This window comes from Gymnogyps californianus, chromosome 2, assembly GCF_018139145.2.
Source record: "Gymnogyps californianus isolate 813 chromosome 2, ASM1813914v2, whole genome shotgun sequence".
In the NCBI taxonomy this organism is placed as follows: Eukaryota; Metazoa; Chordata; class Aves; order Accipitriformes; family Cathartidae; genus Gymnogyps; species Gymnogyps californianus.
In genome coordinates, this window is record NC_059472.1 from 125,424,346 (window position 1) to 125,496,434 (window position 72,089).

The 72,089-nt window shown below is 41.7% G+C and overlaps 1 protein-coding gene across 3 annotated transcripts; it reads left to right on the top strand.

Moving 5' to 3' along the window:
- Nucleotides 1-2,228: 2,228 nt before the first annotated feature.
- On the top strand, nt 2,229-38,423 carry THRB (thyroid hormone receptor beta). 3 transcript variants are annotated; one of them, XM_050890982.1, is made up of 7 exons: nt 2,229-2,676; nt 20,832-20,932; nt 24,882-25,029; nt 26,829-27,034; nt 30,233-30,379; nt 35,427-35,685; nt 37,168-38,423. In XM_050890982.1, the coding sequence occupies exons 1-7, from the start codon at nt 2,229-2,231 to the stop codon at nt 37,407-37,409; spliced, it is 1,551 nt and encodes a 516-aa protein (XP_050746939.1). In that variant the 3' UTR covers nt 37,410-38,423. The 3 variants fall into 3 exon arrangements, with proteins under 3 accessions (XP_050746939.1, XP_050746941.1, XP_050746940.1); XM_050890984.1 differs by having other exon boundaries at nt 2,631-2,676; nt 35,427-35,514; XM_050890983.1 differs by lacking the exon at nt 2,229-2,676 and adding an exon at nt 9,539-9,866.
- Nucleotides 38,424-72,089: the final 33,666 nt, after the last annotated feature.

Here is a 72,089-nt window from a genome sequence, read left to right on the forward strand (position 1 = left end):
AGGGTTTTAGAGTTCCTTGCTAAAGTTAAAAATCTTGTGAGCCTTCTATGACATCCTCTCTGCATCCTTGGGGAACAAAAGTTTTACCATTGTGGCAAGTGTATGTTTTTTAATTAAAATCAAAGATAAAGCAAATCCTCTTAGGCTAAAAGACAGCAAAGATGACCTTTAATATCAAAGATAAATTTGGGAAAAAGATACAGAAGTTTTTGCCTAACAAGATTGAACAGCTTGGATTATGAATCACTGATCTCATTTCCAGGACTAGTAGCAAGAACTGAGTAACTGAGGATATAATTGACTTTTTTAAACAAGGTCGAGAATTGTGTGGGGTCATTGGAGTGCTCAAGAAATCAACAAAGCATAGAAGTATCCATTTATAAGTGAATTATAGAAATGCCTGTATTTTTTATATATATATATATATTGCACATGCCTGACTCTTGCATTTATATAAAGATGCAATATTATTCATGCAGGGAGGTAACTAGAACGTGAAGGAAGACAAGGAAGAGGAGAGTAGCCTTGTACTGAAGGGTATGTTGTCTGAGGTTACACAAAGCCTGGTGGATGGGTGGGTTATAGTGCACAGTTCCTCTCCGTGCCAAGAAGAGTAAAGTGGCCAAGTTCTGTTCAGATCTTACAGGGAAGTTCTGTGCAGCTCCCAGAGGGTCTTACCAGAACAATCCAGTCTCTCCCTCTGAGCTTAAATTTATTATGAAGTCTAGAAGATATAAAAGTATTCAAATTATGTAAAAAAGTTTTATATTCTGTTCTTTTACTTTTTTAAAATTGCCTAGTATTTTCTGGGTTACTTTCACTGTTCTATTTTAAATCTGGTTATCCTCCTAACAAGTGATATTCTCTTGCCATATTACCTGCATTTAGAGTTAGTTTTTAATTTTACTAAGAAAATCAAGTCTGAACTAGGAGCAGATCTGTAAAGCCAGAAGTAAGTAGGTAAGTGCAAATTGTGTAATTAACTTACCTGCCCTATGCATTGAAGTCTGTGATGCCAGGTAGTTTCTCATACAAATCCATGTTATTGATGTCCAGCTGAGATATAGCGAGTAGAAGGAATGGACCTTTAATTTCGAATATCAGGTGAGCTTACACTCCCAGCAGAAAAAAAGGTATTAATTTACATTTAAAATTAAATAAGATATTGAGGAAAGCTATATATACTATCAGGGATATACTAACATAGGATAACAGTATTTAATACTAACCATAATTAAGTCTTCTGAATATGTCCTGTGTTCCACTTAAGAGAAGTCTTAAGACAAAACTTTCAGAAACAGCAATAGTATGATAGATCTGGTAACTGAAATCCAAAGTTATTTTTAATCATTTTTATCAGGAAATTACTGACTTAGTATGCTCTTACTAATACGTATATGGATTACTTTACTGAGTGAAATGTATGTAAAATTAACTCTTAGGTCCATTAAAATAGCAGAATCTTACTATGATTAAAACCACAGTGGATATCAGTCATCAAATGTCTGGAATTTGCTCTTTTCTATATGCAAGTTAGAAAGCTATTTTGTATTTGAATTTTGATACATATAATATAAAATAAAATAATTTCTTTAAATGTGGAATATCATCTCTGATGTGTCGTTTTTATAGCATTTAGTTTTGCTACCCAAAAATAGAAAATGGGCTGTATTTAGTTTTACAGATTTATCAACTAGTGGTATCTCAGTTTCTTCTCTATCAAAGAATAAATAAATTTGCTTAATCATTATGACTAATTAGATCAAATCATGCCGCTTTAGTATTGTTCATTATGTACACTGGACTCAAATGTCCATACTCCTGTGATAAAATTAGTGTCTCTGATACTCCACTGTGACCACAACTAGAGAAAGGCAGTAGGTAGCAAAAGCGGAACTGCTAAGCATGCCCACATAAGAATGTCACACTTAGGTAACAGAGTGTCCCTCAGGTCAGCCTACGATAAGAGCAAAGTCAAACAAGGCTGAATCCTTGATGTTTTGTGTTTTAAGTATCTGAAAATTGTTCACGACCAGCCTCGACCTACAAGACCTCAAATGATCATATGAGCAAGGCAATAAATTGGTGGTAACTTGCCCTGAGGCCCATGTTGTAGTCGTGATGTTGTGAAAGTTACATCTAGCAATAGCCTGTCCGTGTAGATCTGCCTACTTGTTCAGGCTTCACAGACGGGAAAATTTTATATTTACTTGTACCGAAGGGGAACTATGGTGGCTGAATGGGCATGGCTGAAAGGCTCTGCATCATATCAGTGCGGTCAAGTGGAGATGCACGGGAATACCACGGCATCGGGAGAGCTGGGGAACCACTTGCTTTCCAAAACTCCACACCTGAGCAAGATTTTGGCAATGCCAACAGTTTGTAGCCCTGCAGTATTTGCCAAACATCCAGGACGTGGCCTCCTGTCATGGGACAGACTGATTCACCTTCCTGACAGAAATCAGAAATGGAATGTAGTGGGCATAGTGGAAAACCGTTTGGGTAGGAAAAGACGCTCTAAAAATTATGATATCCAGAGGAATGGACAGCAGCTTTCGCAATGTCGACATGCTTCACCTTGGACTAGCACAATTTTACAGCCAGGCCGTACAAAAGCAAACTTTCAAGTCATGTCAAGTGCCCAGGAGTACCAAAAAGAAGAAAAAAAGTGTAAAGGTAACTGGCATTATTATGCAGAGCACAGCAAATGCTGTATTTAAAAAAAAAAAAACAACAACCAAAAACAAACCAGGTTGTTACATCTTTGTTTATAGTCAGGGGTTTGGCCATTGGTAAAAGCATTATTATGTGGGAGGTGTTTTCTTGTTACCAATTTTTTTAATTTTAATTATTTCTTTTTCAGCAGGGATAATTGTGATTTTTAGTATTCCTTTTTATTCAATTTAATAGCTTTGTGAAGAGCCCTGATGACAATGTGATGAGTACTTACTGGGGTTTTCTGTGTGATACCTAATATAAAATAACATCTATTCCTTTAGCCTGTTAAAAATTTGTCTCTCTCTCTATGGTCTTGATAAGCTGATCAAAAAACTTTTCTGAATCTGGCCTTTTTAAATAAAGCATGTCCTTGATACATTAAAAATGCAAAGGCAAATGAAAGCATTCTTTTACTACTTTCAGGGTGTTCATCTCTCACCTGTGACTGTGGTGTTTGCCTTTTCTTCTTTATTATTATTAACCATCCCCAAAGCCTCAGTAAGTGCACATACACAACTCAAATAAATGGGACTTCTTGTTATGAACATTCTTTGACTCAGTAGTCAGGAGAATTAACCATTTTCTTTCAGGTAGCTTTTTTTGTTCACATCAGCACAGCATTGAAGGAATTCCTTTTAAGAATCACAGTTGCTTAGGTATTAGCACAAATTTAGTGCTTAAGTTATTTTTATTCCTTTTTAAACTGGGATAAATAGTTCTTCATTGTTCTTCGCCTAAAAAATAGTTACTACATATTGGGAGGGAGGGACTACAAGTTGTTTTCTTTTACTTAAGTCTTGCGTCACTCCAGGAAGTAAGATTACAGTGTCAGGCAGGATATCACCTCATGAAAAAGTTAAACTGGTCTAAGTACCTGATTTCTTTAGATTTAGTTGCTCTTTACCTCAGAATGCCTCTTTGCTGACAGATGTCAGGTGTTGATCGCTTTAACGTCTTACTAAGGGCTGTCAGGAGGCTGCCAAACCCAGACAGTCCCACCCAAGAGTCTGTTAATTATGTTGTGTCAAGCTACATTAGCTAGCTTTCTGCTCGGTTTTATTTTTGAACAAATGGAACTTTTTACCTTGAAGTTTTCATGCAGAGTTGGGGTAGGGAATGACTCAGAAAAGGTACATGTTTTAAGTATTGGCGGTTACTTTCTCAAGAGATAAGCTGTGTAATTAACTGATGTCTGCTGACAGGGTCTTCCAATTATGAGATATGGGGAGACTTAACAAATTGGGTTGTCTGGGTCACAGGTCTATAATTACTCTTAGCAATATTTGCTCACAGACCATCTTAAAAGTTGTCAAACACTATTCAAGAATTTTGTTAGCCAGTTTGTTGGCAAACCTCTCAAGGAGCAAATGCTTTCTGACAAGACCGTGTGCTACCTACATGTGTCATGAATAGTGCAAGGAAACTAGTGCAAGAAAAAGCAAGCATGAACCCTGGAAGAGTCTTGATCATGAAAGAGCAAGCTCCATTCTCTTTTAACCAAATTTATTCAAGGTGTCAAATATTTTCAGAGAGAACTGGATTTGTAGTGAATCTGAACATTTAAATATAAACTATGACATTCTTTGTTATCCAAACAGACTAATGAGTCTGAAGTGTTTCAATAAAAGGCACATCACACTGGCATTTTATGAGTCACGTACAAATTTAGTGGCATGTCATAACCGAGGTACAGCGGGTTTCGTGAGAGAAGCAGTTTTAGAGAAAGAACTAACTTAATACATGTTGAGAAAAGAGGTGTGCTATTGTGTAAGGAAGATTTTCCTCAGGTTTAAACCAGGGGCACCTAGTTTGAAGCTTGCTGCATCTGTTGCAAACCCAAAGAAATTATTTTATGCCAGAAAGCTTCAGCTTTTTTTCCCTCAACTGTATCACTTGCTATAATAAATATACTGTAGACAAAATGACAGTTTTTAATGTCTTTGATTCTACTGAGACATACTCCAGGAACTGTCAAATGCTATTGTAACTTTACAGCACTACAATTCCATAATTCTACATACTTTATGATTTATTCACAAGTAGAGTTTTCAAAATAAGATAAATACTGTATAGAGTTAGTTTTCTGTTCCTGTAAGTGCTCGATATTATTTTGGATTCTGATGTTTGAGGTTTTCTTAGTTTAATCTATAACAGTAAGTTTGCGTAGTCATATTTTTGAGGGACCATTTTGAGTTTCTGATCATAATACGTAAAGTGAATGAATAAGGTAGTGCAAATACATACATTAAAGAGAGGTGGTAACTCATCATGCGGGCACAGAGATAGCTGTATTTGACAAATGATGTGTGTTGCAAAAGCCACATTAGTACTTCTGCTCAAAAGCTGTTATAGTTTTCAGTGTATTTTCTTTATGATACGAAAAGATAGGGACTGTCTGGGATGTGTCCCATCTTATGTGGTATGAGTCCTGAAAGTGCAGATTTGTGTTCTCCTTGAAGAGCAGTGATCTGATTTTTTTTTCCCCATAACCTTCATCAGAGGTGGCTGAGAGAATGCAGGCAACAAGAAAATCTATAAATAGGAAATATAACAGTTATTTTGTAACATGTAAAAATATATATTATAAAACTAGGAGCTGGTGTAATGCAAGTGTACATAACTGTTAAGAGTTCAGAAAGGTATGTTTAATCCTTGCAACTACATGTTCAAATGTGCAAAACTTTTTGACCAAATACTGGATTTTTATTCATCTGTATGCATAAAGTGTGAACACAACCAACGTAAGATCCTTCCATTTGGTCCTTTAGAAGCGGCACTCTGCCCTGGCTAATTGGAATGCTCTGCAATACCTCCCACGTACTGACACTGCCGAATCTTTTAGAAGTGGCATGTAGAGGCCCTAACTGCAGCATTGAGGTAGCCAGGACTCTAGACCAGGGGTGCACAGTTTGGGAACAGTCAGGAGAATATGACTCTTGCAGGTAATATGCCACCTGCACATTCACGCAGATAGCAGAGGTACACAACAGAGTGGATTGCGCTGAATGACACTTCTTTTTTGTGTGTCGGGGATCTCGGTTGGTTGGGGTGTGCCGTCGGGAGGATCATCCACAGGAGTACTGCCTTGCCTTGACATTTCTGTGGGTTCCTTTTGGTGGGTTTTGTCACTGAGTTAAGTCACAAGAGAAGTGCAGCTTAGGGGGGCATTTGATTGTTCATAATTAAAAGTTTTAGTCAGAATTTTTAAAACGGGAGTTGATGAAGAGCTGCATGGTCTAGTGTAAGGCAGTCTCTCCTGCAGACACCTCCTTTCAGGCGTTTTCGGCCTGACTTCTGGCCACCCAGTGTAACATCACTGACTGCACTACACTGACTTCTGATTTACACCAGGGTGAGTATTTCAAAACCTTGGGGGCATTCCAGACTCATGTTCAGCAAGTAATTTCTGCCTTTTTTAACAATGAACTGACACCTCAGACTGTGAAGGGTTCAAACTTTGGATCATCTTTTGCTGCAGTATCAAAGTTTCTGTTTTATCACTGGCTTGTTTGCTCGCACCAGAGGTTTTATTCTGTTAGTGATTAATTTCCATGTGTTCACATAATCAGACACTTGTGAACTAATAAAATTCCAAGTGCCATACTACATTGCTGAAGGCAATGAAAGCTCAACATGACATGATTTAGAGACTCTAATATTCAAATCAGAATACAAGACAAAGAAAAGCTGTTAATATTATTTTCTACTCCACTTTCAGACTTTCGATAAAGACCCCATCTGATTGTCTTATCAGATGATTTAATTCAAAGTGATACATGAAAGGGACCTGCAGGATTGGACCCTGAGAGATTAAAATGAAAATATTTTAGGAATATTTCAGTTTTAATAAGGATGTTAAATCTTTGCTGTGTTTTTTGAACTGATTTGTTTCCAAGGGAACAACAATCTGCACTGCTATAAACCTCTTTAATGTTAGCACAGTACAGGTAAGGAACCCCCATTCCCTGGCAGTGTTTATAATTCTTTTTTTTTGTCAGAAAAGGCTCTCATGCGTTTTTCTTTCTCTCCTCATTCTTCACAGTTTCATGGAATTTAATTTCCTTGCAGTATTACAGTAATTCTGACAAAAGTAGTACATATGACACATTTCTAAGCATTATTGACATAGCAATAGAAAATAAGAAATGTTTGAGGGATTTATTTTGGAACAGAAAGTAAGCCACAGGCTGTGCCACATCGAGTTACCATATCCTCAGGTGCCATCCTGGCTGGGATGGCTCTGTCTACACATGGTCTGAATTCTGTTTAGTTTTTCAGTAACAAACCTAAATCAAATCGGGAGGGAAAGAACAAGAGAAGAGAAAATTCGTAGGAATTTTGACTCATCCGGCAAAACAAAGCCACATGGGGAAAAATTCACACTAAGAATTTAAAGCCTAGTTCTCCAAAGCTTTTCTGGGTGGTGTAAAAGTATCTAGGTATCCTGCTCTGCTAACCTGTAAAACGCAGCCTCACCTCTGTGCAAGCTCTCACATAAATTCCTGTTAGCTGTAGAGGAGATTGTTTTGTGGTAAATGAACAACGCACATATTGCACTTGTGGAATGTTTCCTTTCTGGGGAGTGTGGAGAAGTAAGCTCGGCAGGTTGTATGTGTTACATTTGTATGTACTACAGTATTACCAACCGATCACATAAATGGGTATGGTTTGGGGGTTTCTGTGTAAACAACTATTGAAGAGTCTCTTAGGAAACACGGGCATGTTTTTATGAAGTGCTGAACATCCATTCTTGAAAAATCGGATCTTGCCAAAGACATGCTTTTTATCACAGACAAAATCACTGTTTGTAAAATCTAAATCATGGGCCTGAGCTAAAATGAAGATTAACTTTTATTGTGTGCTTTTTCACATTGTATTTCACAATGCTATTTGTTGAGTTAGATCTTTGGTAAAAACAGCATGGCGAATGAGAGTTCATTTGTGTTTTAATTCTGGGATTTCTGTAACTATTAGTGCTCTTAATGAAGTAAGATGTTAGTTTAAATTGTCAGAGTTTTAGCAGAATAAGTTCATTTTGGAAGCAACTTACTGACTTCAGTAGAATTCATCTTGATAGAGTTCATTTTGACTTATCAAATGTATCATTATTTTGTGAGCAAGTTAGTAAGAAATGTGCATTAAAGATGGTTCTTTTATAGTTAGAGGGGAAAAAAAAAATAATCCAAGCATGAATTTTAACTTCTCTGATCCTCAGAAGCACTTATCCTGAATTCTGTTAGCCTGCACATTAGATACTAATTGGCAATGGTTCTTATTTAGATAGGTTAGTTACGGTTGTATGTTGGAAGGGAGAACATTTCTCCGTCGGCTCTTGCGTTAGACTGAAACATTAAACAATATCGGATGGGGAGAAATATGTACATGTCATGCCCAGTTCTTACCTATTTCACTGAACTTTTGAGGACCATTTAGGTGTATGTTCATCAAGGTTGTTAGATGTATACTTAAGATCCTAGATGAAAAAGGCCAACCTGCATGGTAATTTTGGCAATCCTGTAGATTGTTTAAAATGAGTGACATAAGAAAACTAAGACCTCATTATCAAATCAGTAATAATGCTTCCTAATACATAAGAACAGACATTAAAGAGGGATATCTTCTTGTTACTCACTTCACAAGTTTTACCATATTTTAGCTGTGCTGTAAAGAAAAAACGTACTTTGCCTAGTAAAAAACAAATAGCAGCTAATATAAGTTAAAAATAAAATAATTTCTTTTAGATGAAAAAAGAATGGCTGATTAAACAAGGTATATTAACCGTATTGAGGTTTGGGGTGCATTAAGCAATTATAAGATCATACAGTTTTTCTTGTAGTGGCATTGATGTGTTCAAAGCTCGTAGGTGAGCCAAAACGAGCAAAAACCCCTCCTTACTCAGTCTGTTGTTGAAAAAGATACACTTCTAAAAGTACTTCATTACTGAAACATAAAAGATAACAAAGCAGAATAGCAAAGCAATTAGCTTATCGATAATATGTAAGCAGTGTTCTTTTTGCTGATTATATTATTTTGAACTTTCCCACCTGTTGAACTCAATAGAAATTACCTCCCCAAATCGCTGAAGTTTAGAAAAGCTGCTTTCCCATAAATGCATTACCAGGCAGTGGGGAGGATTGTGTATATGTGGAAGGCTGGGGAGATTCATGCATGTAATTCTGTAAAACAAAATCAATAAAGCTGATGACAGATTAAGTTGCTAAATTTTGTAAAACTAGACTACTGTTTGGGTCATCAGCACAGCACTATTGGATTTTCTATGGTTTAATGCTGAAAAACAGGATTATTGATTTTAGGATTTTCAGCGTATCCCCTCTGGGAGTTCTTAAGCAGTCTTTATAATGCTTCACACTTAAGTTGACAACTACAGTGACATAACTGTGTCCTCGCCTTAGTAATCATTTTCTAATCATATTGGAAAAGGCTGGAAATGGTTTATAAAATGATTATTCCAGACAAACGGGGGAACAGGAGGGTTGTCGGGACGTCACTTCTTTGTCTGGTGGTCATTGCTACCTGCCTGCCATCTTCCCTTGGAATTAACTTACAGTCACAGATTAAGACCTTTGACTGTCATAAATCTGCTTCCCAATATGTTTGACTGGCAGGGGAGTTCACAAGCTGTCTCAATATAAATAGGATTTTAGCACATCAGGTGCTGCTCCAAAGTAAAACGGGCTATTTTGCAGTCGACTTTGTTGGTGTATATTCATTGCTCCTCTCCCGTTGCATGTGTATGCATGCCTGCGTGTGTATGCATGTGTGTGTGTACGTAAAGTAGAAGCTGAGATAGGGTAACAAAATGAACTACTGTATGCAAGAAATATATGAAGTGCACCCAGCTGCTGGTAGCAATTGCTACATGCAGTCCACTGATTATTGCACATATATCGAAGATAATCAGGGTTACAGCAGTTGTGATGCTCAGGTCCTGCACAGTAACAACATATATATGGAACAGGCCTGGGCGGTGAATCAGCCTTATACCTGTAGTTACCCTGGAAACGTGTTTAAAAGCGAGTACTCTGACATGGACATGGCCCTGAATCAGTACAACCAACCTGAATATTTCACTGAAGAAAAACCTACTTTTTCTCAAGTGCAGTCGCCATCGTACTCTCAGAAGAAAGGTAGGGGCAATTTATTTAAATAACAAAAAAAAAAATCTCTGTTTTTGTTTTTGTTTTGCTTTAAACTTACAGTTGCATCAGTTGGCTCAGATACATCTTTGAATGTGAAGGCTGCCTGTTCAAAATTGAAAGCAGCAGTAACATAGGTTGCTAGGTGATTGTAAGATTTGTGAGCGATGAGGATTTCCAAGCACTTTTTCTTCATCTGTGAAAGACATCTGCAAATATATTGCTTGTTTTCTGCTTTCGGGGGCTATTAAGTTCATTTGCTGTTCACCAGTGAGCTAGATAAGAAAGTTTCTCTTCTGAAATGTCGTCATTATATATTCTGCATCTTAAAGCTGTGTTTCTGGTTACATACAAACAATTTGTGTGAGTCCTCGTTATCAGTAAATGTGAACTCTGTTTACTCAGCAACTCGGGCAAAATATTTTGCAAATAGAACTGTAAATGTGTATGGGAAAATGATTACATTTAGTAGAGTTACTGTCTTTTAAGTGAAAACCATGTAGTTTCTGCTTATGCAAAGCAAAAAAGACTGAAAATTCAAGAATATATCTATGCAAGAAAGACTATTCTGCATCCAAAAAGTTGATCTAATCAATATGTTTGTGAGAGATAATCAGAGTGCAATATCTGCTTCCTCATGGTTAAATCATTGCCTGTTTTTAGAATTTATTCTTTTGCTTTCAAGTAAGCAAAGCAGATTCAAAAAGAGCCCAAAATATCAACAAACACTTGGAAATGTTTTCGGTGTTATTTGTTCTGAACTCAGACAAGCAAACTGACGCATACAGAGTATACGTTCTGTGTGTTTCTTTAAAATCACATTATTAAAGAATAAAAATACACAGTCTGTTGTACCAACATAATGTCCTTTTTCTATTAAGACCAGATTTTCTGTATGCAGTTATCCAAAACCCAGATGAATCTGGTGTAACTAGGTAGATAGAGAAAATACCTTTTACTACTTTTAAAGTGGCTTTGTAGTAAAAAGTACACTGTTTAATCTTATTAACTACCTGGAAAACTGAAATATTTTCCTTTGTGCGGGCAATATTCATTAGCACTTGGTGCAATGAATCTATATTTTCGGTAGGAAAATGTCTTATACTTTGAACAGCATTGTATTTCATAATATTTTTTAAAATCCTGTTCTAGGAAGCTGTAAGAACATGATCAAATTGTAGACTAAATGTAGTTGTGGATAATGCATGTGTTTGTATTGTGCAACATTTTAAATGCTTTTTAAGGCTATTTATCTGCTATTGGGTTTTAACTAATGAATTTGTAACTCTTTGTAGACTCTTCCCATGTCTTATTTTTGGTTAAAGAAAAAGAGTACTCAGGATTAACTTAGAGAAAATAAAGACTTGCTATTGCAAAGTCAGTGAAGGAATAATTTTTTCATAATGTTAAAGGTTATAAATAATAATTGATATACCTAGATCAGAGCTTTAAGTAAGTTGTTTCAGTACTCAGACACCTGACATCTGCTCTGTTTAAAGTTTTTGTACTTGTTTGGTTGAAAGAATAGAGTTGTTTTTAAAAACTGCTTGTCTGCCCTTGTTTTCTACTACCTCAGTTTCACTAAGAAATGGCAGTGAATTTTGGTGTAAGCCGGCTCTCAAGCAGGCTTTAATTGATCATTCACGGAGACTGAGCAACGTGCTTTGGGATTCTTTAGAGCCTTATTACTGTGATAATCAATAAAAAGTTGCCTCCCTTCTGTCAAACCTTTGCAAATGCTGAGTTTGTTAGCAGAAGAGATCTAAACTGTGTGGGACATGTGCATCTTCTCCTTTTTTTTTTTTTTTAATTTCCATCTTTTAAGCAAGCTATCGTAAAACTAACGAATCTTTTAATCCCGTCCTAAGAACAGAAGGCTCTACACAGGGCATGTGTGTCTGTATTGATCCAGAATTGATTTTGGGGGGGACGAGGGAGTTTGTTAGAGAAGCCTTGGTAATAGCCCATTAAAGCAAAATTAAGTCCCTAAGCAGGTGTTCATGTGGAGTCTTGATTGTTGCAGTTGGTACTTCAGTTAGTCCCCTGAAATTTGTAGTAATTTCAATAATACGCTGTTCAAATCTGATTGTACTTTACAGTAGCACATGGAGTCTTTTCCTATCAAAACTTTTGCTAGTTATTAGATGGTTAAAGTCGTCTTTTCTCTCTCGGAAGAAAAAACCATCAACATTTTGTATGCTGAAAAAATTATCATTTATGAAGGGGAGTTTAATTACTTCTCTATATTTATGTCACTTTAAAAGAATTCAGAAAATAACTTTAAAAAACAAGAACCAAAGACCCCAACAATGTGTCACTAAAGGAAAAAAAAAAGTATTTAGAAAGTATAACCAGTTATTCTAAAATATAAGAAAGCACTTCAGCTTCTCCAGTTATTACAGTACATTAAAAACTATTATTTCCTGATTATCTGTCACAAATTCTGATGAAAGACTTGAATTTTAAAGGAAAAAATTGTGCTCCAGAAAATCCAGAGGTGGAGGTGTGGTTTTAGCTTTGCATCTGCTTGTTGCTCTGTTATCTTTTGTGCTGTAGTGTACGCTGTTAAAAGGTAGCAGCACAATATTCATGCAAGAGCTGACAGTTCTATTAAGGAAGCCCTTTTGGACCTGATCCTACCATAGGAGACAAGCAACCAGATACACTTTGTTTTCTACAGGAGGCTGTGAAATCTGATGAGCAGAACAGGGCTCATCATCATGAGAACGAGGTGCTATCCCCAGTTCTGTCCCAGAGAGCTTGAACTGGAATATTTTTCCCCTCTTATGGTGCGGCCGGCCGTGGTGAGCTTGCGGCACTGCACACTGGATGGGTGATGCTCCGGGGGAGCCCGTGCCACCCTACCCTTGCACAGAGGCTGAGCAGATAGGCACAAGTGTCCCTGGATCTCCTCACACCGCCCGTACAGTGAGGAGGAGTACCCAGTGACAGAGTAGAGGTAGTGTAGTCAGGAAAGTACAAAAGAAATATGTACAGAGGTCTGGAAACCTCAGTATCCCCACGTTTGGTGTGTGCGCAGTGTTTTGGCCATTTGGACAACGTGGGAAATAGGTCTGCAAAGTTAAAACCGGGATGTGAGTTGGCTTTCGCTTCCCTTTGCACAGTCATTTCCCGGACAAAGTTAATGAAAGATGCCCGCAAGTGTCTCTGAAGTTAGGCTTTAACTTCAGGCTCTGTGGGGGCGGACCAGAAGCAACCAGAGGCTGCCCCCCAAACCGAGGGTTTGCAGGCAGGAATTCTTGAGTTGAGCTGTAGCAGTGCTGGCTCCTCAGCGCTGTGTCTCGCCTTGCTTCCCAGATACAAGGTGAGGTTAATGCCGTCTTTTTAAGGGTGCTGGGTATGGTGGGAGAATGGGGCTTTGAAAGTTGTTATTGTTGTTATTATTATAATTGGAATTGTCATTATTATTTCTCTTTATGTTTTCTCAGGCAATTTATGTGCAGCTGAGAATACGTACTGTATTGACTGCTAGAGTATGCGACTAAATTAGTCCAAACTGAGTTCTCAGCGGTGTGAAAACGTTAGGGTACTTTCTGAATAGCTAAGAAAATGCAACATGGAGGTTATGTCAAAATGTCTTCTCATCAGTGCAGGGAGTATGTGTGCATATAATCAATTTACAAAAACACTGAGCATTTGTCATCTTGGCCTTTGGAGCCGAGCAGCTCCCAGTATGTTAACAATTATTTGGGGCTTAAAAATTATTAATTTTGCTTTTGACCACCCATCTAAGGGGATAGCACTGATCAGAAAAATTGCATCTTATTCAGCAAATCATTATGCATTTGGAATTACATGTTTCTTTTTTAATAAAAATGTCAGTGGAAAAAGTGGTTTCAGCTCCTTTACTGTAACCTTTCCACAACCAAATGAAGGATGGGAAAGAGAACTAAGTCATACTTTGCTTTTGCATGAGTAGTAAAACTGATGTTCGGCAAGGCTTAGATTTCTAAATAAGTTACTTGCAATACTAAGCTATGGTCTCTAAAAACATTTAAATAATTTTGGGGAAAAAAATTGCATGGTCTGACTCTTACAGTAGTGCATTTTGTACCTGTAGTTGGTAATGGATGCAAGTACAGTACCAATCGCAGCAGTTTAAGCGATAACACAGTTTGGGCTAAAATGTTTTCAGCACATCTGTGCAAAATGCACTACTGTTGATAAGGTTTCTGACTCAGCCCAAAGAACAGGGTTAATACATAGAAAAGTCATTGAGGGAAAAGAGCCTATAAAAAATGTTCCAAATTCTGTCTTTGCAGAATCTCTTGCCAAGTTTTAGTAATTCCATAAATCAAAGAATGTCAACAAAGATCAAAATTGCGGACAAGCAAGCCAGTTAGCTAACAAGAAATGTGTGAATCTGTTTAACAACATTCTCAGTGCTTCCAGGCTCGATGGAGAAATAAGCAATTTTTCTCAGTGGGAGTGATTTAAAGAAAGTGGGAAACAAGGATCAGTGTTATCAGCCCAGCCTTTCAGATCAATATTGATAATAGCACAAACAAGAATCGAGTATGCTTTTTCTCACTCAGCTCTATGCTTTTTCCGATAAACACTCTATTGAAGCTTTTTCTACACAGGCGTGTCAAGGATGATATCTGGATGATTCTTGTAATTTTTTGTAATTTGCAAAGAGTTACAATGTGACTGTGGAATCAGTAGAACAGCAGTATGAATTTTCTTTTCAGTTCTAATACAGTTGGGGATTCTCAAGGTAGTAATTAATTTCATCTTTTTCATTTTCATACTGCAGTGTCTAGTAAGTGAATACGAGCTTACTTGATAAGTCCTAAAATCCTCATTTTAGTGAGTGGTCTCTAGTCATGCAAACCATACCAGATGGGGGAAAGAAAGATTTCAGGGAATATATTTAATACATGACTCTGCCAGTGTACAGTGAAAATCAAAATACTGAGTAATGGTCTTAAAACACAAGTGTCCTTGTGCAATAGCAAAAAATGGCTTTTTCTGCTTGCAAGGTATAAGCCTATGGTGGATCAGGAACAAGCTAATAAGGAACATCTGATTTGACACAGACATAATTTGTTTGCGTCGATGTCACTCATATCCCTGTTCGGTAGTCAAATACGGTTTGGGTCCTAGAATTTTTTAAGGTGTGGTTTAATCCCTAGGCCAGTATTACATTATCTGTACAGACAGAGACCTGGAGATGTAAAGTCTGTGCAACAATACTTTAACAAAACTGAAATCGGTTCTTTGCTTTTCTCAAAACATGCTTTTTTTTTAATATGTGCCAGGTACAGAGGAAAAAAACAGGATCATTTTTCAGGGGTTGTTTTCATTTAAATAGCTTTCTTTGCCTTGTTGCGGGGAGTGGGGTGGGGAGGTGGGGCAAGAATAGCCATCGAGTGTCTCATTTGTGTCTCTCCAATCTGTTACACTGTGCAGGGTCACATATACTGCTTTAAGGTGTCATTCCTGCAAATGGTAATTTGAGAGTGTGGACATACAGCATTAATGAAACAGAGTACCTCAGATGGCTGCATAGGTTAGCAGATCTCATTCTGTCCTTGCAGCTGCTGGGGCAAACTCACTGCGCATTTTCCTATCGAAGGGAATTGTTTCTTGCCATACCTCTACAAAGCTACAGTTACGATTTAAAAGATATTGTAAATCACCATCAAGATTGGTTATAATGGATTATACAACATATTCTTCTAGATAGGGGCAACTGGTCCTGCTGAGTACTTAGCCTTGCCAAGACAGTAAGATTAGGCGGACTGGCAGGTGGGAGTCTGGGGAGCAAAGGAGTTACTTTAGGCTGCAGGGGAAACACCAGACATGGCAGGTCAAGGTCATTCATTGGTGTTCTCCACTCAAAGCAAAGATCCAAGGAGGGCATTGGGATGAACAATGTCAAGTCATACTTGACAGATAGTTAACTTTGAGGATCATATGGGATGCACCAAATGATAGTCCATGAGGATGCTAGAAAACAGCAGACAGAGGCTTGAAAGACCAAGGAACAATATTGGTATTGTACAGTTCAGTGAGATTGGTGTTGCTTTTGAACGGTTCCTCTTAGCTATTTATTTAGTAGGTTTTGACCAAGAAATAAAGGATGAAATTTGAACACCAGAAATAGGAACCTACCCAGTGTTCCCATGAGATTTGTCATCAGACATTCTTCTTTCGTAAGAGAGCACCTGGGTTACTCTCATCTGCTTCTTCCACACAGTTACTATTTTTCGTACAGAGTTATTAAACACATAAGATGCCAAAGTACTTGCTGATGTGAGAGACAAGTCCCTATTAGTCTGCCCCTCCTCTTTTTTCCCCAAGTGCTGCAAGGAGTAAGAGAAGTCTGTTGCTCTGCTTCTTCCCCATACCATCCAACAGACAACTCTGCTGCCATCCACAGCTTCCCCAAGAATCTCCATTGCACTGTTCATAGCTTCCATGCTGGCACCAAGTTTAGAAAAACACTGTTGAATTTCCTCCTGCTAATATTGTTTCTAACTGAGTAGCAGCAAAAATGCACTGAGGCTGCTTATCTGCACATCTTACAAATGAAATTGCATTGAATTTATACAGAGGTCAGACTGGATATTTGCGACTACTAGAAATTATTTACAGTGGATGTTACGGTTTGTAAGAACTGAATGTAAGTCCCTTATTCCTCTTGGCATGATGTCTGTTTGTCTGAATTGTATCTTTTTAAAATACTCCTGACAGTCCAATTTTCCTACTTTCTAGCAGTTTCTGACCCCATTAGCTGTTGGAAGGAGGGTTAAAAATATACAAAAGTGTGGATATCACTCTCAGCTTTGTAATAGAAAAAAGATGTTTATTGCACACTTTTATTGCCAATGATTTCTTGGGATAAGAGTTTTCTATCCATGTGTCCTGTTGAATCAGTAGAAGAGTTCAAAGTGTGTGCTTACCTTGTGACATGGGCACAATCCTGCAAAAGTGATGAACATAATATTTAACATTTAAGTAGCTTAAATAGCTGGCACTTAACATTTCCAATGCAGCAAAATTGGGAATGTGGTTGCATGTAAGGATGCCGTTTTTAATTTCTGACTAGGAGTGCCTGTAGGAGATTTGTCTTTTCTGCCAGATCGGAAACTGTTTCCTGGGTTGGATGAAGTCACGGAACTGCGAGCAGGAGATGAACACCAGTGGTCACATGTGCAAGCTACTGTATATATTTAAGGAAGCGGTTTAGACAAGTGGTCTCCTGCTCCTCCAATAGAACAAAGCTGCCATTACATGAGCAGTGCTAACCAGATTATATACTTAATGAAATATCAAGGCATTTAATTCAGAAGTAATTCTTGAGGAAGCAAACCAGGGATACTGAATTTTAGAGGACATAGTTTGTGCTATGCCAAGTCTGCGTTTCATGAATAGCACTAACCAGCAATAACAAGAAGCCATTAGGCAAATTCTGCATCCCTTTGCTGACTCTGCTGTCTCCTGTATCAGCTCCATGTTGTGTATGTGTTGCATGTGCAGAGGCAGGTGTGAGCAAAAGGGGGGCAGGATGGAGATAATAGCCTCTGCTAATCCCCTACTGGCATAATGTCCATTAGGAGTCACTGATGTAAATTAGAGTCGAAACCCTGCTGTCTCTCTTCCCTCAAGGTCATAGAACCAGCTCCACGTGTCCACCAGTCTTTATCCAAGCACAACTTGTTCATCATGGAGAAATGTAACCTGAATGTAAATCTGATCTTTTGCTGTATTATAGACTGGTATGATACATCAGTAAGATCTCAGCTCATTCCCCCACTCCCCTTTAAGATGCCAGTAGGAGTATTGGCAAACCTGAGATGCAGGTACCCGGGCACGGCTTCAGAGTGCTCCTGCTTCCCAGCATTACAGAAGAGGGATATATGTTCCTCTCTAACTTGAGGTTCTCATAATTATGCTCAAACTAGACATATGAAGTAGACCATTGTCCTGGTTTCGGCTGGGGTGGAGTTAATTTTCTTCCTAGTAGCTGGTATACTGCAGTGTTTTGGATTTAATAGGAAAATAATGGTGATAACACACTGATGTTTTTAGTTGTTGCTAAGTAGTGTTTATACTAAGTAAAGGATTTTTTAGCTTCTCATGCCCAGCCAGCAAGAAGGCTGGAGGGGCACAAGAAGCTGGGAGGGGACACAGCCAGGACAGCTGACCCAAACTGGCCAAAGGAATATTCCATACCATATGACATCATGCCCAGTATATAAACTGGGGGGCGGATCGCTGCTCGGGAACTGACTGGGCATCAGTTAGCGAGTGGTGAGCAGTTGCATTGTGCATCACTTGTTTTGTATATTCTAATTCTTTTATTATTATTGTTGTCATTTTTTAAATTGTTATTATAATTATTATTATTTTCTTCCTTTTCTGTCCTATTAAACTGTCTTTATCTCAACCCACGAGTTTTACTTTTTTCCGATTCTCTCCCCCATCCCACTGGGTGGGGGGAGTGAGCGAGCGGCTGCGTGGTGCTTAGTTGCCGGCTGGGGTTAAACCATGACAACCGTACAAATACTTCCTGCCTTCTTCCTTCTTTACTTTCTCCTAATCCACTCACCAGCCCCCAGAAAGTTCAAGTATTTTAAGCTCAGTTAATTTCAAGTATTTTCTCTCTGATTTGGGCTTTTCTTTCTGGAGAACTTCTGGCAAGCGTAGCCTTAGGAAGGCACTCTCATTTAAGCTGTCTGTTACTGAGCTGACCCTCTGTCACGTTAGTCACAGGAAGATGACAGCCACCCCTCTTGCAGCATCCTCCAACAGCTTTCTGCTGCCCTGCGTCTTGTTGCTGGTTGCCCTCCATGTGACTGTGGTGTGCCAAGTCCCTGAGCTGTACCGAGCCATACTGGTGTGAGAGCTGCATAAAGACAGCAAGCTTGGAGTCTGGTCTAACATGTGGTGCTACAGATGGGTTCAGCAAGCCAGTGGCAAGGGATAATGTTACCGGCAGCCACATCCAAAGGACTCTCCCTCATTGCACTCATAAATTGCACTCAGCCAGTTGGCAGATGGTGCAAAACTGGGAGGAGTGGCTGGTAAACCAGATGGGTGTGCTGCCATTCAGAGCAACCTAGGCAGGCTGGAGAAATGGGATGAGAGGAATCTCTTGAAGTTCATCAAAGGGAAATGCCAAATCCTGCACTGGGGGACGAATAATAAATGCAGCAGTACAGGCTGGGTCCTGGCCAGCTGGAAAGCGCTTTGCATTGAAGTACTTGGGGGGTTCCTGGTAGGCAGCAAGTTGAACATGAGCCAGCAGCGTGTCCTTGAGGCAAGGAAGGTCAATGGCGTCCTGGTCTGCATTAGGAATATCATCACCAGCAGGTTGAGGGAGGTGATCCTTCCCCTCTGCTCAGCTCTGGTGAAACCCATCTGCAGTGTTGGGTCCAGTTCTGGGCTCCCCAATACAAGAAAGACATGGACATATTGGAGCGAGTCCAGCAAAGGGCCACAAAGATGATGAAGGGACTGGAGCATCTGTTGTATGAGGAGAGACTGAGAGAGCTGGGACTGTTCAGCCTGGAGCAGAGAAGGCTCAAGGAGGGGTCTTATCAATGTGTATAAATACCTGATCCCCCATCAGGTAGAAGGCAGAGCCAGACTCTTCTCAGCGGTGCCCAGTGACAGGACAAGAGGCAATGAGCACAAATAGAAATACAGGGAATTCCTTCTGAAGAAAATAAAATAATCTTTTCTTTTCACTATGAGGGTGACCGAGCACTTGCACAGATTGCCCAGAAAGGTTGTGGAGTCTCCATCCTTGGAGATACTCAAAAGCCATCTGGACATAGTCCTGGGCAACTGGCTCTAGGTGGCCCTCCTTGAGCAGGGGGGTTGGACCAGATGACCTCCAGAGGTGCCTTCCAACCTCAGCCATTCTGGGATTCTGTGAAATACTTACTACACTTTAATAATCTTTTGCGGTTACAGAAATAGCTGCACTTTCCTCCCTCCCCTCAAAGTGAATCTGAGATCTCTGTGTTACATCTGTACAGAGAGATTTTTCAGAAGGAAAAGTTATGTACCATGACTCCATTAATTATGAGTCATGGGAACACTTACTTTGAAAGGTTTGTATTTTACCCTGTTTAAAAGTTCTCTTTAGTTTAGAATTACTTTTTGGTTGCCATCAGAATTGTTTTGGGTTTTTGCTCAAATTGAAAATATGTTTATGTTATCAAAACAAATGTCATCGTGGGAAAAGCACGAAGCATTGCCAATGTTTTTCATAGCAGTAGTATTTGATTTCACTTGTTGGGTGCCTGGTAAACCACTTCAGAAGAGAAAATGTCATTCTCACACGTGCACATACGCACACACACACATATTTGAATGCCCACATATTTTACCCTAAATTCGGGCTATATTAAATGTTCCTGTGGAACACGCCCAGGTCAGGTATGATCAATACAGCTTGGGCTATCTGTTGCTGGTACTTCTCTAACCATTCCTGTGGAGCTGTTTTGAAACAAACGCTCTCTCAGTAAATATTTCTTACTACCAGGTCCCTGAGTCACCCTGCAACCTGGGATCTCATCTTCACTATACAAGTATATCGGGTTTTTTGTGAAACAGAAAAGAGAAATATATTGTATGTCTCGCTGTTGTTTTATTTTTCCACATCAAGGCCTTTGAGGTAAAAATAAATATATTTATTTTTCTGAGGTAGTATTTCACTCAGGAGAGAGCAGTCATGTTCCAACTTCTCTGTCTTGACCAGTAGATGCTGAAACAGTCTGAAAAGTAGAAGATATTATAGACTATGTTTAAAGAAGTCTGTAACATAGTGTGAGCTTTTTATTCAGGCAATTCAGTGCGTTCGGAAGTATGGGGCTGGTAGACAAGATCTGCAGTGGATTTTAATATAATATTTTTATATCAAATGTATCATATCATTTTATATCGAGTTTACATGCCACATCCTCTTTTTCTTTGCAGGGTATATACCCAGTTACTTAGACAAGGATGAGCTATGTGTAGTATGTGGGGACAAAGCCACCGGATATCATTATCGCTGCATCACTTGTGAAGGTTGCAAGGTAAATGGCACAGTGGGAAGGTGGGAATCAGAAATAGCTCTCCAGCTCCTCCATTATACAGACTTCCTGAACTGTGCTGTCAAATAAAACAAAGACAGATTAGAAGCGAATAAGAACATCCAGTACTGATGATAAGCCGTATCTGGCTATGCCGCTGCTCTTCATATGCATAAGGAATATAGTTAATTTTTGCAGTGTTTGCTTCTGAAAAGAAAATGAGAAATTTAGATTTTTGTTGTTGCTGTTTAACTGTTAGCTTTTACATTTCTATTTTTTAATGTTTCTTTGGCCATGTTCTCAGCCAGTGTACATCAGCATACTCCCAGGAACTCCAGTGAAGCTGTTTATGCAATAGCTGAGATTCTCCCTATGCCCATGAAGAGTCTGTAGCGATTAACAGTGTTCCAGTGCCTCTCATTGTCACTGTGAAGAAGCAAAAATCAAAATCCTTTCCACATGCTCATACAACAGTAACATCCATCACTTTGGGAAGCATTGAAGCCCAGTTCAAACAGTTTCAAAAAGATTTTGACTTCTTTAACTTAAGCATATTGAAATGTGCTTTCAGCCCTAAATTGCATCTCCAAAGCTACATGAAAAATTGAAAAAGAGATTGCTTTGGGCAAGTAAATAAAAAATTGAGTAACACAATCAGGCACATCTTACATAAAATTGCCTGAATAGCTTAAGATCCTGTAAGAAAGCTATTCTTTCCTGCAGAAAATAAAAAAATGATTGTTTTTCTAAACAAATGGGACCACACATGTCATGGACTAGTGTCATGGGGCTAAGCCACAAAAGTCGTATTCTGTTCATCCCCGAAGTCTGGAATATTTGGATCTGAGATTTTGGGTTTGGATTGGCTTTAGAGCCCCACATCACAGTAACTCTTGTGTTGAAGTAGTTCCTTCAGTTGTACAGCATTGCCCTAAGTTACATTTATGAAATGCACAAAGACTTAAATATCCTATATATAGCAGATTTGTGGTAATATTCATAATGGTTTTATACACATACATACATAATATGTATGAAAAAATATTTATTTCTGAAAAAAACTGTGGAACTGAACAAGTGATTCTTACACATTTGCATCCCATATACCAGATGATAACAATACATAAAATGTATAAATATGACTTAATTCAGATATAATGAGAAGTAAGCGACACTGTGGCATTATGAAATATATTTTGCTCCCAGCTGAACAGCTATATCTCTCGCCAGCTTTCCTACTAAGGTTTTTGTTACTCCAGCTGAAGTATTTCTTTTTATGTCTACCAGCTATTTTAAAGATGTAGCATACAAAATCTACTTTGTCTTCAGATACAGTTCTTCTGTCTGATGTACAGTTTAAAATAATGCTTATGTGCACAAGGAACTGAGCTAACAATTTGCAGAAAGTAGTTAATTTCTTTCTCTTGCTTATAGTTGGCTTACAAACAGACGGTTTTGTTCTGTTTTGATTCGATTTGTTGTTCTTCTTGCAAATGTATTCATTGTACAAGATAGGGTTTTTTGTGTGGACAGTTTCAACCCATGCTTTGGAGGATCTGCATGCACACTTCAAGTTGTATGATTTATCAGCAAAGTTATATGTAATCAATTCTCAATGAATTTGACACTTACTAGTTGCTTCCATTCAAAATCACTTTAATTTTGTAACAACATTAATCAGGGCTGACAGCCAAAAATTTGCTTTGGCAAGTGCTTTCATGAACAAAGCATCCTCACTCATGATTTCTGAAGAGTAAATTGTAAGGAATTTAAACACAAATAAACCTACAGTGAGTTCTGACGTCACTGAAAAGTTTCTCCAGACTGTACCCGTTGCATCTATTGCTATTTAGGTGCATAGTAAAGGAATTCGGGAAAAGAGTAGTTGCCTTACAATAAAATGTGCTTTCTTGATGAAAATAACACTTCTGTGATGAAGTGTTTGGACAAATATAGAGAGCAGCTTCCTTATCACATTGTATCTAGAGATCATCAAAGAGTTTTTTTGCAAAAAGTTTCTGAGAAATGCAAAGAAATGGGAAGATGGAATGTCCTGGTCCCAACACAGGTGGTGAAGAACCTTGCCGTTGTAAAGCTAGAGCTACGTTAAGTCCCATGCAAGGTTTGGAAAACAGAAGTTCAGTACCACTTCCTGAGATTCATCAGAGATTTTTCCATCTCTTGCTGTAACTAGAGATTACCCCATGTCCCTGGTTGTCCAGAGCCATCTTTGATCTTCAAGGAGGAGAGGAGCAGGTCCTGTCTCTAGGAATTCGTCACAGGGTTGAGAGTGGATCCAAATCCAGTTGTTGGGTAGATGAGAGTTTGAGACCTGATCCAAACGCCACATAAGGACATCTTGCCTGTGATTTCCTGGATTTTGGCTCAACACAACAGGTCCCAGTCTTGCAAAGGCTCACACACATGCTTTATGCAACTCAGTTTAATTGAGATTTCAGGTCTTAACGTTATTAAGGAAGAAAGAGTTGTACTCTTAGCTCGAGCTGGATCTTGTAAGGTAAAACTCTAATGAGGACAAGGCTCTTTATTTTCTTCGCTGGAGTTAGGAGCTCAAGCTGAAATACAGACTTATCTGTACATCTTAATTCAACATTCTGTGTTAAAAGAAATTATACGCTGCTATAAGATTTTACCAGGTGTTATTTAACATGATTAAAAACAGACCTTTCACCTACTGAAGTGAAGAGACTATTCATTAGATAAAATCTCACCTGAAGAGGCTATTCATCAGGTAAAATCTCACTCGAATTTTGCCATTATTTTCACTGAAACAAAAGCCATTCTCAATGGCCTCAGTCAAACAGGACCAGGGTCACAGTGTGTTCTCTATGTCAAGGTGGTCCCAAGCTGCATTGCTGAATGTAGACGGTCACAAACAATGGTGAAACGTGAAATTAAAGTGAAGTCTAAATTTCTTGCTTTACAGCGTATCTTGTCCATATCTTGCAGTCTTGGGAAGTTTATCCAGCTCTTGCAGAAGTCAATGAGAAAAGTCATGTTGAAATTAGTACCAGGATTAGGTCCGTAATGTTCAGAGATAAGTTGTATCTGATTTCTTTACCTAAGGCCAGGGTCTATGGGGTGTATAAATCAATGAATTTAGTGGAGCTACATTAGTGTGCATAAGCTTAGGATCTGACCTCATATCCATGTTGCAATTGGCAATACAGATGTATATTATGATAGATAGATAGATAGATACATAGACAGATAGATAGATAGATAGAATGGATTTATATACAGAGGGATCTTTATTGGTGATGTTTGTTTTGAATACAGAGGTCTGTGGTAAATACAAATCAAATCCTCTTCTCAGAAATACAGATAATTTTAAAATTATGGATTCATTATTTAGAACCAAACACAAAGATTGTGTAAATTGTGTTTGCAGGATTCTTAGTCTTGCCCAGATTGGTTGGTTGGTTATTTGGCTTTGATGGAAAGAAAGGAGTAGAACTGTTTGTTCTTAGCACATACACACCACCATTGTTACTATTTGCAGAAGCTGCTCTTTAATTAAAAGTATGTATATGCCTCTTAATGTCGCTCGAAATGATTATGTAATTTAGAAAGGGGCTCAAAATAAACTCTGTAGTTCAAATACAAAAAAATTTAACACACAGAAACATGAGACTTCAAGAAGACATGTAGACAGTATTTGTCCCTCAAGACAGTATTACTTATGCCTTTACTTACCTAAGATGTCTATATGTTTTTAATTTTTAAGGAGGAAATGCTTCTTGAAACTCAGAAAAGAAATGCCATACACTATAAAACTGGTTTGTTCTTTTCCTCTTTGAGAGTTTCATGGAATGAAGTGTGTTATCTTGCATACTTAGGTACATTCCTACCAAACCAAAGTGGCTCCCAATTTGAAAAAAATTGCACAATGCTAATGCTTTCCAACGTATTTATTTATTGCACTTCTTAGGGTTTTTTTAGAAGAACCATTCAGAAAAACCTCCATCCAACCTATTCCTGTAAATATGAAGGAAAATGTGTGATAGACAAAGTAACAAGAAATCAGTGCCAGGAATGTCGCTTCAAAAAATGTATCTTTGTTGGCATGGCAACAGATTGTAAGTATATTTTTCTGGTTTTCTTTGTTTTCTTTTCTTTTTTTTTTTTTTTAAATGCTTGAAGTATGTTGATTGGTGAAGATTGTTAAAGTAGAGCAGAACTGCCAGCACTTTTTTGTTCTTAATAATTTGTACCGGGGAATTATGCTCATTGCATCAAACCACTTTCATAGAGCTGTAATTTTTTGTTTATCCTTCAGCAGACTGCACCTTCTCCTGGCCTTACCAGGCTGAGTAACAGTAGGAATGTTCACTCTTTGGAGGAGAGGAGGGAGAAATGCATCTGGATGGACACTTTGCTCGAGAAAAAAACATCTTGTTTAGAAAATTCTGGAGGATGTGAAATTGAATGTCGTTGTATGAGTCATCCTGCAGTTGTTTGTTTTATTTTTAGCCCTGAAGAAGTTATCTACTGCAAAGAATTCAACTCTCATTCTAAAGAACTAGAAAATATGGCTGTAAGATTAACCCTTAGGGATCTTCTTTCCCTGCCGTTGCACAGGGATTTACACCGATAACTTCAATTAGTGCAAATGGGAGGAAGTCACGTAAATCCCCCTGTGCATTAATGTTAATGGTTGTTGCCGGTGTAATCCTCTGCAGAAGAACTGACAGGAAAACAGGCCCAATAAACAACAGAAAAATATTCTAACTTAGTATTTTTCATTGTTAATGTAACGTGTAACAGTGCCTTCTGTCTAGAGGGAAATAGAAGATGTGACACAGTTTCGTTTTAGCCAGGTAGACCTTCGGGAGAGGGGCTGGATAACCCTGGCTCACCAGTTCGCATCCAGCCCAGTCTGACACAGCAGGCAGTGGTGAGCAGCGGCCAGGTAGCGGCTGTACAGAGTGAGAAGTTTCTCTTGAGTCTGGTTCTGACCAGGAGGTGCCATTACCATAAAGCTGCTATGGCCTTTGCGGGCTGCAGCTACGTTACGCACCAAAGGAGCTGTCACTGAGCACGGCAGACAGGCCAGCTGTTCTCCCAGCTCGAGAAGGGGTTCTCCCACCTTCGGGTTAAAACGTGTGAACAGAAGCGTGTAAGCAGGGCTTTCGTTGCTCCTGCCTGCCTGCCACCAGTTGTCAATCAGAATGGTCCTCCTCTGCAAAAGTGGGCCAGTCTGTTTAAATGGCCTATTCACGTTTGCGTGCAAAATGGGATAAAACCTTCAGTGGTGGTCAGAGATGGTGCAGCCCCGGGGCCTGTGTGTCTGGCATCACTGGAAACAGGAGGGCTCTAGGGAAATGCCACAGAACAGCACCATTTGTAGGGCTTAAGAAAAGAGCCGAAGGCAGATTGTTTCTGATCATGTCATGCAACAGGTAGTTGAGCCTCTTGTGAACAAGTACTCTCACTTTCTTAAATCCACGTTACCTTCTGCTGGCTTACAAGAACACATTCTACACAATTCAGAGCAGTGAGCTTGCTGATACTACTTGAAAGAAAACAAAAGTGCGTCTTTCCCAACATGGATTACTCCAAGTCCGTTATAGGAGCACTTTCTTTGAGTCCTCACAAAGCTTTTACATATTAGTTTTATTGGTGGAATAAGCCACTGAAGGCAACGGCGGTGTACAAAACGTTACCAGAAGGGTAAGTCATTCTTTGCAATCCAGGCTTCTGAGAAAATGAAATTTGGAGGGAGAAATAAGAGAACTGTGTCAACTGTGGGTCTTACCAAAGTACTTCTTTACTGATTAGTTAAGGTGTTTGTAATCAATTAGTACCATAGAAAAGACCAAAGTTCAGACAGCCTTAAGAGCTTCCTGCCATTTTGGTATGCTTTTTCCCCTGCTAGTGGTGTTGGATGACAGCAAGCGGTTGGCAAAGAGGAAGCTGATAGAAGAAAATAGAGAGAAGAGACGTCGGGAGGAGCTGCAGAAAACCATTGGGCACAAACCAGAGCCAACGGATGAGGAATGGGAGCTCATCAAAATTGTTACTGAAGCACATGTGGCCACCAATGCACAAGGAAGCCACTGGAAGCAGAAAAGGAAATTTCTGGTAAGGACTGTAGCCTTTTACACTGCTCTTGGAGCCAGGTTCCTTTCTTTCTTCTGAAGTCCCTTCCCAACATTGCAACCCCAAAGAGGGTATATCTGCCAGTGCATTGACATTTCTGAAAAAAGGATATTTTTTATAGTTACTACTTGCTTATTCTTGCCTGAAGCTCGGTGTTTGATCAGACCATGTATTTCAAAAGATAAACAGCGTGTTGCTAAGTTAAGGCTTACCCAGCTGGATACTTCTAATGTGCTATGATAAGAAAAAGTAGAAAAATTGTTTCACTCCTGATTAACAACAGTAGCAGTCTATAAAGCATACCATATCTTTTTTTATATATTATATCTAGGGATAGTTGTCTTTATTAGGGACTAGCATGCAACATATTGTAAGTATTAAAACAATGTAAAGTTTTAGGGGAAAGCTGATATTTTTTATTAATAACTCTTGTTTTTTGCTTCCTTGTTCCAAAGTGAACACATTAATTAAAATAAATTTGGCAAAGAAAAATGAATTTCAATGAAAGCAGGATGATACATACACTATAGCATTGGGATTGCAGACTACAAGACAACTTAAGTTTTCAGCCTATAACTAAGGATCAGAAAATAAATGATGATTTGTGATGCTCAGCCTTAGAAAAGGATTTATTTGATTTTTCTAAATCAATTTTTAAAGGAAGTAAGTGCAGAATGCAAAATGCTTATACAGCACAAAAGAGGGATTATAGACTGCATTTCAGGAATACACAGGGGTCTTTAACAGTCTGTGTATACCAAATCAGATAGAGAATACTCATTTTTTGCAAGCCTAGGCTCCTGCTGCCTAATTCACCATGGGAATCTCAACCCACTGTTAAATTGCTAAGAAAAATTATATATTTAAACCAGCTGATCCCTTTTATAATGTTTTGTTAATTCCAGTGGCACTGTCTAAATTTCTATATGAATGGCTGCATGTTCGTAGTAGCATGCAGTCAGGAAACCACAGCCAGTGATCGCTGGCAAGAAGCAACAGAGCACTTCCCAGTGGTGCTGCGCAGCAAGGTTTGCGGCGCTGGTTTTAGCAGACCAAGAAGCAGCTGCAACAGTGTGTTTGGTTGCTTACACGGGAGTGCTGTTCTTTGGGTATCGCCTGGTTTGGGATAAAGCATGGGGAGCTTGAGGTTGGGGCTGGGAATGAGTACACTGCACCACGTAAAATGTGGTCGTTGAGGGACTTCAGGCTCTGGAGACGGTCACAGCGGAGGGGGAGCCTCCAGCAAAGGGTGCCCAGAGGCATGGCATGAAGTGCTGTAACAACAGGGCTATTGGGAGAGGGGACAGATGGGGCAGAGGCAGGGGTGGCAGCTGTAATGGGCGGTTCAGAAACCAGCTGTGACTTCCACAGCTGGTTCCTAGGTCAGACCAAACTGCTCTCGATGCTCCCTTGCTTCAGGGCCTCCTGGTTCTTTGCAGTGCTCACATGCTGAAGCCCAGTGGTTTCAAGGCAAGCGTAGGAAGCTCACTGACACCTTGCAGTGAGCACAGAAGGGAAAGCCCGGGATGGCATGCCAACCCCAGGTGGAGGGCTTTGAAAGCCCCTGCCACAAGCTGTTGAAGAGCAAGAGGAGCTGACCACATGCCCCAGGAGCTGTGCGTCGGTCCTTAGGCAGCTGAGGCTGGTTCTTCAACAGCAGGAGCTCCTTTGAGGTCTGGACCTCTTTTCCTGCTGAGGTGAGTTAGGTGGCAAGGGCTCTCCAGTTGCATGCCCTTCTGGAGCATGTTAGCTTTAGCTAGCGATACTGACTTCTTTTGCCTTTCCCAAGAAAATGCTATGTTCTTTCTTTTTCTCCCTAACAATGTTATGCATGGTTTTAAGCATTTGGTCTTCTTGCTTGGAAGTGATGAAGGTTGTTTATCATGAGCACTCAGACAATGTGGTTTAGTTGCCCAAGATTCAAGGAGGCAGGGAGCCTAGAACTGGGATTATTTGAGTTTTTTAGTCAGAATCGTCAGATAATTGAGCCCAGTCCTCTTCATTGTTCCTTTACAATTGGTGCTTGCTTTATTAACGCATTGCTGAGTTTTTTCTTGAAAGAAGTTAGATTTGGATTCAGGTTGGTGACAGAGCTGTGGAAGGATCTTTTATGATGCGTTGCTTTAAAAAAACTGCCAAGCACAAGTTTTCATTATAGACAGCACTTTCAGCACCTCCCCTGTTCAAGTGCCCTTATGTAATTGTCATGAAGTCCATCAGTCTTAAAGGCCTTCTTCTCTGGGTTTTATCCATTTTTTGAGTCTCTAATGTGAACAAAATGGAACCTCTGCATGGTGGTTGGCAGGTCTTTTACAACCGCAAAACCACACTTAGCAAACAGAACAGCTTTGATATGCCTGTTTTTAAAATACACGGTAACATTGACGAGCTGTCAAAAAATCAGGTTGAAGTGCGGTTGGAATAAAAAAACACTCATCGCAAATTCTGCTTGAAACCATTTCATTGTATATCCCTATTGAAATCCTCAAGATATGATTTTTTTTCTCTTTTGGAGAAGCCTTGGACTGAAGTCATGCAGAAGGTGATTTTCAACCAAAATTTTACCCAGACAAGTTCAAATTCTAGTCACTTTATCCAGACTAGCTTTGTGTTAGCCCATTCTTAGTCATCATTGTTTTAGCCTAGTTTTGGAAACGGGCCTTGGCAGTTGCCTGGAGCTCTGTGATACTAGGCAATCTGTTCTGGGGAAGATTTCAGAACTTCAAGTAGGTGAAAGAGCCCAATTCTGCAAATTTCTCAGCATCTTCTCGGGGGTAACAAGTCACCTCAGCTCCCTTCACTTTTAGAGAAACTTGAGCGTTCTCAGCACCTCTAAGAATCAAGAACATGCCTATATATTTAAGCAAAAAATGCATATGCTACACCCACAAAATACTCAGATACAGGCACAAGGAAGAAACTGCATGTGCACAAAAATACAGCTGCCCACACAGGATGGGTAGCGGCATGCCAGTCACCCATTTCTCTGTGCCGTCACCTCTTTCACAAATGCCTTACAAACAAATTCGCATTTTGTGGTGTAATGGGCATTACTTATAAAGTGAATAGTGTTAGTTTTTATTTTGGCATATCTTCCATCGCCAAGCAGGACTTTTTAGAGTATAAAATAATTGTTCTAAGATAGATTGCTCCTTTAAATATCTTTGTTTATATCCTTAGCCAGAAGATATTGGGCAGGCACCAATAGTTAATGCCCCAGAAGGTGGGAAAGTGGATTTAGAAGCCTTCAGCCAGTTTACAAAAATTATCACACCAGCGATTACAAGAGTGGTGGATTTTGCCAAAAAGTTGCCTATGTTTTGTGAGGTAAGAAGACTTCCTTGCACTCTTTATTTATATGCCTGTTGTTAAAAGCTGTTCAAAATACTCCTGGCATGGAACTAAAAAAATTCACTATGTTTAAAATGAGAAAAATTAAAGAGACTCAAAATAGATGGGACTAGAGTCATCTGGATTTTTATGAGTTTTCTTTTTCCTGTGATTACTGAAATCCTGATTTTGTTCATCTAGAAGTCATCATGGTTCATTAGGGACTCGAATGTGTCTTTAGAGGTGGCCTTGAACAAAGCAAATGAACAAAAAGAGACTGTCTAGAAGCATCTTTGATACGTTTAATCAGATCTTCCAGCATACACTTCCCTCTGTGCTTTCTGGCTCCTTGGCAGGTACAGTATTGTGGAGTTGGGTCTACGCAGTAACAAGTTCTTCAAATTCAGGAAAGCATCCCTATCCAGGAATGGCACTTGCCTCATTGTGTTCCCTAGGCATGCTTTTCCTGAACGGGGAGGTTGTGCTTAAAAAAGTCTGTAAAAGTAATGGATTGTCATTCCAGGTAGATACTCACGTGTAAAATATACAGTAAATAGACTCAAATAGACTTGGTTGCATATTAGGCATACAGAGGCCCTAGGCTGATCTCATTTACACCAAGGTATCGTTTTTATCGAAGGAGCAGATGGAATGGCTGATGATATTTTTTTCCTAACTTAAAAAATGTTATCATCAGAACTGCAGCCTGAAATAATATTTCAGTCTTAATAATTTTAATAATTTTAATGATTTTAAGTCTTGTGAGTCCCTTAGGATCCACAACCATGGGATTTTTAACATGGAAATATCCCCAATCCAGCCGTGGAAGGATGCCTGCCTGCTCACCCACACTGCAGAGCAACATTTGACTCTGCTGGTGAAATGCCAAGTGAATGACATTCAAAATGGGAGTGACCATGGTCAATGAGTTCATTGGGCTCCCTAACTCGGGAACAGTGTTTCTTCCTAATAACTAAACATCAGTCAGGAAGGAAGTTTAAGGCAGCCATAGCATTTTACTCTTCTGTGGCTGGCAGCTTTTCTTTAAGGTCAGTCAAGGAGAGCTATTTATGTCCTCTGGCACCTACAGAACAAGAAGAGGTAAATATCAATAGTTGGCATAGTGTAAATAGCTCTCCCTGGCTAACCTCAGCATTGGCTCCATCAGCCAAGAAAGCATGAAATAGTGGCCAAGCATGAAGATTTTAAAATACAAGGAATGTGTCCATAGATCAAGAGGCCCTTGCAGCATTCAGTGTCTGAGGGAATCTGTCTTCTCTGATTTGTTGTTTGTTGGTGGGAAGTTGCAGTGACATACGAAGGTAGTCTTTTTAATTTAGAAAGCTTTGCCAGTCACACACAGACTGCAGTGCCCATCTGACATCTCCTGCCCCTCCTGGCTACCGTGGGCCCACTTGTGTCAGAGCCAGGCAGGAAGTATGGCTGAAGAAGTCGAGGCGTCATTGGGCATGACCCCTGTAGGTTATGCAGCTCAGCTAGGACAGGCTTTGTTTACAGCTGAGCCACTGTGTAAACCTGACACCCATATACAGCAAGGTCTGATGGCAGAGTGAGGGACAACTCCTTGTGAACACAAAGGAATAGGACAGCCATCCTCTGAGTTGTCATATAGCTCCTGCTGTAGCGTAAAGAAAATGACAAAGATTTGCTCCTTTTTGAAGGGGCGCCGTCCTGTTAACTTTATTTCAGTTACGGTTTTTAACCCATATCTTTTTCTTAGAAGCAACACTGTGTGGGCTGTAGATTTGTTTATGAGAAAAAGCCCTCTTTTCTCCCATAGGACCTGCAGAGCATTTAAACATTATCTCAGTTCTTAGCTTCCACAGAGGCTCAGGCTGAGTGTGTAGTAAATCTCTACGAAGGAGGGGCATGGCAAAGAACATCCATGGCCACTTATATATTTACGGCTACTTTTCCTTCTTTCTCTCTTCTTTGGACACATGCACAAGCCAGCGAAGCACTGTGAGTGCCCAGCTTACTTTGTGTGCATCCATTGGCCCATGCCTCAAAGCAAGAATCTAATCCTAGAGTAACTGAAGTATAATGAAAACTTCATTTACTTCTCAGCATTTCTGCTGTTGTTTTCTTCTTGCACTTCTTTCTGCTTAGAAGATGAAGATTGAGGAGCATTTAATCAGTTTGATGTGAGTTTAAGTGTCACAGGCATCAGTGGTTCCACGTTGGGTGAAGCTGCGTAAATACCCTTCTAGGTAGCTCAGCTCAGCTCAGTTCCGTGGTGCTGCATTACACGTGTGCTGGCTGTTAGTACATCCTGCCAAGGTGAGCACCTCAGGTTCCTGCCTTTTGCTTTTTCTCCCTGCAGAGAGAGAAGGAAAGGACATGTGGCAGATAATCAGTCACATTTGTTGACCCCACTCCTGGAAGGTGGTCTGGTAGCAACGCTCAAGTGATGAACGTAGGTAGCATTGAAACCTGCGTAGCTGGGAGCAGAACTGACGTTCAAGCCCTGTGTCTTTGGTAACTGCTGCTACTGGAAGATGAGACCTCAGGCTTGGCATCTGTGAAACGGATGTCCTGTGTATCCTTCAGAATTAGGAAAGCAGGTGAAGGACAGGCATAGTCAGATCACCACTACCATAAAGAAGTTTTAAGAAGGTTCAAGTAGGAAGAGAAATTCTTCTTGGTTTAATGGCTCACAAATAAAACAGCTGAAGCATCACGATATATCTTCCCTGCTGTTATCTGTTTCTTTTCCACCATTCTTCCTTCTCCTTAGTCTTTTTTTCTTCATTTCTCTTTTCTTCTCCCTTCTCCTTTCCTTTCTTTCATGTCCCTTTTTTCTCTGCAGTTACCTGTTCCGATAGCTCTTCATGGTTGCTCTCACATATCTCCTTTCCTTTCTTCTCTGCTCTGCTCCTCTCTCCTCTTTTCTTCTCTCTCTTCTCTTCTCTTCTCTTCTCTTCTCTTCTCTTCTCTTCTCTTCTCTTCTCTTCTCTTCTCTTCTCTTCTCTTCTCTTCTCTTCTCTTCTCTTCTCTTCTCTTCTCTTCTCTTCTCTTCTCTTCTCTTCCCTTCCCTTCCCTTCCCTTCCCTTCCCTTCCCTTCCCTTCCCTTCCCTTCCCTTCCCTTCCTTCCCTTCCCTTCCCTTCCCTTCCCTTCCCTTCCCTTCCCTTCCCTTCCCTTCCCTTCCCTTCCCTTCCCTTCCCTTCCCTTCCCTTCCCTTTTCCGCTCCGCTCCTCTCCTCTCCTCTCCTCTCCTCTCCTCTCCTCTCCTCTCCTCTCCTCTCCTCTCTTCTCTTCTCTTCTCTTCTCCTCTCTTCTCTCTTCTCTTTTCTCTTTCCTCTTTCCTCTTTTAAAATTTTATTCTTATTTCTTACTCTGTTTCTTTCCCTACTTCAGTCTCAGCAGCCAAATGGTGGCATTGTTGTTGGGTAGCGAGACTGCTGCTGTGCCTGTGCAGCCTTCCCCACTGCTGCTGAGCTGAGTGTGATCTGCAGAGAAAGTGACTTGCCCTGAACAGGATGAGTCATTTTTCTTGTGCATCAAACACTTCACACCTGAAGTTGGCATTGCTGGAAAAATAGCTGCATGATTCAACTCCTTTTTCTTACTGTGGCTAGCTTTGTGCTTAAAACTCTAACAGGGAACTGCTTTCCACTTGCATTAGGTAACTGTCTGGCATCCACTCTACATCATTTTACACCAAATCAATGTATTTGCTTTGCAAGTACAGAGTTGCCACGTCAACCTATAGTTGGTGGGGATTTTTTCATTTTGAATTGCAAATCAGGTAAATATAATAACTTTATTTGAATCAGAAATGGGTGGAATTTTGCATCCTTTCAAGCCAAGTAGAAATGACTTGATTTTTCATATATGTGACCTTTGCTGTTCATTTAGTGACAGTCTCAAAATAGTCTTGGTGGTTTTTGCTATCATTGAATTACCTATGAAAACATAAAGACATGCTTTACAGAACACATTCTCCTAATGTGTCAGCATCCTGGTTATACTTTATAAATACAGAACCTACCTCCACCGATTTGGACAGCTTACCTTTTTTAATGTCGTGGAAAAGACGTGTCTAGCCACATGCCCTGAAGATCACGGCATATGCACCAGTGTAAAAGCTGGAGCTATACCATAGATTTTCTGTCTGTCCAGCAATAATGTAGGGAGTCTAGGGAGATCAGCCTTACTAGGCTAAATATAGCTTAAGAAGTTCTCTGTTGTTTAAATGGGCAGCGAGAATTAAAAGTACACGCCCCACTGATTGAGGTATCTCTTCTAGGTACAAAAATTTGTCTCATTCCTTTTATTTAAAAAGCAGTCCACTCTTACAGACCCACCCAAATGTCTCTTTTCCTCTGGTCAGGTAAGAAATAAGCATGGCTGGCAGTGACTTTAACCAGGATGGCTGAGGTCTGTACCAGCCCCAATTATAGTTTATTCTGTTAGGCTAAGTTGTAAGCTGAGGGAGCTCAGGAGTAGAAGAGAGAAGGGTAAACAGCTGAGAACAGTGACCACTTCAGCCATCTCAGTTAGATCCACCCCTTACGGGAGACAAAACCAATAGTATATGTTACCACCAACCTGGCACCTGACAGGTCTGCTTCACCCTTCACACTTTGTGAAATGTTCTGCAAAATGGAAAGCTACGTTCTTAAGGTTTATTGGGCTTAATTTTGTAATGCTCCCACAAACTGAGCGGTCCCACGGAGAGCAGCACTTCTGCAAGTTGGGTCACTTCACCTCAGCATCTGAACTAGCTTGGTTTGCTTTGAGTGTCTTGCCCAGGACCACTTGCCTACAGCTGTGTCATCACTAGATTTCCTAAGGGTGTGTGGGGATGTTAACCTGCTGGCAGATTCTGAAAGCAGGAATGCGAGTCTTGGAGGTTTGTGCGGTGCAGTCGGTCAGCAGCGTGTTTGGAGGGTGGCTGCGCTATGCGAGGTAGTGTCCTGGGGTGTGAACTGCGACTTCATGCTCATGGATTTATTGTAGTTGTAAAACCAACTCAGTTTGGAAAACGTATCTTTTTCTTTACCATTTATAATTTCTGCAGCTGCCATGTGAAGACCAGATCATCCTTCTGAAAGGCTGCTGTATGGAGATAATGTCCCTCCGAGCAGCAGTTCGCTATGACCCCGAGAGTGAGACTTTAACACTAAACGGGGAGATGGCGGTGACAAGGGGCCAGCTGAAAAATGGGGGTCTTGGCGTAGTGTCTGATGCCATTTTTGACCTGGGCATGTCTCTTTCTTCATTTAACCTGGATGACACCGAGGTTGCCCTTCTTCAGGCTGTTCTGCTCATGTCATCAGGTGAGAACAGAAATATATTGGGACCCCAACCATTTTGAAACTCTTTAGTCTTTGTCACAAGCCTCTTTTTAAAAGAAATAGGGTATGTTAGATCTTGTAGTGCTGACTAGAGTAATGTGGGAGAAATTTTCTCTCAAAATCCCGATGCAACTTAGAATTAGTTTGGTGAGCACTAGGAAAAAAATTCAGGGTATTCCAAGAGATGGGCATAAAAGTGGCTTTGGTAACACACCATGCTCAGTTGAGTACTTAGGGAGGAGGCAGGGATGATAATCAGAAAGAAATCAGATCTGGTTCTGAGCCAATTTGCCTTGAATGAAAAACTGATAATTTAGCAACAGTTGTCCTTACAATAAGTTCCCTCTTCCCCCAGGTACTGTCCTGCACTGGACGGGAAGTACAGTTCATACACGTTTCCATCAGTCTTATATGACTTAGTTTGACCTGCCATCTTGTTTTCCTGCTTACCAGCACCACCGCTTGCTAAGGAGCATTTGAGGGCTGTGCTGTTTCCCGACACTGGGACCATTTGCAACTGGTCTCTTGGTGGCGTGATACAGAAGCAGCACAGACCACTTCGTATGATTTCCAAAGAGTTTCTAACCTTCTCAAATCGAGCATGTTTTCAAATATGTTTCCACTGACTCTGCCAGCCCAAAGAGGAAATTCCATTCTTGGGCAGTGGCAGATTTGGCAAGATTTTGTTTTAAGACCACTTTGAAGATTGGGCACTGAATAACAATACACAGACAAGTGATTTACAAGCATTAACTGCGTCGGAGACAGAAAGGTTTCCACATGAATCACAACATGGCAACAGACCTTCCCAATCAAAACATTTTGATTTCTTTTTAGTTCCCTACACAGTGATACATGAATAAGGGTTTCAGAAGGCAGTTCAGAGGACCTGCTTTCCTAGAAGTATCTCCTGAAGAGTGACTTGTGAAAGGAGCTTTCCCAGTGCCTATCTGGGTGCCAGTTGAGACAATCGGCCAAACTTTTGGCCTTTGTTGTTCCTTGGTGCTCCGTAACAGTTTCCTTTGCAGCTCACCTGTGGATCAAAGCTTGATCAAAGCATTGGTCAGACTGTAGAGAAACAGACAGGGAAGAACTGTAATTTAGATATCTGACAAGGAAATTTTTTGGGTTCTTTATTAGTTGTTTTACAGAAAGGTATAGACAGAGCCTTAGCTGAGATCAGGGATCTGTTGCTCTAGTCACTGTAAGGAAACACTTCCCAAACAGCTAAATGGGCAAAGCAGGCAAAGGATGAAGGAAGGATTATCTCCTTGTTTTAACAGGGATAGTAGTGATAAGTGAGGTGGCCAGGGTCACAGAATTTGTTTGTGGCAGAGCCAGATGTCCTTGGTCTCCCTCCTTTCTTTCCTAACGACAGAATCGCCCTATTTTTCCTAATTTATGATCAGGAATTTGTTAAAGTAAATAAGTAATAACGATAATTCTGCTTCTTTGTATCTACAGATCGCCCAGGCCTTGTTTGCGTCGAGAGGATAGAAAAGTGTCAAGAGGGTTTCCTCCTGGCATTCGAACACTACATTAATTACAGAAAACATCATGTTGCACACTTTTGGCCAAAACTGCTGATGAAAGTGACAGACCTGCGAATGATCGGAGCCTGCCATGCCAGCCGCTTCCTGCACATGAAGGTGGAGTGCCCCACAGAACTCTTCCCTCCGTTGTTCCTGGAAGTGTTTGAGGATTAGAGAGACTGGAGCGGTTCTCCGCACCCCCGTCGCACTACTGGCTGTCATTTCATCCCGTTGCCCGGCTCTTCTCACCTCTGTTTGTTCTTCTTCTTCTTTCGTGCTCTTCTGTTTCTTGAGGCGGGGTTGGGTTTTTGTTTGGGTTTTCTTTTGGGGTTGCTGGGGGGCAGTTGTATACACATGGATGAAAACATCCCTTTAATGCGGGTACTTGTGACTATTGCAATTTGTTCTTCAGTCCTTTGATGTGAATGCTTTGACAGCTTAACAGTGAAAATACAAACAGACCAATCTCATTCACCAGCACTTGCGTGGTCACCAGCTCACACACATCATTGCTTGGAAAATATGGGAGAGAAATTGAAGTGGCAGAAAATAAATTGGCCTCCAAGTTAAAACAGCTATTGTTAATTTGACCCTGGCAATTCTGTCTAGTATTACCTCATCTTGCAGGGCACAAGTGACCAATGCATGAGATGAAATTTCTCGTCTTCATCTTTGTTTCTATTGTAACAGTCACCATTATGATCTAGGATCTTCATCATCGTCATGATTCCATCATTATCTGAGGATTGTTCCAGTAGATACAGTTTAACTGTGCCCCATAAATCAAGTACTTAAAATAATGCAGAGTGTTAGAAGGGACTGACTCATTTTTTTCCATGTGTATAAGAAAGTAAGATCCTTCAGTTCTTACTACATTTGAACTCCAGGTAACTTCACTGGAAGGTCTGTTGGAGTAAGGAGGGGAATTTGATCCTCTAAGGTGCTTTTCCTGAGAGTGGAGAGGTCTGCTTTTTCTGAGGTGTGTGGAAAATTTGTCACTCTGAAGGAGAAGGCTCTCTGTCAGGATATCAGGCTTCCCTCAGAGTTATTCAGGGATATGACTGCTTACAGAATGAGGACAAGGAGAACGAAACATACGGGGTGACCTTCAGATGGGACAGAAACCAGCTGTGTTATTGACGACACTCAAGACTGTACAGCTTTATCCCAGTAATACAAATAGTGTTGCTTGGCAGTAATCTTTTGGTTTATATATATATATAAAGTTTATATGCACGTATATATATAATTTTATATATATATAATTACAAATCTTCAGCAGATGTCTTAAACATATTTCCATATTTTTATCTTCTCTCTCTCCTTCTCTCACCCTCTCCTGTGCGTGTGTGTGTTTATGTGTGTTGATCAGCTACGTTCTCCCTCCTTGGTGTCTGTGTGTGTTTTGTTTGGCTAGATTCTCTCTTGATTCCTTTAATTTATTTCCACTAACTGCACTAGCAGGAACCGAACTGAGCAATGACAGGATGTCCTGCTGCCGAAATCTGCAAGCCAGTACTCACAGTCCTGGAATGTTTGGAGGCCGGTGATGAGGGCATTATAGGTAGAGGTTCCTCTCTGTCATCCATCTCCATTCAGGGGTGTTGTCCCTAGCTTTCATAAACTTGATATTAAACCATTCTCTGAATTTATGAGATATATCAAAAAGCATCCTTCTGTTCTTCCTGGGAACCAGAGACTTAGTTCACATATTTTGCACTTCCTCATCCCCCACATTCTTTCATGTTGTGCATTCGTTTGTACCACTTTCTTTCTCTGCTATTTATTGATATATTTGCCTGGCAAGTCAGTGGGCATTGTTAGGGTGGATGTGTTGACTTTCAAAGCTCATGGCCCATATCGAAACCCATATGTTATGTGTTTATCCCCTCATGAAAACATGATACTCAGGAAATCTTACCTTGTAGGTGGAACACAGCATGTGTGTGTCAGGGGTTAAATTCTTTCCACCCCTCTTTCCCTACATCATTGATAAAGCATTTGGAGTGCTATTGGCTATGTTTTCAGGGATGTGGAATCTTGTTCTCCCTGTTCTTTGATACCAGATGCACCTGTGATGAGTTGTGAGCACTGATGTTATCACTTAGGGGTTTGTACCCATAATTTTGTGAGAACATAAAACACAATGGGGTGTTTAGGTTTTTTTTGCAGGTAGCAAGGAAGACAGACCATTGGAAATTTGTTCTTAAATGTTTGCTGAAGTTGAAGAACCTCTCTTGTCGGCTGTGTTTGCTCCATCTCGAAGCATATGTGTTAACAACATCAGTCTCTATCCAAATTCCTTGTAGAGCACTATGTCTGGGGGACAAGGAGTTAGAAACTTTCTAGCTTTTTGGAACAAGAGGCCAGGCAACGCGATGAACTCACATGTACTCGTGCAGAATCTCAGATGAGCAGCATCCATAGTCAGTGAAGAGTGCTAGACATCTGATTTGGGGGTGGCTTGATAGGGAACTGATAGCATACAGGGAAAGCAAAAAACTAGCTGATCCATTACTTGCATCTATACCCACAATGGCTTGCAAAGAAAAGAGAAATGTGCATGTCTTCTGGAGTTCTGTTCTGCTATGGATCTGAGCATGGAGTTCCTCCTGAAGCCAGTGGAAGTATCTCACCTGTTTGCTAAATATGAGCTTGAGTTAGCCTACAAGCTTTTGACTGTGCTGTGGATGGGACCCAGGAGAAAAACCATCATGTGTCTCCTAGCAGTATTCACAGTGATCTCACTACAAGGTCCATGTTGCTTCAAGTATTTTTCAGAGCTACAGTTCCTGGAGTAGTGCTGCTGCTTGAGAGGTTCAGTCTGTCACTAAGGTCAACAATTCTTATCCTTTGGGCTATAAAGAAAATCAGTAGCCTAAATGTTAATTATTTAGGTGGGAAGTCACTACCCAACAGTGACTTAGCTCGTAACTATTGGAGCCCTCATAACTGGCTTTTGAAATTGTCAGGACTGCATTAATCAAAAAATAAATAAAGATCAGAGGTTAGAAAAAAATGTGAGAGTTACTGGATTGACTTGGGGAAGCAGCAAGAGATGAAAGAACTTGAAATGCCCTGGACAGAACTGCAGTTTGAGACAGTGCTGAGAATTAACACTTTGCAGACTGGCTGCTGTAAAAATCATTGCTCATACAGGAACTTGTCCCCCAAGGTCTACCGTGGCAAGTTACAAAGTTCTAAAATGGCCTGCATAAATGGATGTCCAAATTCAGACACGTAAGCTGCGTCTAGGCATCCAAGCTAATGGCCTGACTTCCCAAGATGCTGATGCAGTTTGGAGTTGTGCTTAATCGGGGTTCAGAAAATCAGGCCTCCTTCCTTAGGTGATTGCAGACGGAGTGAAGTGCCTAAGGTCAGGCAACCAACTTTGACAGGTTCGGCAGTGCTCTAAGCAGAAAGGACATATGTCAACGTACTTTTCTAGCTTTTTAGATTAAGTTGGAGTCTGGCACTGATTAACAGAGGGGGATTAGTAGTATTCCTCAATTGAAAACTAAGACCAAGCTCTTAGTTTGACAGATTTGATGTACTGACATCTAATGGCCTCTGATCTCCTACGAGTCTTACTTTGTGTGACTTCATTGACTTCCTCAGTATGACTTCTGATTTCTGTGATCACGAGAGCAAAACTAGATCACGTGAGGATGCTCTTGCGGACTCTTACCAGTGGATACTGACCTTAGTTCTGCAAAGACATACTTGCTTTTAAATATCAGTGGTCTCAAGCCATTGTAGGATTGAGCCACTGGATTGACCATCTGAGTGGCAGACATCAGTACTGCAGTCAGCACCCTTTGTAGTAACTGGCCTTCTGAGTGAAATAACAAACGTGCACTTTCCAGTGCAGTCCAGAGTCTCCTTTCTGATGGTGCCACGTAACTCTCATGTTTGCTTTGTGATCTACGTGTGGATCTTACATAGAAGATTCTTCCTGTCAAACCTGATTGTCACCGTTCATGGTTTTGCCCTGAGTAACATGTGCATTTAGATATTCATTTCATGTGTAATCTCAGTTAAGTTATGGTATTTATAATGACATATATAGTGCGTGATAATTATTTTTGTTTACATTCTGCCAAAATGTAGACGTTAGAGTTAGACCTCCAAAGTCCAAAATCATCCTTGAGCAGACTGCTTGCTTCTTCAGAGGCAGGCATCAGAAAGAGGAAAAAACTGTCCAGAAAGACCATTTATATCAGAAATCTGCCAAGACAGGGCTGTTGATCACAAGCGGAGCATGTCATTGCTAGTGATGTATTTTTATGCTATGGAACTCTAACCTGTATGTGTCATATTGACTTCTTGCTGCATGAATCATAAATTATAAAAATCAGTCTTACGGTTTTGAGATGTAGCCAGCATTCCTAAGGCTAAACCTTTTTCATTGACGGAATCAAAATCCACAACCAAGGAACGTATTCCTCTCACTGTGAGAGCAATTGAAAGTGTTCAACATTTATCTTTTCACAAAGGAAGAGGCGACAGGACCTCTTAATGTGTCTTGTTATTGTGATCATCTGGAAATGATTGCCAGACGTTTCCTTTTGATATAGCAATGAAGTGATCCGTATTTAAATTTTATAGAGAGAATTTTATTCTAGTGTGATAGAGATTTATTTTCCACTTAAAGACTCAAAACGGTGTGAGCACATTTTTTTACTATGGTATATTTTTGCTTTAAAATTAAAAACAAAAAAAAAAAGGTTTGGCCTTATCACAAAGTTTTAGTGTGTCGTATAGATGTTAGCAAATGCAAAGAGTATGCATTATTTGTCTGTATCCACATTGACTGATATCGCCTTCAAAAAGCAATATTGTGCAGGTAATAAGTTGTTTGTGACTGTCCATTGCACAGTTTACCTTCTTTAAAAGCTAACCTTGTTTATGCACAAGACAATCAAATGTAAATCTACATCAGCACCCGGGTGTGGATTAAATTTATGTAAATTACTGAGCACAATGTAAAACATTAAAAGACACTTTATTTAATTACACATTTAATGTTGGTAAAGATAGTATCAGGGCATGAACTAGCTGACATACTGTAATTTCTTTTTCTCTTTTCCTACTTCCTTAGCACTCTTCAGTTTTAGTTTGCTCATAAATACATCAAATTAGTCATTCATAATTTTTTTGAAGAGAAGGGTGGTTTGGGTTGTTTATTTGTTTTTATGAAGTTGGTTGGGAGAACTTCTTACTTTGTCTATGAGGTTTGTGGGTTTTGCTTATTTGTTTTATTTTTTTATATCAGTTTCGTGCCCTGAGGGTAAGGCAAACATTACACCGTACGGTAAAAAACAAAGTACCTTGGATGATGTATTTTTTTGCAAACAGTGTTAAGAGTTATGCTAGATTGGTAATATTTTTTCAGCCTAAAATATATTAAAAAAAAATCTGTGATCACAAATGTTTTAAACTATCTAAAGAGAAAATTTGTATATTTGGGGGAAGAAAATAATTTTTACATAGCTTTTGTATGCAGATATTAAAATGTAATTATGAATATAGTGGGCATAGATAACTGTGTAAGCTTGAATTCTAAAAAAGAAAAAGCTTATAACTAAAAAGTGGTCCTGGTGTCTCCGTCTCTTTGTTGCAGGCTCTTTCGTCAGCTCTGTCGCACACTTCCAAGCCGCTGGAATGGGAAAAGTAGGACCCAGAACACAATGTTGTACCGACTCTAACCTGTTGACATTTCTATTCTTCTGCATCCCTTTCATCACCTACCTCATATCTTATCTCCTCTCCTCCCCTCCCTTGGGCACCCAGCCAAAGCTTTTCACTTCCCCACTGTTCACATCAGCCAAACTTAATTCACTCTAGTGAACTGACTCTTGATTTATGTCTCAGTTACATTTTTTAAGGGAACGCCTTTTCTTTCCTTCTCCATTCCCAGTCTAGACGGGGATGGTGTGAGAGGAGCAATAGGCTTCCCGTTTCTTCACACTTTCCATACCTCGGTCTCCTACCTGTTGGAGAAGGTCTCCTCGTTCAGATGTTATCTCTGTTCTCATATTGCTTTGCAGTTTTGATTTCTCCTCCAGTCCTTTCATTCCCCTCAGGAAGAAAAGCAAGACCTAGAGTCTGGATCCAAAATCGCTTCTTGGCCTGCCCCAGTGGGAAACCTATTTAAGGCTGTTGCTTCACGGTGATTTCCACAGGCACGTACTGGCTGACTGCCAGCTCCTGGTCCTGGTCCCCTTCCACGTGAGGCGCTGGGAGCCTTCAGACGGATGCTGAGCTCCCTGACCTCCCTCTGCTTGGCGTCGGTGGGAGCGCCTTCGCCGCACCAGGCTTGGTGTCCCTGGGGAGCGCTGTGCCGGCACCTCGAGGGTTTGTTCCCACTGTTGCCCGTGGGAATGGGGCCTGCCTTCAAAGGCAGAAGCTCCATCTGAGGAGCCTGAGGGAAAGCGTGAAATCCATGCTCTGCCTTAAATTAAATCCCTTCAAGCACTTCAGTTCAGGCACCTGAGTGAGGAAGCCTTGCCAAAGCCGCTGGTGGGATTGCACTGAATTAGCAGTGATGTGGGCTGCTCAGGCCCTCCAGGACCAGCTCTGGAGCAAGGAATTGATTTGCTGCATGACAGCTTGTTTACTCCATGTGAAGAAATAATTCTGCTCCCACGGACCCCAGTGCATTGGCTGTGATGTTTTCCGGCTTCCTTTGTAGTGCTGAAGTCTGTGTTTTTCAAAAAATAGCGTGAGGTCTGTGGAGAGGAGCAGTATTCTGGCAGCCACATGTATTTGCTTCAGTGCATATTTATCACTGCAGAGAAGGACATAAAAGATGGTCAGTTCTTCCCCCAAACACCGGCACTGCCAGCAGGAGTGCGTTCTTGGTCTGTTGTGAGCTACCTCATACATCCTGAGCCTGTTGTTGAACATATAGCTGCAGTTTGTCCTTCCTCTTCGTCACAGTGGGTGAGGGTTTTCTCCCCTTGATAACTGAGCCATGTCTGAAAGATTTTCTCAGTGTGAACTTAGGAGTCTAACAGCCATATGTCTTATACTCATGGTCATGTGTGCTGTTTGGTATTCCCAATAGCATCAATGGTTTCAAAATGAAGCATGTTCATATTAAGAGTGACTGCAGATACACCACCTTTGAAATAAGTAAAGGATAAGTACAAAAGTCTTTCCACGCTATTTATCAGATTGCACCACTCCTTTACAGTTTACCAGGTAGAGAAGACTCCTTTCCAGATTGGATCACAGAGCATCTTTCTCTCCTCTCTCATGCCTATGTCTGGGGGGAGGACTGACCCTGCAGGTACTGACTCAAGCTGCCTTGGTAGGCACAAAGAAAGATGTGCCAGAAAACCCTTTTGCCAGGGTCAAGGAGCAGATTTCAAGAAGAATTAAAAAAAATGAGGAAGCCCCTTTGAATCATTTATGAGAGCTTTGAGACTTCTGAGGTCAAGGAATACTGAAAGACTTGTGGGATCCCTGAGTCAGAGGTGCCAAAGGGAGAAAAAAAGACTCCTAGGTCATCCTGACCTTCTGGTGCCTTGGAAGATCACAAACTTGGAAAAGTGGTACAAGTCCAGTACCCTGCTGTTCAGAACCAGGGTGGCTGCCTACAGGGAAAACAAGACAATCTATAGTGGATTGTGTTTGGAAAACAGAGTGTAAAGAATTAGAAAAGGACATCAGCTAATCAAAAGCAAAACCACGAAAGAGTCATTTCCCAAATGCTATTGGAATTTGAATTTGCAAGAGGCTGTCTCAGTGGGTATGGAGGTAGCTTCAAGCAGTGTCTCTCTGAACAGAAATGCTCTAGTTGCAAGAAATAAAAGCAGTTTGGCAAAATCCAAACAAAAGTGGTATTTAAAGGGCAAAAAGTATGTGTTATGTGTAGCTGCAAGGTCTTTGATATCTCCTTGCTCAGAGGTAGGAGCAAAAAGAGGAAGAAGTTGTCTTTGCTGGAATAACTGTAGAGGCAGAAAGCTTCACTGCCTGATGTAATGTTTAAAATGGAAATGAAAGCTTGGGCATACCTTAGTGTGTATATAAAGTTGCAGCAGGAGTTGGCTAGGGCTGAAAACACGTCCAAAGTGAAATCTCAAAGACATAGTCTCCACTCTAAGGAGCAGGAGCCCAGGAAAATAAAAAGTTAGAAAGTCAAAGACCTGAAAAAAAACACAAATACAGCAATATATGATGATGAAACAGTTCCTGGTAAGTGGATAAAGCACTAAAAAAAATCAAGATGATGAAAGCAAGCAAAGCAAAGCAAAGCAAAGGAGGAAGGAAGGAAAAGGAAAGAAAGAGAAAAGAAAGAGAAAAAAGAAAAGAAAGATAAAAGAAAGAAAGGAAAGAAAAAGATAAAAAAGGAAAGAAAGAGCAAGGAAAGAAAGAGAAAGGAAAGAAAGAAAAAGGAAAGAAAAAGAAAAAAGAAAAGAAAAAGAAAGAAAGAGAGAAAGAAAAAGAAAGAAGAACGAAAAGAAAGAAAAAGAAAAAGAGGAAACAACACTATTAGAAGAACAGAGAGATCGGAACAAAATGCGTGCCCAGGGGTGAGCAATTCAATGTGCACAAGGACTTCACATGGTCCAGACAATCCTAGATTTGTTTGCTTGTGATGAAAACATGCATGCTGGCTTTAGATCATTATTCTCTCTCTCCAGAATTAGCCTTCCTGGGAAAAGGCAAAGGGTAATGTAAGCTAACCTTGCACCTTGGATCAGTGTTTACTAAGGTGTAAGAGAGCAGCTCCGATAACTGCAAGTAATGGGCTTTGCAGCTTTGTCAAAGAGCGTGGCTCTGACCACGTGTTGCATCAGGGCCTGCTTAGCCAGTGCGCTCTGAGGAGCAGTGCTGTCAAAACTGTAAGGAAGATACGGAGAGAGGCTGAAGGGTCAAATATCATCTCCTGCTTTTGCACTACTAAATTACAGGCTAGCATCCTTCAAGCTGGGACCCTTACTTGATGAAGAGTGAAGTATGTTGAGTTCTTGTGTAGCCAAATTTAAAAAACAAAGCTGGAAATAATTAATGGGTCTGAGAGGCCAAATCTTGTGCCCCCTGAAGTCAGAGCTGTAGATAATGGCAAAAGGTGAGAGCCAGGCTGTGATCTTGGTGAAGTTGTTCCTTGCTCCTGTGAAGTGTAGGAGAGACTACAGGTACCATCAGTTGCTTTCACAAAAGGCACAAGAATGTGTTTGGCAACTATGACACAAAAATGTAATCCACAATTTAAAAACAGCACATCTTGGCGAAGCAGGTCAGAATCAGTGAATGTGAGCAGCAGAGAGCCTACAAGATGCAAAACGATGAACATCCCAGAGGACTGAGTCAGAGAGGGGCTGGGAACATCTAACTCAATACGTCTGTGTTGCCAGGAGTTCCTTTACTTCTTCTGGGCAGGAATAACTGTCCTCTTCAAACACTCAGAGGAGTCTGACAGGCATCAGCTGCCAGCGTCTCCCCCTTCCTTCCTCGCCCTCTGCCAACAGCGGGTGAAGGTTTTGCCTTGGAGCTCCCCTCCTGCATCCCCTGGGTCCCCTCAGGCTGAGCACATGGGGTTTATCAGGGCAGCCTCTAACGTGACAGTCTTTGCCACCTCTCCCCATCTCTCAGCAGAGGTCTCCTGTGCTCCCACCACTGGTATCTGCAGACCAGAAGACACAATCTTCTGCTAGCCTCTTTGGGCCCTTCTTCACACTCTCCTTTTCAGACCCATTTGCAGGAGATATTGCTCTGGGCTGGAGAGACCAGCTGGGCCAGAGCGCCTGTGCTGTCCCCAGTGAGAGCCCAGGCTGGCTGCCCTCTCCTGTGGTGAGCCCCTGCTCTCTGGGCAGGCATGAAGCCTTGCTCTGTGACGACTGCATCTCCTGATGGAGAGCACAGGGCTTGGACCTTAGTACTGGATGCAAACCTTGAGGTATGTGGGGCCATGCAGGGCCTGATCCTGCATCTCTCCACCCCAACACCCACCCCCCACAACAAGAAAGACGGTGTCGACAAGCCAGTCTGCAAAGCAGAGTGGGAATGGTCTTGCCCATCACTCCCAAGGAAGAGTTCAGCGAAGTTGCTCTTACCCTGTCTCCTTCCTGGCATGGCTCGTGCCTCCGTGCTGCCTCGGCAGCCTTCCTCCAACTTGCGCACCAGGAGAAATGGGGCAGCCCAAACTAAATCTCTTCTGCAGATTTATCCGTGGCATGAGCAGTCCTTGAGCCAGCTGGTAAATTCCTGTGGGCTGGAGGGAGACAAAGTGTGTTGCTGGAAGGAGCAATAGGCCTTTAACCCTTCATGGCCGGGTTGCCTGGCTTGGATGTCCTGTAGCTCGTGTCAGTCTCGCCCTTTCACTGCTGTGCTCCTCCTGCCTAAGAAACAAGCGGGGCAGCTTTGCCTGCCTGCTGTCTGACAGCGGTGGGGACGTTTGCAGGGGCTTCCAGAAGATGTCAGAGCAGGGCTGCAAGAGCAGTGTGCAGCAAAAAGGCACTTGAGATGGATGGCAATGAGTGTGGAGAAAGGACTACAGCCAGCACTTGGGTTGTGCATATCGGGTTTGAAAAGCCAAGTTAAACAGTTCTGTCCCAGCCTTGACTCTGCTGACCGTGAGGACAAGAGCTGCTCTGGCCAAGCTGCAGGAGCCTGCTTTCAGGGAAAGCAGTGGCTGACGGTGTGCTGGAGGCTCCTGCTACAACTGCCAAGTGTCATTTTCTTGTCTCCATGATGCCCAAGTTGCCTTTCAAATGGAAAAGTTGGTGCTGGAAGTGCAAGTCACTGCTCTGTAGTGGCACTTGAGGCAAGTGAGAAGTGACCCGTGCTCCCCAGCCACCAAGTGCTCTCCATGGTCAGATCCAGAGGCATGGGGGGCTGACACCGTCACTTCAGTGCAAAGAGTGCAGTCCTTCACTGCAGTCTGGATGACTCTGGTTGTCCAAGCTGAAGCCTGGTTCTTGGTTTTTTTCCATAAGTCTGGGCATTTCCTCCCTGTGACCCAAGTGCCCCTCACCAAACACGCTTTGGTCACGAGGCTGTGCAGAGCAAATGCATTGCCGAGCTCCCCGAGGCACCAAACGTACTTTTGCTCTTTTGATCCTGTCCATACAGATGTAGCCTGAGGTACTCCAGTGTGACCACAGAGAGCAGGACACGACCTGCATTTGGCTGTGCCCTGCTGATGGGTAAGAGTTGGACCATTTTCTCTGTGTGTGCCTTGAGGAGCTGGAGATGTGGGGCATGTGATAGATGGTGAGCCTCTCTGAGAGGTATGCCAGTGAAGCTGCCACAGCACCCAGAAGCTTTAACCTTCTCCTGGCACATTCAAGGTTGCTATGAACTCATACAGCCCAGGCCTCTGCAGTGCAGTGCTGATTCATGCTAACCAAGGCCCTGGCTCTGCTGCAGGTCCAAAAAAAGCCAGGGCATGCCTGTGGGAAGGAAACGCCAACCTCAAGCTGCTTGACCAAACAGAGAGCAGAGGGACACAGTGGGCAGCTAATGACTGTTGTGCAACACCTTGCCAAGTAGCTGTGCCCGCCGGTGGTTTGGCTAGCGGTAGCTGACAGAGGCCAGCTGACTTATTGCCAGCCAGGCATGAAGGCTGAGATCCCAATCTGCAGCAGGAGAGGCTGAACAGAGGTGTCCAAGCTGCTGTTGCTGGAGGAGCAGGAAGAGGGAGTGGGCCACCAGCTCCAAGAGAGTGTCTAAGGATGACAAAATTTAGACACTCTCTCGCTAGATATGTGAGGTGGAGAAGTAGCCAATGCCCCAAATGTTTCAGAAGAGACTGAGCACAAGGAGATGAGCAATGGGCTTTGCCAGGGTGCTGAGAGCTACGGCTCATGGTTAAGCACTTCAGGCTGTCCTCAGGGGGTCTGACTTAGGTCTTAGTACTGAAAAAAAGTGGTGGGGCAAGGAGGATAGCTTGGTCTCCTGAGTCCCAGAGCACACACCAAAGCTGCTGGCCTCTCCTTCCCAAAGTGAGCTCTTTGCTCTCTGTGTCCACACTCCTGGGTCTAGCCCTGAGGCTCCCCCGTGGGATGGAGCAGCTGAGCACGCTCTCCTCTGGCACAGCCAGGTCCCTCAGAGGGGAAGCCCATCTTTGTGACTGCCTGGACAGTGAACAAGGTGCTTTTCCATTCAGTCAGCGGCTGCTTTATCTATTGTGTGCAGATCATCTCAGTCCTAAACGCCGTTCTCTTCCAGAGTTAAATCTGTCAGGAGGGGAGGGTTTCTCTGCCACTGCCAGGTCACTACCTGTCTTGCAGCATGGTGAGAGAGCATCTGACAAGAGGCACCCAAGTAGAGTCTCTACCAGATAGTCCTGGAGAGCCCACCAAGCTGGTGTGTGTGACAGCACCAGGCTCCACCTGATGCTCTGCAGGAGACACGGCAGCCTGCAACTCTCAGAGGAAATGCTTTTCTCTGCCCAGTACATCCTGCTCCTTTCCTGTACCCCAGCCTTCGCAGCACGGGAGAACAAACAGGTCCTCAGCTCCCCTAAATGCCCTGTGAAGGCAGGTCCTGTCATCAGTCATGCATTTCAGTGCGGCATGTGTGCAGAAGAGATGTACCCCAGAGGCATGAGCCTTCCCTGGAAGTCCTGCTGACACCAGAGATGGGATGAGGGGCAGCAGGACAGACTTATACTCACCGGGTGAAGAACTACAGAGCTGGAGAGATGGTCACAAAGGTCTGCCTGGAGTAAATGGGTAGTGACAACAGGGACAGATCTGCTGCCTCTGAAGCCTGTGTGCAAAGCTCAGGAGAAAAGTATTCTTTGTCAGGAGTCTGTAGTATTAAAATGGGCATCTGGTTGTTATAAAAACCCAGCATTCACTTGTCTGTTCTCAGAAGTATCCTGTCACCCGAGTTTGCAAGTTGTCAATATTGTTGCCAAGACCCAAGGGAGAAATGACAGTCTGCGGAAGAAGCTGTTCTGGCCAGAAGGGAAGGGGTTTGAGCTCCTTGCAGACTCTGTGTTTGCACAACTTTGCACTCAGCACGGGGCTTAAAACCCAAACTGGGCTGATCCATTTCCAGTCTATATCCCCAAAACCCTACGCTGAAAAATAGGTGCTAATTGCCCTTTGAATCAAAGGTCTTCTGGGGCTGACTGGTCATTTTGGGAGCCAAGGACGGCTTCAAGTCCCGGGCTGCCCTGCACTGAGGGCAAGGGAACACATCAGGCTGGGAGTACCTGTGGTGAAATCACCACGTGCCTCGAGCAGCCCGCAGGCGTGCAGCCCAGTGAGCCTGGAGCCCTTGGAGGTGCGCTCCGGCAGTGGCACCGGGGCTTGGCTGCTGGTCTGAACTCAGGGTGGAAAGGGCACACAGAGACCACTTGGGGAGCGAGGCGTGGGATTCTTCTTAATTTCATTTTTATTTAAAGTTCTGTTAAAAAAATCAATAGTGAAATTAAGTAATCATCTGATGTTAATTATACCTCGTCACATTTCTAGCCGTGCTGATCTGATCTGATTTGCCTCTAGCCTTGGCTTCAGACAAGGTGAAAGCACCTACACGCTATTTTTCCCACACATGTTTTTTCCTGAACTGGGCATGATGACAGCGTTTCAACTTCAAAACAAAGCTCACGATCTCCATTTCTTTTTTATGGTGGGAAAGAAGGTGGTATAAGGATTTTAACCAGGAGGTGTCAAGACAAGATAGGTGTCTAGGACAGGACAAGAGGCTGGACTAATAAGCCAGGTTTCAGAATCGCTTTCATGAGCTGTGATGCTGCACTTTTATCCCTCCACAGCTCCAGGAGGCTGATCCCAGTAATATTTTCATCGTCATCACAGGAGTAAATAAGATTTTTTTTCCTTTTTCTGGGCTTCAGAAGAGGCTTAGGAGATGTTTGACTTCCTCAGAGTCAAGATGCTCGACTTCTGCAAAGTCAAGTGAGCCCCTCTCAGCTGTTGACGTTTTGTGTCTGCTGCAGATGAAATTCTCCTCCTGCTCGATGTATATTTTAAGCAGAGAGGTTGATCAGTAAGAGGGAATACTTGTCTGCACTGACCATTTGGCCTTCATTCCTACATGTCACACATACGCACACGCTGACTCCTGGGCATTTTCTTTTTCAGCATGCAGTAGTAGCTCCTGTCCTTGGATCGGAGGTCAGGTGCCAAGGTCTTGTAAGAAGGAGGGCTATTCTGGGTGGATGCCAGCGCTCTCCATAGAATGGAAACTGTGTCACTCTAAAAGTACTGCAAAAACTTACATTCTTTGTGAGAGGGAGCAGATTTTTCCTATTGCACGAGTTAAGGATCAGTTATGAAAACCTTGCTCTTCCCTGCTGTTGCAAGCTGTGGGATAGCTCAGAACTGCATTATTCTTGGACCAGATTTGAAGTAGTCTAGCACTGAACATAAGAGCATATTCTGAGCTTTAATTTGCTTGGCCCTAATTTTAGAAGGTGATGTAATATTATTGTATTAAGAAATCTGCTTGTTGCCTTCCCTCTGAAGTTCTATCGTGTCCCTGAAATGGGTACTGAGTGGTTTGTACTGAATTTTCCCATTTTTTTCCTCTGTCACTTCAGGCCCACTGGACCTAGGGTGCCAGGAAAAATTTTTATATAATGTAAAGTAACTGATGACTAATCATAAGACCCAAGACTTGAAATTGTTTTCATAATTCCCCTTCTTGAAAGGAGAGATGGAAAAAAAAAATCTCCATTTCCCTCCTCTGTGTATATCTCTGCATAAAATGCCTTATCTAATACAGAAATGTATCCTTCTGCTTCTGCACTGGAGCATGAGTATTTTAATTATTTTTAAGTGCAAATATGGTAACTATCAGACGAAAACTACAGCCTGCAACAAGTAAACAGAGAGACGAGTGATAGCTTAAGGTTTATCTAGTTTAAAGAGCTGGCCTAGCTGGTGATGATGGGGTTGGGTTCAGGCCCAAAAGCTGTTCAGAAATCAGGTGGCTGTAGAAAAAAATCTTACTTGCATATAAGAGTCAGCCATTCCCATAATTTATTTCAGTGGAGATCTTTCTGAGTAAAACATCTATTTTTTTTCCTAAAGTGGGCTTAACAGCATTAAGAAGTGATATATTTGTCTAACAATCAATGAGAGAACGTTGGTGTTTTTCACCAGTTTTACAAAGCGCAGCAAATACAGGGAAAGGTTTAAAGTCCCAGTGTTGCTAAACCTTTACCCCTGGAGCTGGGCTTACCCATGACAGCAAGAACTTCTCTTTGGCAAAGTTGAACCTATTGAATTTTGTGTATGGGTTAAACTTCATTGAACAAGCACAAATGGCTGTGCGGAGATTCTGCCTTTGGTTCAAGCCAGTTTACACTCATGAACCAGGTACCAGTTCAAGCTACATTAAAACAAGAGCATGTCTTTTCCCTGGTCACCTCTGCTTGGCTGTGCTGACTGAATGAAACCAGTAAAAGCCTGGCTGAGGTGGCTATTTGCACCCACAAAATGGGTTTCTAAAGTGCTAGCAGGGAAGAACAGTGGTACGACCTTGGCATCATTCACCTCAAAGCATATTGAATTATACAGCTCTGTGGACTGGGACAAGAGTTGTGTCAAGTGTTGGCGAAGAAGTGATGCTTGTATGCTGTGCGTGGTGAGGTCTGCATCGCCTGGACAGCGGGTACAGACCCTAAGGGCACTTGTGTTGCACCTTGCTGCATGGCTCCTGCCTCCAAGCCCATCATCCTGGCCTCCACAGAGAGTCCCATTGCCATCACTAGAGCCGCTGAGGCAGTAAGACACTCACAGAGTGTGCAAAGACACGAATCTGGCCCTACTGTAGTATTTCAAAGATGGTAATTCCTATGACGAAAAAAGGCAATGAGAAGAAACATACAGTTTTATATACAAAGATGCTCAAATAGCATGAAAAGTCAAGCATATACAACAATCCATTTCAAAAAAAAGAGCTACAGAAGACTGAAAATGACCCCATCTGGAAAAACAAAGGAAACAACAGCAACTGGAGGCTGCCCATGATCCCTGCTGGTGATTCACGACAGAAGAGTGTTTCCCTGCCATGATGTGCACCTGAGCAGAGACTGCTGCTGCTTTGAGTCACAGCACCCCACACCACTCAGCCCCTCTGCACAGAGCCTGTGTAAGGGGGCAAAAACCCAAAGGAACTGGGTTTTACAAAACATCTCATTTGGCTGGAAAGCCAACTTTCTAGCTAACCCAGTTTGAAACGTCATGTTCCAACCAGCCCAATGCACAGTCACAAATGAAGATACAAAATAAAGTGGTTTTTACTGAGCCCTGATTTTGTGACAGCAGCCTATAATGCATGCCTAGCATGCTGGGTGCCTGGTCAGGCCATGCCAGCTGTAAAGCAAGGCAGAGTGTTTGCGCCTCAGTTGGTTAAAATGTCAGGACTCTTCCCACATGGAAAGGATGGTGCATTACGCTGTGAATGTTGATTTTGCACCTAGGCAATAAGTGGTAGCTTTTGTGACAGACGCACCGATGAATAGATGCAGGGAGCCATTTATCATCTAAAATGTCTCTGCTGAGAAATACAGCCTGGCTATGAGTCTTGATGCACCAGGATTGCTGTCAGAGCTTCTCTAAGGGCCAGGGTGATTTTAGTCTTATTCTGCACAGAGTTTTTTGAACCACTCCGTGGTTCTTGCAGCACATAGCTGGTGCGGACATGGGTGAGGGAGGTAGGAATTTTTGCTGCCGGAAAATCATATCATATTCACAATACAAATGTCAGTTACACGCTTTGTAACTGGGCCCTGCAGATAGGCTGAGCTTATTCCTTTGAGGAGTCTAGGCAGAGAAGTGCACTGAGAAGCTCAGGTAGTTGTTTCCTTTGGATCTTCATTTGTGACTGCACATTGGGTTGGTTGGAAGATTACATTTCAAACTGGGTTAAGAGAGAAAGCTGGTTTTCCAACTAAATCAGATGTTTTGTAAAAACATTCTTCTTTCCAGTAACTTTCTTGATTCTGCAACTTGGGCATTCTGCTTCAGATACGACGTTGCAGTTTATCCTGGGACTGTAGCATGAGCATGAAAACTGGGAAACAAACACCTTCAGTTGGAACAAAGCAAAAACTGGTTTTGGAAATACAACCATAGGATCTTATGAAGCTTGTTGATGACTGTCTTCCTAGCCAGACTGCCTCTCTTGTTCCTTATGATCTGGCCTCTTTGCACAATGCCAGAAACTGTCAAAGGAGCTCCAAACTCCAAGGACCCCAGCCTGTGCAGCAGAACAGGGACACGTAGCACCCACACCATGTGCTGCTAGAAAGTATCTCTGACATTCCCAATAAAAAAACCTATAGGAGAGAGAGCAATTGAAAGCTTTTCTTTCAACTACCTTCTTTCCCAAAGCACTTTGCCAAAACTGCAAAAAATCACAGAAAGAAGAAAAATCCAGCTAATCTAAACTACAGCAAACCTCAGGACAAGGAGCTTGCCAGACTATATGATGAACAGGATTTAGAAATTGCCTACTTAGATTCACCCTTCTGCCTCCTCTCTGCAGTTGTTTGATTTCACAGGTTTTGCTAGGGAGATTGTAGTTTAAATAGAGGAGCTTTGCCCAAACCAGTAGCAAAAAGTACTGGAGAGCTTCAAGTGAAAAACAGGAAACTTCTACACCACAGGAATCCTGAATGTTCAGTTTAAAGAGGATTCACTGATTGGAAAATGCTAAATATTGACTTGAGGGCAATAAGAATGATAAATGTTCAGGAAAGAGAACATGAGATCAATTTTTCCAAAAAAAGAGAGGAGAGGTAGTCCAGCTAAAAAGCATGTTTTGCCCTTCAGGGAGGGGGGAAATCTAAAATTCTGTGACCGCAAAAACCCTGGGATAAGTGTTTAAGACTTCACAGGCTGAGGAACTCCATTGAATACTAGGCTTTGTGTGGCCTCTAAAGCTTGAAAAGGGATGGTGAAGCTATGCCATAAAGGCCAGAAAATGTCCATTTACGCTCTTCCAAGTACCAGACAGACCCTGCGGAGATGGGAACAGACCTCAAATACCTGTCGCAGCCCCAGTCTTTGCTGCCTCCTCTCCGGACATCCCTCAGAGCTAAGCTGAGGTGTTTGTGGTGGGCAGCAGTGAGCTTTTCTCTCAGCCCCAGGCCGGTGCCCACCTTGCTACTCAGCAGGAGGCTGGCCACGGGTCAGGATGAGGGCTCTGGTTTCCAGGAGCAGAGGCTCCTGCTCAATTCTTGCACAGCCTGGAGGCAAGGATCTGGCATTGTGTTGACTGGGAGGAACACCTTCATCCTCTTCCTGCGGCCAACAAGGTTTGCACTTGGCCCACTTGGTCAAGACGACTAGTATGGACAGGAGTAGCAGGAGGATTAGGGAAAGGAGTGGCTGCCATACTTGATTCCTTCCTGGGTTTTAGAAGACTTTCGAAGTGAGGTTGAAGGTCGGGGCACACAACCATTTCTGAGCTCTCCTGCCCTTTGATGAGCCCACCTGAACCCCCAAACTCAATACCCTGCATGGCCTGACAACACTGACCCCATCCCATCACTGCACCTAAGAGAGACAGAGACAGTTTGGAGTTCCTGCACCACATCCTGGTGTGTTCAGCTCCATGGGACCACACAGAAACATAGTTCATCAACTCCTCCTTTAACAAACTTAAATCTGAAATTGCCACCAAGACACAAACACCTTCCCCAAAAATGTGGGGGAACCCAAACTGGCCCAGGACAAATAGGAGACCTCTCCAGCCTGAACTGCAATTCCATGAGCCTCCCTGGTCTCCATGGCCAATTGTGGGGCTGTTCCTCCCATCCTGGGCACAGATCCCAACCCTGTCCTCAGCTCCAGCCACACATGAGAGGGAGCAAAACCATCAACTTGCTAGTTGAAAATGCTAATTCCTACCTGGCCTGTGCCATCACAGGGCCTCTTTCCAGCTATTCCAGGTATGCAGAACCAATGATCCGTTTTCATCCCACCCCTTCTCCATCTTCTAGCATTAAGAGAGACCATGCTGTCCTTCTGTACATGGGAAAGTCACTTCTTTATTTCACATAGTCCTGTTTATTCTGTTTGATCTGTGTTGATTTTTATTGCTAACTTCATTCTGCTTTTTTATAAAATGTGGTGTGTTCTTTATATGCAGGTGTAACTTTCACTTCTATTTGCTTTCCTCAACAGGGATAATACTGTAGTTTTCAATACTTCATAAAAGTCCTGTTGCTGCCCATAGTAATAAATTAAATTGTTCATCACGTATGGTTTGCTTTTATGATCATGTGCTCATCCACCTTGAAAGAGTGGGATTTATGTAGAAATAATTGAGTAAATTAACTATCGAGGAAACCTTAGGTAGAACTTAATAATGTCCTTAATATGCTTTTGTACTTAAACTTTAGATCTTCAAAGCTGTAACACAAGCAGTTCCTGTTCTTTCTCACCTTTTTGTATGATAGGATAGCACCTGTTACAACCAGACTCTGTGCCAGGCTTGCCAATATCTCAAGAACATGAAAATCACAACCGTCATCTGATCCAGTGTGTCATGGAAGGAGATGCCCTTCCAGGTGGGCACGGGCACTAAACTGCAGTCCCCCAGTGCTCTGGCTTCTCTCCTATTCTCTCTCTCGCCTGTAAGATATACCCATCGACAGACTGCAGACTAAGCCAACCGGCCTTTTCTGGCATGTGGGGTCACTGATCAAAAAAGAGCTCTCTTCTCCTTCTTTTCAATATACTTTGAAGAAAAATAGTAGGCTGGAGCCAATTGATAGTCTGTTCCCAATGTGCGAGATCTGACGGGTCTAAAAAACATACAGAAAGAGCTGGTAAGACTTTGTTTATATGCCAGTCAGGACATGTCCTCAGAAGTAGACCTGTCGTCTAGCCTTATCTCGCTGGTTTGGAGCAATTCAATGCAAAGAAAAAGTATGTAATGAGAAGATACAAAAATGCCAGAGAGCACATGCACTCTCAGTAATAACTCCTGATCATTGAAGATCAAGATGGCAGAGAGTGATGCAAGTTCCTGGAGCTACATTACAGCAGTTACAATGAATATAACACAGAATCCGAAGCCAGGGGAGCTTTCACTAATACCACTTCTTTAATTAAAATGTCCCATACATATGGACAGGAAAAGAAAGAAACATACTGTGGGGAAAGAGTTGCTAATCTCAGCATAGTATAGAGAAGGTGTTTATAGTTTGGCACCCTCTCATTTTTTCCTCTTAGGATGTTCTGTGTTTTACACTGTAACTACATTAGGTCCTTTCTCACTTGTATTAAGAGAATTTAAGAGAGAGATGGAAAAAATGGCAGATATTTTTAAAAAACATATCATCAGTAAAAAGATTGCACAGTTTAGCATCAACAATCTGAACTTCTTTAAACTCTGCAAAACCAGAAAGTGACAGCTTTTGGTTGCATCTTACACATTTGCACATAAATTACCAAATGCATCTCTACTGCACTTCTATTCCAACAAAAGGTAATAACTGTTCCCTCAGCTGGCAAAACCTTTACTTCTCCTTTGCCAGAGTAACTAAAAGCAAAACTGCAAAAATTCTGATTTCTCAAAAGGTTTGTCCCCTGATTCCCGACTTTCTTTCTCCAATGTGCTATTTAAAAATCCTGACTTTGAGACCTTTTTCACAAGCCGCTTGTAAGGCATATTCCATTTGCAGAGTAATCTGGCTCCACCAAGTGACAATTGTTGTCATTGCTAGTCTACACCTGCAGCTAAGATACTACAAATCTGGCACTAGGTACTGCAACAAGCCAGTAACATCGAATTTTCATTGGAGAGCTTTCAACTCCAGTAACCCAAGTCCCTTAGATTATTTCTCTGTAATACCTATGGAACAAATCGTGGTGGGGTAGAAGGGTTGCAGAAAAACAAGCTGTTTCCCACAGACCAATTTCACAGCCTTCCAGATGCTGGGTGAGGTACATATCTCTAGAAATGTGATGGGAACTTGAGGAGAGTGTAGAGATGACCATACTATGTGGCCTTTTTCATACAAAGGTCTGAAAGAACATGCATTGGAAGGCTCAGACAAAGTGGAGAAGCTTGCTGACACATAGCCATGAGGCAGGATGTTCTCATACCTATTCTGCATAACCATTTTTTAAATAAAAGATACTCTGAAAGACATGAGTGAGGACGTTGAAGGCCAGGGACAAACTGTGCACAAGACAGTGAAACAAATTGCTTTGGAAGCCATGTTTATGAACCTACACATGATCTTTTACAAGTATAGAAGTGTGGGGAAAAGTAAATGTGCTCAGACCTGGAACTGTTATGATCAGATGTTGGCATCTGATGCTTTTTCAACATCACTTGTTTCCTAGTCAGTTATAAATTTTAGACAGTAGGATTTCCTTTACTATCATTATTATTTGCTTTTTTATCATTTTGGGTGAGGGAGGCTATGGAAGAGTTGAAGCAACTCACCTTTCTTTAGTCCAGAGTTCTCCTTCAGTGAATAACTAGCAGAGAGACAAACAAAATTGATAGGCAGCACTGACCAAAGACATGCGGGCGAGCTGTGAAATTAGCTGTTGCATACCCATGCATGCAGATCTCAGGTTTCATCATCATCGAGGTCCACTGTACAGATCAGAGACATTTTTGTCTCATTATACCACTGTTCTACTTTGAACTGCTTAATCACCAGGAAAAATGGAGAATAATTAGTGGAGAGCCACATATTTTTAAATTTTTAAAAATTTTAAAATATTTTAGAAAAGTATTTTTAAAACACTATAAATAAAAAAAGGTCTTGATAATTAATATCCTGTTCAGCAGTTACTGGGGAATAGGGGGAAGAAATACTACAAGTCTTTTGGCCATTTACTTACTGAAGTCTTGCTTCAGTCATGCAGGGACAAGGATAGTAAGTGTGTGTAAGTTTATGGGGGGGTGCTTGAGGCATGCTTTGAGTTGAAGGAATTTTGTGTTTGCTTGCTTCTGGCTGCACGTTTTATTACTGCTCTGTAATGGAGAAGGTGAGGGGTCTACTGAACTGATGGATGATTTAAAGATATACACTCCATGGAGGATTTGAAGTGTAAATATAAGTTTTATTGATTTCTGTTTTCCCCTTTGCTCATTATATATAGTAACATTATACATGTTACTATTGTATTGCTAACAATATCAATGTTACTAATTGGTATATGTATTTTTGTAACAGTGCCATGGGATGAGGATACACCTGTGGCATTCTAGATTTTATCTGAACTTAGACCAGTATATGTTAAAGTATTAATAATAAATTTTGCCTGTAATAGAAGAGACAACTGTATCTGACCTATATAATAACCCCTGTATACATTTTCTTCTTTGGAATGTCTTCCATAAATAGATCAAAATGTCTATTCATTTTTACCTACTTATTTACACTAAACTGGTGAATAACTGAAAACATTTTAGAATAAATCTGCACAACAAGAAGACAGTGATACAATTAATGTGGCTGTGATGATTTAGAGCATATGCATTTTACCTTAATGAGACATATGTTGTCTCATATTAGATTAACTCATGCTTGTTTGCTGTTATTGTGAAGACACTGTTTCAGTTGTGAATATGCTAAAGTATATCATTGAAAGAAGAAACACACAAAGTAAAAAAAGAAGTCCAGAAAAATTTCAGCCCCAGGAACTAGAATGATATTCTGTAACTCCAAAGGTAACTGACAGCACCACAGTCCTGCTTGCCATTCACTAACCAGTCCCTCCTTCCATCCAGAGGTGGGAAACATGTAAGTGCCCTTCCAACTAAGGAGAAGAACACAGAGGACACTTTGCAGTATAATTACGTTTGATAAAACACATAACAGTGTACTATATTTACTTTTTTCCTCTATCCTCACACTTTGCACCTTGTTGTATCCCTCACAGTTTTCAACCTATCTCTTGCTTTGATAAAAGTAGTGACATATGGATCATATCTACAATCCTGTCCAAGCTGAGCTACCCTGATGGTTGGTTTTACACCATCGTTGTCGTTGCCTGACGCAGGGCATGAGGCAGCTGAAGTCATGGGAGAGGTATCTTAGCTGAGTTTCTGGAGGACACCCCGCTGCCTGCATCAACAAAAGCTTGCTATGAGTCACCCGTGCATGGTGGCCCTTCTGCCCTGGTCATTCCCTATATGATCAATCACCAAAAATGAGTTGACAAAACCAAATACAGTGGGACTAATCATTTGACCTGACAAAGCCCTTGAAGTTGCTCCTGTTACTGAAATTAGTAGAAATCTTTAAATGATTTTCTATCAAGGACTGTATTACCAATTTCTCTTACAAACATCCAATAGAGATGTTATCATTCCACTTATTTGAAGACTTTGATCATGGAAGCAATCAAAACAACTAATTAACGTTGCATAGGACATTTCAGATCCAACTTCTTGCTTAGATGGGAAAAGCAACTTCCTGACTTAAAAGCACTTCACTTAGACCTCTAGCAGCATGTGTTGGACAACAGCGTGTAGCATCAGTTTCAAACTCTGAGAAGAAGTGTCTGGAATTCTCCCAGAATCACAGCTCTGATTCCTTTAATTTAATGTAACTATATGATGTCACTCTATCCACGTGACTTAGTAAAGTGAGATCAAACCTCAGCTGAGGTTATATCTTTTAATCCTCCACCAACTCCAGTCACTGTAACAACTTTTTTGCCATATGAATACACTTCTGTGCAATAAACTAATCCAGACAAAATACAGCATCATCTTCATACAGAAAAATATTAATCTGCTTACAGTAGAGATTCACTTGAGCTAGAACTATTGACTACTTGGGAAGATTCATTATAAAAGTACTAAATAATACAGAGGAGGTAGCTTGCAGATTAGCTAAACAGTAACAAAGAAATGCAAATGTTTTAAGACATGAGTAATCTGGAAATGAGCACAATTTGGTAACAGTTTGTCAGTACCACTAATACCAGAAGTAAGAAAAAAGTGAAGAGAAATTATTTTTTCTTGGTAAGTATACTTTGGAAAAAAAAGGAGCAGGTAACTAGGACTGCCTTTGGATAGCCAAGAGGAAAGCAATCAAACACAGTTCATTTAATCCTAGTCAGTGTATTAGTGTCAAGCAAATGGATGACTAATGGCTAAAAGACCTTATCAGCATTGCTAGAAACCACTAATTGCTAGCTGGCCAAATGCAAAACATGTTAGCCATAAGTGAGGCAAAGTTTACAGGGAAAAGTATTATTTTGGTTAGACCAGCTGCTGTTTGGCTGGAAAAACTAGAAAGCTTAGTCTAATTGAATTATTAATCAACTAGATAATTTAGAGGCAGCTGTTTGCAGACACGTAAAGATGTCAGTGCCTGTTGTACGGAGGGATATGCCTAACTATTGGGGTCCAAAAGAGTGGAAGGTTTGTGGGGTGTTAGGATGAAGATAATTGTGCAATATCATGAAACCCGTACTGTGTTGAGCACTTGTTCCTTAACATCCAGTAGAGTCCTTTTTCCCCCCAAGCTTGCAGGGCCTTGGAGGCTTTTTGAGGTTTGTTTGGAAGGAGGTTGGTAGATGTTTGTAGGAGCTAGGAAGAATGAGCAAGGGGACAGAAAGGGGCGGGGGGGGAAGGCGGGCAGGGGAAGTGAAGAGAAACTGAAATGCTGTTTTGGCTTTCTGTGACATTATGAACTGAAACAGAAGCTTTAATTATCTAATTTGCTTATCATTTTTCATCCTGAAGCCTAAGAGATTGTGACTCTTTATGGTATCATCTCATATCTCAAAAAGGGATCTTTACACTGGATAATGAAATGTGTTCCCTCAGCAACTTATTTGATGGAAGGAAAGTGAATCCCAACTTTTTCAATGTAAATCAAGAATAAGTTAAATAAAATAAACAGATTTACACCACTGTAAAAGCTATGCAGACAAAGCCAGTGATTTTGAGCTGAAGAAACAAAAACCCCAGAATCTTCCAAGGAGTGGGTACGCATAAATGAATACATAGTGTGACTGCGGTTTCCATTGTCAATCCATAAAAGGCTTTTCCAGTTTGAAATATGTCCCTGCCCATGGCAGGGGTTGGACTAGATGATCTTTATAGGTCCCTTCCAACCTAAACCATTCTATGATTCCATGATCCTATGTTCTGGGTAAGTACCTTTTATTAACCTGTATTTACATTTGAAAATTCTATACAGTACACTTATTTTTCTGATTGGAAAAGAGAAGGAACCCAATGCAGCAGAAATTGTTTGCTGTCCTAAAAATGTTGTTATTCATTAAATTCTACCTTTTTTCCTTGAAGGACTTCCACAACATGCTGCTGGAGATGGTGAAATACTTGGAAGTGAAATGGAGGTTGATAGTAACAGAAATGAGCCTTTTCATTTTATTTCAAAGGTCTGCCAGCAGTCTGACAATGCCATTTCCTTAATGAAAATGGCTCCAGACAAAGGTAAACAAATCTAAGTAGAAATTAGGCATTGTTTCTAAAACATAATTACTGCTTTTGAAGTAATTGTGAAGTAATTTTCACTTATTATCATAAAAAGAGTACATTAATGTCAGTAAAGGATAAACTTTTTGAATGGAGATGCCTAGCAGAACAGAAGAACTTGAAGATGGGCTTTCTTATATCTGCAGTCTATTTTCATTATCTACCAAGCAGTTCAATAGAGACAACTATTGTTCAGTCATGCAATTACTGTTCATATAATCAGCAGCTGTTACAAAGTAAAAGATTTAGAAAACCTCTTTAGAAAAACAGATGTGGCCTGCAGCTAAAATTCCCAAACTGCAGTAGTTTAGAGGAATTCTCAATCAGTAGTCCATTTACAAGTTGTTTTCTGGAGAATGTCTTAAACAAAGATTATTTTGGTTACTACATACTGGGTCATACAATTCTTCCTAGAAAATTCCTATCAGTCTAATTGTTTACAGATTCCAAATATGAACAGAACTCCAAATTTTTTTTGTTTTGTTTTCGATTATAGAGGCATACATCAGATTTTCATCTAGACAAAGTAGTGTCAGAGCTGGAAGATGCTTTTTTGAAGTGAAGAAGAGAGGCCATTTTACAGTATGTTACCAAAAAGCATGTCCACTGGGCATTACTATTCAAAGACGAGAACTCAGGATGTACTTTGTACGTGTGACTTGGCCCACACAAAGACACCTGATTCAACAAGACAGTTTTCTAACTGGGGGGCAATTGGACTTGAAAGTCTAGAGAAGTGCACTGTAGGAAATATAATTCCGGTATTCCAAGATATATCCAGGATGAAGGAACTGGAAGTACAGATTGAGAGATCTTAAAAGGATCGGTGTAAATATTCATTTAATCTCACTTGAAAGTTGCCTCTGACATACAGCTAGGAATTCCTGTCTAGCACCTTCACAGACATTGTCTTTTAAGAGCCACATTTGCCTGAATCATCCTAAGAGCATAATGATACAGCATACCTTACATTTTTGAATAGAAAATTCTAAGCCATTATACAGTGTTGTCAAAAGTGCTTCATCACTGCAGCACTGTGAATGCACATAATTGTCCCGGAAAGTGAAGACCCAGCAGCCCCAAAACTCATGTGAATTGTGCCCTTACTACCTCTCAAGAGGCAAGTATTGAAAGGAAGCTATCTTAGTGCAATTAAGCTGAAAAGTAAGTGCATCAAACTATCTTTAAATGCAGACTTGGAGGGAGAGATATTTAAATATGAAAAATACATTCTTAATTAAAACATTTACAGAAGAATTGGGTAATAGCAATAAAAAAGAGTTCAAGTACAAACAGACTTCCTGCATTGCCAAATGTTGTGTTTCACGGTCTCCTACCTACTGGAGAAGGTCTCCGCGTTCAGATGTTATCTCTGTTCTCATATTCCTTTGCAGTTTTGATTTCTCCTCCGGTCCTTTCATTCCCCTCAGGAAGAAAAGCAAGACCTAGAGTCTGGATCCAAAATCGCTTCTTGGCCTGCCCCAGATGGGAAACCTATTTAAGGCTGTTGCTTCACGGTGATTTCCACAGGCACGTACTGGCTGACTGCCAGCTCCTGGTCCTGGTCCCCTTCCACGTGAGGCGCTGGGAGCCTTCAGACGGATGCTGAGCTCCCTGACCTCCCTCTGCTTGGCGTCGGTGGGAGCGCCTTCGCCGCACCAGGCTTGGTGTCCCTGGGGAGCGCTGTGCCGGCACCTCGAGGGTTTGTTCCCACTGTTGCCCGTGGGAATGGGGCCTGCCTTCAAAGGCAGAAGCTCCATCTGAGGAGCCTGAGGGAAAGCATGAAATCCATGCTCTGCCTTAAATTAAATCCCTTCAAGCACTTCAGTTCAGGCACCTGAGTGAGGAAGCCTTGCCAAAGCCGCTGGTGGGATTGCACTGAATTAGCAGTGATGTGGGCTGCTCAGGCCCTCCAGGACCAGCTCTGGAGCAAGGAATTGATTTGCTGCATGACAGCTTGTTTACTCCATGTGAAGAAATAATTCTGCTCCCACGGACCCCAGTGCATTGGCTGTGATGTTTTCCGGCTTCCTTTGTAGTGGTGAAGTCTATGTTTTTCAAAAAATAGCATGGGGACGTTTGCAGGGGCTTCCAGAAGATGTCAGAGCAGGGCTGCAAGAGCAGTGTGCAGCAAAAAGGCACTTGAGATGGATGGCAATAAGTGTGGAGAAAGGACTACAGCCAGCACTTGGGTTGTGCATATCGGGTTTGAAAAGCCAAGTTAAACAGTTCTGTCCCAGCCTTGACTCTGCTGACCACGAGGACAAGAGCTGCTCTGGCCAAGCTGCAGGAGCCTGCTTTCAGGCAAAGCAGTGGCTGACGGTGTGCTGGAGGCTCCTGCTACAACTGCCAAGTGTCATTTTCTTGTCTCCATGATGCCCAAGTTGCCTTTCAAATGGAAAAGTTGGTGCTGGAAGTGCAAGTCACTGCTCTGTAGTGGCACTTGAGGCAAGTGAGAAGTGACCCGTGCTCCCCAGCCAGCAAGTGATTTGTGATCCATCTCTCCATGGTCAGACCCAGAGGCATGGGGGGCTGACACCATCACTTCAGTGCAAAGAGTGCAGTCCTTCACTGCAGTCTGGATGACTCTGGTTGTCCAAGCTGAAGCCTGGTTCTTGTTTCTTCCATAAGTCTGGGCATTTCCTCCCTGTGACCCAAGTGCCCCTCACCAAACATGCTTTGGCCACGAGGCAAATGCATTGCCAAGCTCCCCAGGGAACCCAGTACTCAGTAGTGCTTTGATCTGGGACATCAGCAACTGCTGTGAGGCTTGGGACATTTCGAAGCCTGGGTTGGTCAGTGGAGCAGAGAGCAGAGGGACACAGTGGGCAGCTAATGACCCGCCGGTGGTTTGGCTAGCAGTAGCTAACATCCCCCAGACTTTTCTGATTGCCCTTTGAATCAAAGGTCTTCTGGGGCTCACTGGTCATTTTGGGAGCCAAGGACGGCTTCAAGTCCCGGGCTGCCCTGCACTGAGGGCAAGGGAACGCATCAGGCTGGGAGTACCTGTGGTGAAATCACCACGTGCCTCGAGCAGCCCGCAGGCGTGCAGCCCAGTGAGCCTGGAGCCCTTGGAGGTGCGCTCCGGCACTGGCACCGGGGCTTGGCTGCTGGTCTGAACTCAGGGTGGAAAGGGCACACAGAGACTACTCAGGGAGCGAGGCGTGGGATTCTTCTTAATTTCATTTTTATTTGAAGTTCTATTAAAAAAATCAATAGTGAAATTAAGCAATCATCCGATGTTAATTATACCTCGTCACATTTCTAGCCGTGCTGATCTGATCTGATTTGCCTCTAGCCTTGGCTTCAGACAGTTGAACGCACCTACACACTCCATTATTCCCACGCATGTGTTTTTTTCCTGAACTGGGCATGATGACAGTCTTTTCAGCTTCAGAACAAAGCTAACAATCTTCCCCATTTTTTCTTTTTTGGTGGGAAAGAAGGCGGTAATAAGGATTTTCACCAGGAGATGTCAAGACAAGGTAGGTGTCTAGGACAGGACAAGAGGCTGGACTAATAAGCCAGGTTTCAGAATAGCTTTCATGATCCAGCAACTGCAGCGCTGCACTTCTACTCAACTAGTGCAGCACGCCAAGCCCAGGAATTATTTCAGGACTACTTTTGCAATTCCCCTGGTTTTACTAAGGAAGTAAAGAAGATTTTCCTTTTTCTGGGCTTCAGAAGAGACTTAGAGGATGTTTGACTTCCACTGGTGAGCCCCTCTCTCTTGAGGTTTGTAACAGCATTGGGAAGGGAGGAATCCCTTTTCGTGGTGTGTCTGTTGCAGAGGAAACACTCTCTCCTGCTTGATGCGGATGTTATGCAGAGATTTATCTATAGGGGAGATACAGATACTTTTCTGTGCTGACCATTTAGCCTTCATTCCTACATCTTACACACAAGCATACCCTGACTCCTGGGCATTTTTTTTCTTAGTGAGGGGCAGTAGCTCCCATATTTGGATTGGAGGTTAGGTGCCAAGGTTTTGTAAAAGAGGGGCCTACTCTGTGTGTATGCCAGTGCTCTCCACAGAACGGAAACCATCCTCACTTGAAAAGCACTGCATTTGCAAAAATTTATGTTCTTTGTCAGACAAGTAAAGTTTATCTGTTTCTTTTACAAAAAGCCTAAGGAAGTAAAAGTATGGATGTTAGTGAAGCCTGACTTTGCCCTTGATGCAAAGCTGTGATTCATGACCAGGAAGCTGGGTGGTTGATCAGTCCATGGCAGCTGTGGAGCAGAGCATTTGCACCTCCATTGTTCAAAATGTTCTTCTCATGTGAAATGGTTGGTTCATTATGCTGTGAATGTTGGTTGCGCACCTATGTAGCATAAACAATAGCTTATGTGACAGGCATACCAATACATTGATGCAGGGAACCATTTATTATGTAAAATCTCCCTGCTGAGAAATACAGCCTGGCTGTGAGTCCTGATGCACCTGGGTTCCTCTCAGAGCTTCTGTAAGGTCCAGGGTGATTTTAGTCCGATTCTGTCCAGACTTTTACATACTGCTCCATGGTTCTTGCAGCACACAGCTAGTGTGGACACCACAGGCTGCCTGAAAATCATGTAGTATTTTTTAAGGCTGCAGGCAGATGACTATGCCCTGACCTGCCTTTAAGCTAACTGAAAGGGACATAAGAAACCGCTGGGCATGACATGAGCAATTGCCAGACATGACAGCTACTGATGTGAGAAGCCAACAAAAGTTACATATAGCGCTGTAAGGAACGGATGGATTTCACAGATGGTTAAAAGTGAATTATGTGAGGAATAACCAGACTTCACAGATAACCGTAAGGGAGGGTTGGGAACCTTCTGGGGAGTGGAATCTTGCAAGGCCTACAGTGCCTATATAAGAGTACCAGTAATGTCATATAAGGTCAAGATTATCTACGTATCATTATCAGAAGTATGGAATTTGGGTATGGATGTAGCCAAACTTGGATTGAGAGGGAAAAAGTAATTAGGGGTGGCTTGTTTATTTGGGAGGAGACTACAGTGGAGAAAGGAGGATCGAAACATGGGAAAAGAGCTAATAGATGTAAATGATGTAATCACAGCTGTCCATGGGTACCTGCCCTTTATCACTACAGCCTGGAGCAGGACAATTAGCCAAACCTGTTGTTCTGATCATACCATGCATGTCTAACTTGTTTCCAGAGTCAGGAGGCCCAGGGTGCATTCAGTTGCCAGCAAGAGAACACCCAGGATGGACAAACAGAGCATCCCAGCATCACCATGTTGGTATCCGTTCCAGGCCTGATGGTATCAACATCTCCCTATCAGCCTAACATCAGTATTCATGATACAAATGTTGATTACATACTTCATAACAGGTTGATTGCCCTGCTTCAAAATGCTGTGTGTGTTTTACTGACTCACATTGGAAAGTTTCTTGTTACTCAGCCAAGGTATAATGGGGAGAGCAATGACAGTCTCCAGGCAGGGTCTGTAGGATGAAACCTGCATTTGTCCCTTTGAGGACTCCAGACACAGAAATGCACTGAGAAGCTCGGATAGTTTTTGTGTTGTTTCCTTTGGATCTTTGTGACTCCAGCTAATCTAAACTACAGCAAACCCCAGGACAAGGAGCTTGCCAGACTATGTGATGAACAGGATTCATTTACCCTTCTGCTTCCTCTCAGCAATCTTTCGATTTCACAAGTTTTGCTAGATTAAATAGAGAAGTTTTTCCCAAGCCAGTAGTAAAAAGTACTAGAGAGCTATAAAAAATTCAAAGTCCTACACCACAAAGATTTTGAACTTCAGCTGAGCACTTCGGTCATACAGCATACCATGTGCTTGGTACGTGTTCATTACTGCACCCAGTATGATGCATTCTCCTTACAGCATGCCATGTCTGGAGTGCTGATCTTGTTTATTGCCTCACTTACCTGTTTGTCACAAAATGAGCATTGAAGGGGGAGGATGGGGCTGTCCTGTCTCAAATATATTGTTTGTAAATGGGAATCTAGGAGTGTAGTTCAGTGAGAGGTTCCTTGAATAGGAGTTTCTTCATGTGTTTCTCATTCAGCTCCTGGGCCTCAGCCACCCCAAGTGAATTCTGCTCCCAGAGCTCCAGCTTCTCTGCCTGCAGTTCTTGAGGCACACTGGGAGGTGAAGTCTGCATCACCTCTTACCCACTTGTCCCTTGTCTCCCTTTGAGTTCTGGCCTGGGTTATGTGGTGCACTATGGTTGCCATTTGGGTATAGAGCCTGTTCAGCATTAATTGAGAATGAGATAAGAAAGGGGTTGATGATGATGGGAACTGGAATTCAGGAGGTCCAAAGTACATTCCCACCTTAGCCAGGGATTCTTTGTGTGATCTTGGGCACGGGTCGCAGGCTAAACTGTCTGCAAAATGGAAGTAACATATCCCTGCCTTCCTGGAGCACTGATGGTATAGAAATAGCACAACAATGAGAGTCATATTTACACCTTTAAGAGCAGCGTAGGACAGCCTGGTCTCTTCCATATGTGTCACAGTGAATGTCACCCTTTGGATACAACATTGTTAGCAAAACTCCCTGCAATTGCCTGAGTCAGCTTTGCTTGTTTGAATGAATTCCTCTGGATGGTGGATTAAATACAGCTCATTTTATCAGGCTTTCCTAGGCTTTCTGACAGGCTAATTAATAGCAGCACTTACAAAGTATTAGTAGGTTTTGCATGGCTCTTATTGTGAAACAATTGTAATGATGAAACATTTTCATCTGAAGACCTGAGGACTGAGTCTATAGGGTGTTAATAAAATTAATTGAACAGAGTGAAAAGAATCTCAGGGAGGGCAAAACCTTTCCTTCTGGCAAGCACAGGTATTTTGCAAGTGAGGTGTGCTGTTCTGACAGAGGAACAGAAGCAATGAAGTAAAAAAGGCTGTTGATTTCCAGGCAGAGAATGGTCTGGTCCTTGTTCTTCAGCCACTTTGTCATGTCTGCAGCAGACAGAAGTGTCTTGAACCCCTCCAGCTGTCCCTTCTCAGTATGCTCCAATCTTACTGGCATGTCTTACTGCCAGGAACGAGCTATGTGGAACAGAAAGTTTGCTCCTGCCTCTGCTACACTTGGTGTTTTTCTTTCACAGGTCAAGTAAAATAAATTCCACCGATATTTTCCCCGTGATTTCTTGGGCTGTTGCATTAATGGGCATGTATTAATGCTGAGGAAGAAACGCTTATAGTACGAGTTGTAGGTTCAGGATATACTTCTCATTACAGTAATTGATGTCTGACAGTGCTGGCAGGATAAGGTCTACAGTTCAGTCTCAGAATGAGTTTATTATTCTGCCATTCAGGAGCTTGGATAAATTGTTGTCACTGGTTTTATCTCAGGAAAAGATTAGCCTCCTCAAGAGACTGGCATCTTCATGCTTGATGTGAGACATAACACATGGAGTTGGAGGAAGGCAAAAATACTACAGGTTGAGTGTTGATGGGAATTGAATGTGTGGCAGCATGGAGCAGTTCTCTGATCTCTACTAGGGTCCTGCAAAGAACAGCAGAATTAATTCTGCCCTGCAAGTACCGGGAAGATGAGGGAGGCATAGCCATTATGAAGAAATGAAGAAGGAAAATGAAACACACCGGAACTGAAAATTATTTTTTTAAAATGCCAGTCTCTTAGGATGCCTGCAATCATGCTTCCTGTCCCTCTCTCTCTTTTTGTGTACCTCTGTTGATTTTACCCTTGCCTCCCATCAATAAGTTTTGACTCTTGGTGTTTTGTAGAGGAATTGAGATCTCAAGAGTGCCTGTCAGGAGGCCTCAAGGTAAAGGAGAGGCCTTGTTCCCCTTACTATGATAAAAGACAAGCTCAGTACTTATTCAACAGAAAGGCTTCCATGTGGGAGGAAGAGAAAAAGGGAGAAAGTGGATGAATGCCCAGATTGCAGAAGTGCTTCAGTTAAAGATTACACGAAGTCACATCTAATTATTATCAACATGCTCAACACTGTTTGCAGCCCATGATATATTCTTATTATCAAATATGAAATATATTCTTCAGCAGCAATTAATAAGGTCCAATAAAATGTATGTAATTCAGTTCTAAGGCTGTTGGAGTGAAAAGATGAAAGTATGAGCTTCTGAAGGGGGAAAAGAATGAGAAGAGGAAAAGCAGGTTAACAAGTTATTTTAAGACTTTAGGCCTCATATTAAATTTGTTATTTACGTTCTTTCTTGATAAGGATGATGAGAGTTGTTTACATTACTTAGGGGTGCCACACCCCAGTGTTACAGGGACTGCCAGGAATTTTTAGAAAAAGAGGGCTTCATGGATGAAGTACACCTCCAAAGGTTCAAACTATTAGCTGTAGGGTATGCTAAGGGGCATGTGATCTGTGGGCTCATGCAGCTGTGTAGTGGTTTTGAGGGATGTGTGGCATCCAAGTGGCAGACTTTGCAGTCTGAAGAGGGATTTGGATGCTTTTGAACTGTATCTAAATATCATTCCTGCACAGTTTTGTGGTTTCGGAAAGTTCAGAGAAACAGTTTACCTTTGAAGACCTTTAAAACCAAAAGTCAGGTGTATTTTTTTCATAATTTACCCCAGCCCTCAAAGTGTTCTAGATATTCTGCAGATAGGTAAGAAGGCCAGGGGGATGATTCAGCAATCTTTATTCACATTAGCAGCCTCAACAGTAAGGCTTGTCTGAAGGATTTATGATCTCCTTAGAGAAGGGCCAGCTAAAGAAAGGAATACAATAAAGTGATGGTGTGGGAAAACTTAGCTGTGTCTCCCTCAGCCAGCATCTTCTGGTTTGATGTCACTTTGCTGTTAATTTTTATATTTATATTTGGCATCATTCTGAAGTGCTTCTTATCACAATGGAAGCACAAATCATGTTAATTAATGAGAGTAGCAGCCAAAAAAAAGGAGCTAGCAATTCTTTGCCATAGTCAAGAGCTCTTGAAAACTTGTCCTTGACGTTGTTTTGGCTGAACAAAAATTAGATGCATAATCACTATTAGACTTGATTGACTTGATCTTTCTTTCTATTACGCCGATGAAAAGTACATGGCAGAAATTCTTAGCCTTGTACAACTACATTGCCACATACACATATTGCTAAATAGCCGAGCATCATCTCCTTGACTTGGCTGTCTATCACTGAGGGCGTTGAAATGTCTGAGGTAGTCCACAATAGCCTTAGCATGATGGAGAAAATGCTCTTCCTGTTGATGTAAAATGTCTGTCAGGAACAGAATTAGGGTATGATGCTGTGAATCACCACAGCTGGAGAACCCATACGTTCAAAACCTTTGGTGACTTCTCATACTCATCTGCAACCATCCAATGAGCATGAATTTAAATAACCCTCTTTCTAACCTCAGATAACAACTCACGCTGCACACTGTGGGATGCTGTACCCCTGGCCACATACCAGCAGCCAGGTTCCAAGAGACCATGAGTCTTCTCCAGTCA

What these genes read in the sequence shown, in the direction of transcription:
- THRB (XM_050890982.1), top strand. Translation starts at nt 2,229, where the DNA reads ATGGTGGCTGAATGGGCATGGCTGAAAGGCTCTGCATCATATCAGTGC. An exon ending in AGAAGAAAAAAAGTGTAAAG is followed by an intron (nt 2,677 to 20,831) that starts GTAACTGGCATT and finishes TTTTCTTTGCAG; the next exon opens with GGTATATACCCAGTTACTTA. An exon ending in TGTTCTGCTCATGTCATCAG is followed by an intron (nt 35,686 to 37,167) that starts GTGAGAACAGAA and finishes TTGTATCTACAG; the next exon opens with ATCGCCCAGGCCTTGTTTGC.